Raw genomic sequence first — 72,089 nt, forward strand, 5'->3', positions numbered from 1 at the left:
GGTTGTGTCCTTAATGCACCCTATTCCCTATATAGAGCCTCTTGTCAGAAGTAGTGGACTATTTAGAGAAGAGGATGCCACTTCAGATACATTCATAGAAACACGTCCAGGCTTGTGTGTGAGGGCGGTAGGCAGCCTAGTGGTTCAGAGCATTTGGCCAGTAAGTGAAATGCCACTGGTTTGAATCCCATAGATGACTAGGTGAAAAATCTGCCGATTTTAATTTTACCTTTATTTAACCAGGCAAGCCAGTTAAGAACACATTCTTATTTTCAATGACGGCCTAGGAACAGTGGGTTAACTGCCTGTTCAGGGGCAGAACGACAGATTTGTACCTTGTCAGCTCGGGGGTTTGAACTCAACCTTCCGGTTACTAGCCCAATGCTCTAACCACTAGGCTACGCTGCCGCCTTGAGCAAGGCACTTAACCCTAATTGCTCCAGGGTTGCCGGCAATAATGGCTGATCCCTGGTCGTAAGCCCATTGCAAGGGTGTCTGGGGAGTGGGATATGCAAAAAATGAATTTCCAATTTACATGTGTATAATACATGTGTGAAGTAGGACAAATGGAAGCACCCAACTAATAATTATTATTATGATGGTTAACCCCATCCTTTGCTTCTCTCGAACTCTCTACCCCCCTCCCTCTGTCCCAGCTGGAAGAAACAGTGACCAAGAGTGTGAAGCTCCCCAACGAGGAGGAGGAGCAGAAACCTGCACAGTGGTAAACGTTGAATGTGGACAGAGTTGAGCCTAGGGGGAGTTTGTTGTACTTCCACATGCTCCTGCTGTGGGATGGAGGGGAAGCTGTCATGGACTGTGTGGATACTCTTAATCACTAACTCTTGATTGGAACAAACTGTCAGCGGTGGCATAACTCAAACACCATCATGCTCTTTGCTCAGTTACTGTATACAAATATTTTAAATACGGCCTTTTTATGTCTGGAACCATTAAACCAAGAGAATGTATATTGTTGATGATGTTTTGCCGGTGGTGATGCTGGCATATTATATCATCATAATAAACTAGTAGGCTTACTGTTGGGTGTGTGGGCATGTGCCAGTTAACCAGAGAGATACCTGCTTGTCTCACTGAGAAGCATATCTGATCACCTCTGGCTCCGGCCTCCTCTCACTTGTCCCACTGAGAAGCATGCCTGATCATATGTCTCACTGAGAAGCATGCCTGATCATATGTCTCACTGAGAAGCATGTCTGATTATATGTCTCACTGAGAAGCAAGCCTGATCATATGTCTCATGTCTCACTGAGAAGCATGCCTGATAATATGTCTCACTGAGAAGCATGTCTGATCATATGTCTCATGTCTCACTGAGAAGCATGCCTGATCATATGTCTCACTGAGAAGCATGTCTGATCATATGTCTCATGTCTCACTGAGAAGCATGACTGATCATATGTCTCATGTCTTACTGAGAAGCATGTCTGATCATATGTCTCATGTCTCACTGAGAAGCATGTCTGATCATATGTCTCATGTCTCACTGAGAAGCATGCCTGATCATATGTCTCACTGAGAAGCATGTCTGATCATATGTCTCATGTCTCACTTAGAAGCATGTCTGATCATATGTCTCATGTCTCACTGAGATGCATGTCTGATCATATGTCTCATGTCTCACTGACAAGCATGCCTGATCATATGTCTCACTGAGAAGCATGTCTGATCATATGTCTCATGTATCACTGAGAAGCATGTCTGATCATATTTCTCATGTATCACTGAGAAGCATGTCTGATCATATGTCTCACTGAGAAGCATGCCTGATCATATGTCTCATGTCTCACTGAGATGCATGTCTGATCATATGTCTCATGTCTCACTGACAAGCATGCCTGATCATATGTCTCACTGAGAAGCATGTCTGATCATATGTCTCACTGAGAAGCATGTCTGATCATATGTCTCACTGAGAAGCATGTCTGATCATATGTCTCACTGAGAAGCATGTCTGATCATATGTCTCACTGAGAAGCATGTCTGATCATATGTCTCACTGAGAAGCATGTCTGATCATATGTCTCACTGAGAAGCATGTCTGATCATATGTCTCACTGAGAAGCATGTCTGATCATATGTCTCACTGAGAAGCATGTCTGATCATATGTCTCACTGAGAAGCATGTCTGATCATATGTCTCACTGAGAAGCATGTCTGATCATATGTCTCACTGAGAAGCATGTCTGATCATATGTCTCACTGAGAAGCATGTCTGATCATATGTCTCACTGAGAAGCATGTCTGATCATATGTCTCACTGAGAAGCATGTCTGATCATATGTCTCACTGAGAAGCATGTCTGATCATATGTCTCACTGAGAAGCATGTCTGATCATATGTCTCACTGAGAAGCATGTCTGATCATATGTCTCACTGAGAAGCATGTCTGATCATATGTCTCACTGAGAAGCATGTCTGATCATATGTCTCACTGAGAAGCATGTCTGATCATATGTCTCACTGAGAAGCATGCCTGATCATATGTCTCACTAAGAAGCATGCCTGATCATATGTCTCACTGAGAAGCATGCCTGATCATATGTCTCACTGAGAAGCATGTCTGATCATATGTCTCACTGAGAAGCATGTCTGATCATATGTCTCACTGAGAAGCATGTCTGATCATATGTCTCACTGAGAAGCATGTCTGATCATATGTCTCACTGAGAAGCATGCCTGATCATATGTCTCACTGAGAAGCATGCCTGATCATATGTCTCACTGAGAAGCATGTCTGATCATATGTCTCACTGAGAAGCATGTCTGATCATATGTCTCACTGAGAAGCATGTTTGATCATATGTCTCACTGAGAAGCATGTCTGATCATATGTCTCACTGAGAAGCATGTCTGATCATATGTCTCACTGAGAAGCATGTCTGATCATATGTCTCACTGAGAAGCATGTCTGATCATATGTCTCACTGAGAAGCATGTCTGATCATATGTCTCACTGAGAAGCATGTCTGATCATATGTCTCACTGAGAAGCATGTCTGATCATATGTCTCACTGAGAAGCATGTCTGATCATATGTCTCACTGAGAAGCATGTCTGATCATATGTCTCACTGAGAAGCATGTCTGATCATATGTCTCACTGAGAAGCATGTCTGATCATATGTCTCACTGAGAAGCATGTCTGATCATATGTCTCACTGAGAAGCATGTCTGATCATATGTCTCACTGAGAAGCATGTCTGATCATCTCTGGCTCCTCTATTTTCATCTGCTTTTGGTCACTTAATCTTCCTTGTGGGTGTGAACTGAATATCAAATCACACCATTTCAATTCACGAAGGACAATTCCGTAGTCTTTGAATATGAATGTTTCCTCCTGTGTTTCCATGATGTCCCAGCAGGTTTCAGTGTGTGCCTGCGCGGTGGCTTTTAACGGAATCACATAGAAATCAATAGCTGACCAATAAATTACTGGTGTTTCGGTGCCAGGGTTCCTTTTAGAAGAGTGAAGCACACTCTGGGCTGTGTGCCGCTGCACACCAGACACTTCTAATATTATCAGACACTAGAAACGTCTAATGTTATCACACACTAGACACTTCTAATATTATCAGACACTAGAAACGTCTAATATTATCACACACCAGACACTTCTAATGATATCAGACACCAGACACTTCTAATATTATCAGACACTAGACACTTGTAATATTATCAGACACTAGACACTTGTAATATTATCAGACACTAGACACTTCTAATATTATCAGACACTAGACACTTCTAATATTATCAGACACTAGACACTTGTAATATTATCAGACACTAGACACTTCTAATATTATCAGACACTAGACACTTGTAATATTATCAGACACTAGACACTTCTAATATTATCAGACACTAGACAATTGTAATATTATCAGACACTAGATACTTCTAATATTATCAGACACTAGACACTTGTAATATTATCAGACACTAGACACTTGTAATATTATCAGACACTAGACACTTGTAATATTATCAGACACTAGACACTTCTAATATTATCAGACACTAGACACTTGTAATATTATCAGACACTAGACACTTGTAATATTATCAGACACTAGACACTTCTAATGTTATCACACACTAGACACTTCTAATGTTATCAGACACTAGACACTTCTAATGTTATCAGACATACTCAAACCACCTCCACCTCCGACTGTGACATGTTCAACACACCCTGGTTTACAGTGGCTGATAAATGTATACTAGTTGGGCCATGTTAATGCTTTTGGTGGGACAGAGCAAAAACAAGATGAAACCTAAGTTTCTCAGGTACAGTATCATCATACACAACACTGTTACAGTAGGCCTACAGCATTCAGATTGCCCTCCACTACCATCCCTGCACAGACATGGTGCCAACCCCAGCATGGCATTGCATGCGGTACTGTACACTCTACCTGTCTCTCTGCCAAGAAACCACCTGTGTGCTAACAATGACTCACCCAGGGTGCCCACGGCCATATGGGCCCTGGTCAAAAGCAGTGCACTATATAGGGAATAGGGTGCTTTTAGGACATAGGCTGAGCTGTGTGATAGAATTAATCTTTTAGTATAAATGTTTTATAGTATTGCCATGACAGGTTCTGTATTTCTGAACATTCACATTCGCCTATCATATGACACAGAATGTGTGACAAATAGAAGATCCTTTATTATGTTTGTATATGCTAACGCATAGGTGTTAGGGCTGCCGTTAAACAATATCTAGTCTTCAACCGTTTTCAAAACCGATAGGCTCACAGAAATCGTTGAAGCGTCTCAGTCGAGCGGCCGGGTGCAAGCACGACCAGTTAGTTGTAAGTGTAAATGGGAGTGTCTGAAAGTGAAAGGGAGAACTGAATGAAACAGAAAAGATGAGCTCTGCCTCTGTGGAAGCAACCCGAGCAGACGGAGCAATAGACTATTATTGTCGTCAACACATTTAGCCGCCGCATAGGATATGTCGACAGGCAGCTATTATTTGTCCTTTGCATATGCATTTTTTTGTATCGATTTGTGTTAGTGATTTCATTGTCCGGTTTAAATTCTAACGCTTTATTTTAGCATGAGTCCAGGAGAACGGTTAACCCGATTTAATCTGAGTTGTGTATATTCCCGTCTGAGTCTGTATTTGATTGTCGTTATATGCTGTGTTGGGTCTTTTGTATCCGATCAAAACGCTGCTGCCGGTAAGTCTGTTTATTCCTTATAATAATCAGTAAGTTAATGCATGGAAATGTCATTTTTCTGGATGGCTGATAAATATTTAATGATTATTTATTTTGAACTGTGCATAATGTTATTCACTCAGCCTGGCCTCACTGGTGTTTCAAGTCTTATTTCGTCTTTCTTAGAATGGGTTATTGGGAATGTTCTTATTCATTCATAACATACGCACGTTTTCTAGTGCAGTCTATTATTTTGACAACTTCTCAAAGAATGTACTGACGTCAGTTTTATATATGGTCAAGTACAGAACGTCCTGTTGGCTACCTGTAGAAAGTGCACCTTTTTTTTTACCTCTTGATAAACTGTTGACCATACTATTTACCAAGTGAGTTTTCATCTATACTGAACACAAATATAAACGCAACATCCAACAATTTCAAAGATTCAAAGATCAGTCAATTGAAATTAAATTGATTGGGCTCTAATCTAGGGATTTCACATTACTGGGAATACAGATATGCATCGGTTGTTCACAGACACCTTTTAAAAAAGAAGGTTGGCTTGGATCAGAAATCCAGTCAGTACCTGGTGTAATCACCATATGCCTCATGCAGCGCAACACATCTCCTCAACAAAGAGTTGATCAGGCTGTTGATTGTGACCTGTGGAATGATGTCCCACTCCTCTTCAGTGGCTGTCTGAAGTTGGTGGATATTGACGAGAACTGGAACGTGCTGTGGTACACGTCAATCCAGAGCATCCCAAACATGCTCAAATTGTGACATGTCTGGTGAGTATGCAGGCAATGGAAGAACTGGGACATTTGCACTTCCAGGAAGTGTCGACATGGGGCCATGCATTATCATGCTGAAACATGAGGTAACTGTGATGGATGACTGGCACGACACTGAGACTCAGGATCTCGTCACGGTATCTCTGTGCATTCAAATTGCCAATAGATAAAATGCAATTGGGTTCCTTGTCCGTAGTTTATGCATGCTCATACAATAACCCCACCGCCACTGCACTCTGTTCACAACGTTGACATCAGCAAACTGCTCGCCCACACTATGCCATATACACATGGTCTGTGATTGTGAGGCCTGTTGGACGGACTGATAAATTCTCTAAAATGATGTTGGATGCAGCTTATGGTAGAGAAATTAACATTCAATTCTCTTGCAACAACTCTGGTGGAAATTCCTGCAGTTAGCATGCCAATTTCACGCTCCCTCAAAACTTGAAATATCTGTGGTATTGTGTGACTAAACTACACATTTTAGAGTGGCTTTTTATTGTCCCCAGCACAAAGTGCACCTGTGTGATGATCAGGCTTTTTAATCAGTTTCTTGATATGCCACACCTGTCAGGTGGCTGGATTATCTTGGCAATGGATAAATGCTCACTAGCAGTAATGTAAACAAATTTGTGCACAAAATGTAAGAGAAATAAACTTTTTGTGTGTATTGAATTTTGGGGAACTTTTATTTCAGCTCATAAAACATGGGACCAAAACGTTACATGCATTTATATTTTTGTTCAGGTTATATTTTTCATGTTGTGTATTTACCACAACAATCCGAGACTGTACTCAACGAGCTGTATAAGAGCCCCACAGAGGAGGTGTCATAATACCCATAAAACCTAGCAGTCAAACAGGGAAATGGTTCCAATTGTTTTTCCAACATTAATTTTTAGAAAACCTTTAAATAAGTGTTTTGTGTAGACTTATCCTGGCGTGACGTTTTGATAACCAGGTAAATCTCTCTCGGACAAGGTGACTTTCATCAATATATTCGTCTTTATTTACTCTCTGAATCTAAAATGCTAATTAGCATCAAATTAGACATCATGCAAAACTACAAATCCCTACAAGCTCCTGCACATCATCTCTAGCTGCTGCCTTTGCTAACATGTATTTTGTCAATTTAAAACTTGCACAAGACTGTTCACAGAATTGTCAATTTAAAGAAATGTTGCCAATTTATTCATTACAAAATTTAGCTTGCATTGGATTATTGGATTGTTAATCCAGAGATTCTTACCTTTTCCACGATTCAACAGTCTCATCCAGATCGTCATGGTATATGTAGTTCTTTATGATAGCCACATTAGCAAAAAAATTTTTTTTGGGGGGGGGGTAAATACAGGTGAATATATTGATAAGTCACCTTGTCCTAGACAGATTTACCGGGTTATCAAAACGTCACACCAGGGTAAGCCTACACGAAACATCCCTTATTTTAAGTGTTTCTAAAATGTGGTGTGAAAAATGATAGGACCATTTGCTTGTTTTACCGCTAGGTTTTATGGGTATTATGACTCATACTGTGGAACTCTATAGGGCCATAAGCAAAAAAGAACATGCTCATCCAGAGGCGTTGATCCGAGTGGCCTGTGATTTTAATTACAGGAATACTGAAATCGCGAATATCTACCAGCATGTCACATATGCAACTCTAGATCATCTTTACTCCACACAGAAATGCGTACATAGCTCTCCCTCACCCTCCTTTAGGCAAATCTGACCATAAGTCTATCCTCCTGATTCCTGCTTCCAAGCAAAACCTCGAACAGGAAGTTTCGCTGACACACTCAATATGGAAGTAATCCAATGAAGCAGATGCTAAGCTACAAGACTATTCACGAGCGCAGACTGGAATATGTTCTGGGATTCATACAATGGCATTGAGGAGTTTACTGCATCAGTCACCGGCTTCATTAATAAGTGCATCAACAACATTGTTCCCACAGTGACTGTACGTATATATCCCAACCAGAAGCCATGGATTAAAGGCAACGTCCACACTGAGCTAAAGGCGCTTTCAAGGAGCGGGACACTAATCTGGACGCTTATTTAAAAAATCCTGCTAAGCCCTCCGACGAATCATCAAACAGGAAAAGCATCAATACAGGACTAAGCTCTGACGCTCGTCGGATGTGGCAGGGCTTGCAAACTATCACGGATTACGAAGGGAAACCCAGCCACGAGCTTACCAGACGAGTTTACCAGACGAGCTAAATACATTCTATGCTCGCTTCGAGGCTAGCAACACTGAGCCATGAATGAGAGCACTAGCTGTTCTGGATGACTGTCTGAACATGCTCTCTGTGGCCAATGTGAGTAAGAGCTTTAAACCGGTTAATATTCACAAGGCCGCAGGGCCAGACTAATTACCAGGACGTGTACTCAGCTGGCAAGTGTATTCACTGACATTTTCAACCTCTCCCTGACCCAGTCTGTAATGCCTACATGTTTCAAGCAGACCACCGTAGTCCCTGTGCCCAAGAATGCCAAGGTAACCTGTCTAAATGACTATCGAACCATAGTACTCACATCTGTAGCTATGAAATGCTCCAACTCCAATTCACATACCACCCCAACAGACCCACAGATTACGCAATCTCTATTGCATTCCACACTGCATTTTCCAACCTGGAAAAGAGGAACACCTATGTGAGATTACTGTTCATTGACTACAGCTCCGCATTCAACACCATAGTGCCTCCAAGCTTATCACTAAGCTAATGACCCTGGAACTGAACACCTCCATCTGCAACTGGATCCTGGACACTCTGATGGGCCACCCGCAGGGGTTGAGGGTAGGCAGCAACACATCTGCCACGCTGACCCTCAACACTGGGGCTCCTCAGGGTTGCGTGCTTAGTCCCCTCCTGTATTCCCTGTTCACACACGACTGTGTGGCCGCGCACGACTCCAACACCATCATTAAGTTTGCAGATGACATGACAGTGGTAGGCCTGATCAACAACGACAATGAGACAACCTATAGGGGGAGGTCAGAGACCTGCCAGTGTGGTGCCAGAACAATAATGTGAGCAAGATGTGAGCAAAACAAATGAGCTGATCATGGACAACAGGAAATGTAAGGCCTAGCATGCCACCATTCACATCAACAGGGCTGTAGTGGAGCATGTCGAGACCTTCAAGATCCTCATTGTCCATATCACTAAGGATCTATCATGGTCAACACACACCAACACAGTCATGAAAAGGGCAATAAATTAAATAAAAAAGGCCTTCAGATCCTCAAAAAGTTCTACAGCTGCGCCATCGAGAGCATCTTGAACGGATGCATCACCGCTTGGTATGACAACTGCTACAGAGGGTAGTGTGTACAGCCCAGTACATCACTGGGGGCGAGCTTCCTGCCATCCAGGACCTCTATAGCAGGTGATGTCAGAGGAAGGCCCTACAAGTAGTTAAAGACTCCAGCCACCCAAGTCATAGACTGTTCTTTCTGATACTGTACGGCAAGCGGTACCGACGCACCAAGTTTGAAACCAACAGGACCCTAAACAGCTTCTACCCCCAAGCCATTAGACCGCTAATTACTTAGTTAAATAGTTAAAGCTGCATTGTCATTTTTTGGGCGACCTGACCAAATTCGCATAGAAATCTTAGTTATAGATCTATTATTTGCATTGAAAGCAAGTCTAAGAAGCGTTTCTATGTGCGCTATCTATATGCTTATCATTCTTAAGTAGATTTTTTTTTTGGTCTTTTACTTCTGGTTCTGTACACCAGCTTCAAACAGCTGAAAATACATTATTTTTGGTTATAGAAAAAATATTTCACATTATTTTAGATCAAATCAAATTTTATTTGTGACATACACATGGTTAGCAGATGTTAATGCGAGTGTAGCGAAATGCTTGTTCACATTAACTGAAATTAAGAGAACTCTTTGAATTTTAGCAACTAGGAAATGGCAGAGCTATTTCTGCATATTGCACCTTTAACCAAAATAAGTTTTTGTAGTCATCACATACGCTGCTGCTGTTGGTTACCTGTCACTCTATTCCTAGCTATATGTACATACCTATCTCAATTACCTCGTACTAGTACCCCGTGTTTATAGCCAAGTTATCGTTACTCATTGTGTATTTATTATTATTATGTGCTTTATTTTCTATTATTTTGTTATTTTCTTTCTCCCTGCATTGTTGGGAAGGGCTCGTAAGTAAACATGTCACTGTTAGTCTACACCTGTTGTTTTACAAAGCATGTGACATATAAATATGCATTTAATTCTATTTTGCAATGACTACACAAGCTTGTTTTATTATATTTTATCAGGAGACGTCATATTAAAATCTCCTTCTGCCCCCTTTATTGACATGGTTGTAATTCCTGTGTGTAGAGGAGCAGAGATCGAGCCCTCGGGAGAACAACCACAGAATAGAACACCTAGAGAGCTATGAGATTACATATCCACACTGGCTGCAGCCTGCAAGACACAGGAGGTCCATCCATGGAGACAAGGTGAGATCCGATCTTATCACTGACATTCCCTACTAACTCAGAGAGACATACATGGTTGTCCTCTAAAATAGCTCAACAAATTTCACACGTTACATGTAAGAGATATGTAATGTTAGAGAGATAAAATGCTAGAGAGATAATATTAGAGAGATATAATATTAGAGAGAGAGATAATAGAGAGATAAAATGCTAGAGAGATATAATATTAGAGAGATATAATATTAGAGAGAGAGATAATAGAGAGATATAATGTTAGAGACATATAATATTAGAGAGAGAGATAATAGAGAGATATAATGTTAGAGAGATATAATGCTAGAGAGATATAATGTTAGAGAGATATAATATTAGAGAGATATAATGTTAGAGATATATAATGTTAGAGAGATATAATATTAGAGAGATATAATGTTAGAGAGATATAATGTTAGAGAGATATAATATTAGAGAGATACAATGCTAGAGAGATATAATGTTAGAGAGATATAATATTAGAGAGATACAATGCTAGAGATATGTAATATTAGAGAGATATAATATTAGAGAGATATAATATTAGAGAGATATAATGCTAGAGAGATATAATGTTAGAGAGATATAATATTAGAGAGATATAATGTTAGAGAGATATAATATTAGAGAGATACAATGCTAGAGTAATATAATGTTAGAGAGATATAATGCTAGAGAGATATAATATTAGAGAGATATAATATTAGAGAGATATAATGCTAGAGAGATATAATATTAGAGAGATATAATGCTAGAGAGATATAATATTAGAGAGATACAATGCTAGAGAGATATAATGCTAGAGAGATATAATGCTAGAGAGATATAATATTAGAGAGATATAATGTTAGAGAGATATAATATTAGAGAGATGTAATATTAGAGAGATATAATGCTAGAGAGATATAATATTAGAGAGATATAATGTTAGAGAGATGTAATATTAGAGAGATATAATGCTAGAGAGATATAATATTAGAGAGATATAATGTTAGAGAGATATAATATTAGAGAGATATAATGTTAGAGAGATATAATGTTAGAGAGATATAATGATAGAGAGATATAATATTAGAGAGATATAATTTTAGAGAGATATAATATTAGAGAGATATAATGATAGAGAGATATAATATTAGAGAGATATAATGTTAGAGAGATGTAATATTAGAGAGATACAATGCTAGAGAGATATAATGTTAGAGAGATATAATGTTAGAGAGATATAATATTAGAGAGATACAATGCTAGAGAGATATAATATTAGAGATATAATGTTAGAGAGATGTAATATCAGAGGGATATAATATTAGAGAGATATAATATTAGAGAGATACAATGCCAGAGAGATGTAATATTAGAGATATGTAATATTAGAGAGATATAATGTTAGAGAGATATGTTAGATATAATGTTAGAGAGATATAATGTTAGAGAGATATAATGTTAGAGAGATATGTTAGATATAATGCTAGATATATTTAAGCAAAAAAGCCTGAGGGTGTGTGGTATATGGCCAATATACCACAATAATGGTATCTTACGCTCGACGCATTGCAGAGTACCTGGATACAACCCTTAGCCGTGGTATATTGGCCATATACCACAAACCCCTGAAGGGCCTTTTTGCTATTATAAACTGGTTACCAATGTAATTAGAGCAGTAAAAATACATGTTTTATCATACCCATGGGATATGGTCTAATATACCACGGCTGTCAGCCAATCAGCATTCAGGGCTCGAACCACCCAGTTTCTAATGTTAGATATAATGCGACTGAGATATTATACTATTTCTCTGATTTTCTCCCCAGCAGCACCCGTCTGAGGCAGAGGTCCTCATCACAGCTGAGGGAGAGGAGATGACCCTCCGTCTGCACAGGAATGAGTAAGAACCTAACTGTACTATAACATACTGTATTATACCATAACATACTGTATTATACCATAACATACTGTATTATACCATAACATACTGTACTATACCATAACACACTGTACTATACCATAACATACTGTACTATACCATAACACACTGTACTATACCATAACATACTGTATTATACCATAACATACTGTACTATACCATACTGTACTATACCATAACATACTGTACTATACCATAACATACTGTATTATACCATACTGTACTATACCATAACATACTGTACTATACCATAACACACTGTACTATACCATAACATACTGTATTATACCATAACATACTGTATTATACCATAACATACTGTACTATACCATAACATACTGTACTATACCATAACATACTGTATTATACCATAACATACTGTACTACACCATAACATACTGTACTATACCATAACATACTGTATTATACCATAACATACTGTACTACACCATAACATACTGTACTGCACAATAAATAACTGTAATATACCATAACACACTGTACAAAGTCATACGGAGGGGAGGCTTTGTTAGGAAGCACAGTAGCACACACACACACACACACACACACACACACACACACACACACACACACACACACACACACACACACACACACACACACACACACACACACACACACACACACACACACAGACACACACACACACACACAGTCTCAGACCTCATCATTCAGGCTTTTCCCATATGTTTGAGTTCAGTTAGACAGATGTCAAAGTGAACATGTGTTTTGCATAAGGATGGAGGGAAGAGAGGATGGAGGGAGGGAGAGGGGGATGGAGTAGAGAAAGATAGAGGGATGTCACCTAAAACCTAAACACCCGAGGGGAAACAGGAAGTGACTATCTTGTCCTTCTGTTCGACTTCCTATCGGTTGAAGGTAGTGATGGACAGATGAATCCTGGTGATCAGAGGAAAAGGACTTAGAGGAAGGATGTGTGTGTGTCAACATTAATGCTGTAACGGCTAACGTCACACATTGACCCATGTCACAATGTCTCAGCTCATCTGGCTAACAACACAATGACTCTGAGTCCCTTTGGCCGCAGGGGGAGGGTTTACATTGACTTCCAGGGAACAGCAGACTTCCACCTTTAGGATAGGAATATCACGCATGGGATGGAATGCATTTCCATTAACAAACATAATGGAAAGACAATCGTTGTGACAGTGTACTACAATGACAAAATCTCAGGGTTGGATAAAGTTATGGTGGTGATTGATGACACACACACAAACGCACACACAGAGCGTGACTCTGCTGTGTCTGACTGACTCTCCCCTTAGAGAGAGAACCCCACCAGGTGGTAACATTACAGCTGGGGGAGTGATTAACACGTACGTGTGTGTGTGTGTGTGTGTGTGTGTGTGTGTGTGTGTGTGTGTGTGTGTGTGTGTGTGTGTGTGTGTGTGTGTGTGTGTGTGTGTGTGTGTGTGTGTGTCTTTGTCTTTGTCTTTGTCTTTGTCTTTGTCTTTGTGATTAGCAGATATTCTTTGAAATTAGATGGGAGGTACTATTTTACTGAGGTTGTGCTTTAGTAATCTGACTGCATCCTCATCCTCTAACATCCTCAGAGGAACCTGTAGTAATCTGACTGCTCTTCATCCTCAGAGGAACCTGTAGTAATCTGACTGCTCAACATCCTCAGAGGAACCTGTAGTAATCTGACTGCTCAACATCCTCAGAGGAACCTGTAGTCATCTGACTGCTCACCATCCTCAGAGGAACCTGTAGTAATCTGACTGCTCAACATCCTCAGAGGAACCTGTAGTCATCTGACTGCTCACCATCCTCAGAGGAATTTGAAAAACAAAGAAACTAAAACTGTCCAAGATTACTAGAACGTTTCAGTCAGTTGAATGTCACTCTGTAAACTTTGGTTGAGTTAGTGGGAGGAAAGTATGTCACATTCAGCATTTCTTCACAGTAAGGTGTTACGATGATGCAGCAAAGATGTGTTGGTTTGAAGGCATACGACTGCAATAATTGTTCTTTTCTTAATTCACCCTTCCGTGGTCAACATTTTATACATCATTATTTCAGTATAGTGCTTGGGCACGTATGATACTCACATGTCAGGTGGTTATGTTATACATGCTAAACATTTAAGCAGACGTTTCGATCCAGAGTAACATTCAATATGTGTACTCAAACCAAGAGGATAGACTAACAACACGATAAGAGCTTTGACAGTACAACCTTCTCCAATACAGGACTAAGTCATCAACATAGTACTAGAATAACACTGGAGATCTGGAGTTTTATCATAGCTCTATGAAATCCATAACCTCTTATTGTCCTATTATCGATCCACAGTGTTGCAAAATGAATGTGCTGTGTTTGACAGTGCTTTGGTTATTATCTGGAGATATCATGTGAATAGTGTATAAGACATAGTAACATGAAGCTACACCAAGATGCTGCTACTTTAGTTCGTCCTTATTCTAATTTCTCTCTCATTGATCCAGATTTCTCTCCAGTGTTTCTGCTGACTCCAGCCCACATAGTTCATCTCATTCTGATTCTCTCCCTCTCTGTCACGCTCGCTCAATTCAATTCAAAGGGCTTTATTGGCATGGGAAACATTGTCAAAGCAAATGGAATAGACAATCAACAAAATGGAAATAAACAAGGGAAACATTAGTAAACATTACACCCACAAATAAATAAACAAGGGAAACATTAGTAAACATTACACCCACAAATAAATAAACAAGGGAAACATTAGTAAACATTACACCCACAAATAAATAAACAAGGGAAACATTAGTAAACATTACACCCACAAATAAATAAACAAGGGAAACATTAGTAAACATTACACCCACAAATAAATAAACAAGGGAAACATTAGTCAACATTACACCCACAAATAAATAAACAAGGGAAACATTAGTCAACATTACACCCACAAATGTTTTAAAAGAATAGAGATATTTAAAATGTTATATTATTGGCTATGTACAGTGTTGTAACAATGTGCAAGTAGTTGAAGTATGAAAGGGAGAATAAATAAACATAAATATAGGTTGTATTTACAATGGTGTTTGTTCTTCACTGGTTGCCCGTATCTCATGGCAACGGGCCACAAATCTTGCTGCTGTGATGGCACACTGTGGTATTTCACCCAGTAGATATGGGAGTTTATCAAAATTGGGTTTGTTTTCGAATTCTTTGTGAGTCTGTAATCTGAGGGAAATATGTGTCTCTAATATGGTCTTACATTGGGCAGGAGGTTAGGAAGTGTAGCTCAGTTTCCACCTCATTTTGGGGGCAGTGTGCACATAGCCTGTCTTCTCTTGAGAGCCAGGTCTGCCTACCAAGGTCTCTCTCAACAGCAAGGCTATGCTCACTGAGTCTGTCCATAGTCAAGGGTTTTCTTACATTTGGTTCAGTCACAGTGGTCAGGTATTCTGCCACTGTGTATTCTCTGTTTAGGGTCAATCACAGTGGTCAGGTATTCTGCCACTGTGTATTCTCTGTTTAGGGACAGTCACAGTGGTCAGGTATTCTGCCACTGTGTATTCTCTGTTTAGGGTCAGTCACAGTGGTCAGGTATTCTGCCACTGGGTATTCTCTGTTTAGGGACAAATAGCATTCTAGTTTGCTCTGTTGGGTTGATTCTTTTTTTGTGTCACAAAATATTTGAGCTTTCTCCTAATTTGGTTGGGTGTAATTATGTTGCTATCCTGGGGCTATGTGAGGTCTGTTTGTACAAAGATCCCCAGACCCAGCTGGCTGAGGGGACTCTTCTCCAAGCTAAACTCTCTGTTGGTGAGGGCTTTGTGGTGGAATTTGTGGGCATTGCTTCTCTCTCGCTCGCTCACTCGCTCTCTCTCAGTTCAATTCAATTCAAAGGGCTTTATTGTCATGGGAAACATATGTTCACTTTGCCGAAGCAAGTGAAATAGATAATAAACAAAAGTTAAATAAACAATACAAAATGAACAGTAAACATTACACTCACAGAAGTTCCAAAAGAATAAAGACATTTCAAATGTCATATTATGTCTATGTATAGTGCTGTAACAATGTTCAAATAGTTAAAGTACAAAAGGGAAGATAAATTAACACTCTCTCTTGTTTGATTTCGCTCTCTCATCCTCTCCTCTCCACTCTCTGTGGGGCAGTGTGAGGGAGAAGGCGTTTTATGCTAATCAGGTTCTCTGATCAATGGCTGAGTCTGGAGAGTAGCCAGAGAACGCCCCAGTCTTATATCCCAGAACAATACCCCTGGCTCAGTCCCAGTCTAAACCCAAAGTCAGCCTTTTACCCTGGCTTAGTCCCTACCCCAGTCCTCTACCCATGTCCTCTACCCTAGTCATCTTTAGCCCAGTCCTCTACCCATGTCCTCCACCCAAGTCATCTTTAGCCCAGTCCTCTACCCCAGTCCTCTACCCCAGTCATCTTTATCCCAGTCCTCTACCCATGTCCTCTACCCTAGTCATCTTTAGCCCAGTCCTCTACCCCAGTCCTCTACCCCAGTCATCTTTAGCCCAGTCCTCTACCCCAGTCCTCTTTAGCCCAGTCCTCTACCCCAGTCCTCTACTCCAGTCATCTTTAGCCCAGTCCTCTACCCCAGTCATCTTTAGCCCAGTCCTCTACCCCAGGCATCTTTAGCCCAGTCCTCTACCCAAGTCCTCTACCCCAGTCATCTTTAGCCCAGTTCTCTACCCCAGTCCTCTACCCCAGGCCTCTACCCCAGTCATCTACCCCAGTCATCTACCCCAGTCATCTTTAGCCCAGTCCTCTACCCCAGTAATCTTTAGCCCAGTCCTCTACCCCAGTCCTCTACCCCAGTCCTCTACCCCAGTCATCTTTAGCCCAGTCCTCTACCCCAGTAATATTTAGCCCAGTCCTCTACCCCAGTCATCTTAAGCCCAGTCCTCTACCCCAGTAATCTTTAGCCCAGTCCTCTACCCCAGTCCTCTACCCCAGTCCTCTTTAGCCCAGTCCTCTACCCCAGTCCTCTACCCCAGTCATCTTTAGCCCAGTTCTCTACCCCAGTCCTCTACCCCAGGCATCTTTACCTCAGTCCTCTACCCCATTCCATTTCACCCAAGTCCTCTACCCAGGTCCTAATTACCCCAGTCATCTTTATCCCAGTCTACTACCCCAATCCTCTTCACCCCAGTCTACTACCTCAGTCCTATTTACCCCAGTCCTCTTTACCCCAGTCATATTTACCCCAGTCTACAACCCCAGTCTCCTACCCCAGTCATTTTTACCCCAGTCTACTAACCCAGTCCTCTTTACCCCAGTCTACTAACCCAGTCCTCTTTACCCCAGTCTACTAACCCAGTCCTAATTACCCCAGTCCTCTTTACCCCAGTCTACTAACCCAGTCCTCTTTACCCCAGTCTATTAACCCAATCCTCTTTACCCCAGTCTACTACCCCAGTCCTCTTTACCCCAGTCCTCTTTACCCCAGTCTACTACCCCAGTCCTCTTTACCCCAGTCCTCTTTACCCCAGTCCTCTTTACCCCAGTCTATTACCCCAGTCCTCTTTACCCCAGTCCTCTTTACCCCAGTCTATTACCCCAGTCATCTTTAGCCCAGTCCTCTACCCCAGTCCTCTACCCCAGTCCTCTTTAGCCCAGTCCTCTACCCCAGTCCTCTACTCCAGTCATCTTTAGCCCAGTCCTCTACTCCAGTCATCTTTAGCCCAGTCCTCTACCCCAGTCATCTTTAGCCCAGTCCTCTACCCCAGGCATCTTTAGCCCAGTCCTCTACCCAAGTCCTCTACCCCAGTCATCTTTAGCCCAGTTCTCTACCCCAGTCCTCTACCCCAGGCCTCTACCCCAGTCATCTACCCCAGTCATCTACCCCAGTCATCTTTAGCCCAGTCCTCTACCCCAGTAATCTTTAGCCCAGTCCTCTACCCCAGTCCTCTACCCCAGTCCTCTACCCCAGTCATCTTTAGCCCAGTCCTCTACCCCAGTAATATTTAGCCCAGTCCTCTACCCCAGTCATCTTAAGCCCAGTCCTCTACCCCAGTAATCTTTAGCCCAGTCCTCTACCCCAGTCCTCTACCCCAGTCCTCTTTAGCCCAGTCCTCTACCCCAGTCCTCTACCCCAGTCATCTTTAGCCCAGTTCTCTACCCCAGTCCTCTACCCCAGGCATCTTTACATCAGTCCTCTACCCCATTCCATTTCACCCAAGTCCTCTACCCAGGTCCTAATTACCCCAGTCATCTTTATCCCAGTCTACTACCCCAATCCTCTTCACCCCAGTCTACTACCTCAGTCCTATTTACCCCAGTCCTCTTTACCCCAGTCATATTTACCCCAGTCTACAACCCCAGTCTCCTACCCCAGTCATTTTTACCCCAGTCTACTAACCCAGTCCTCTTTACCCCAGTCTACTAACCCAGTCCTCTTTACCCCAGTCTACTAACCCAGTCCTAATTACCCCAGTCCTCTTTACCCCAGTCTACTAACCCAGTCCTCTTTACCCCAGTCTATTAACCCAATCCTCTTTACCCCAGTCTACTACCCCAGTCCTCTTTACCCCAGTCCTCTTTACCCCAGTCTACTACCCCAGTCCTCTTTACCCCAGTCCTCTTTACCCCAGTCTATTACCCCAGTCCTCTTTACCCCAGTCCTCTTTACCCCAGTCTATTACCCCAGTTCTCTTTACCCCAGTCCTCTTTACCCCAGTCCTCTTTGCCCCAGTCCTCTTTACCACAGTCCTCTTTACCCCAGTCCTCTTTACCCCAGTCCTCTTTACCCCAGTCCTCTTTACCTCAGTCCTCTTTACCCCAGTCTACTAACCCAGTCCTCTCTTCCCCAGTCTACTAACCCAGTCCTCTTTACCCCAGTCTACTAACCCAGTCCTCTTTACCCCAGTCTACTAACCCAGTCCTCATTACCCCAGTCTACTAACCCAGTCCTCTTTACCCCAGTCTACTAACCCTGTCCTCTGTTCCCCAGTCTACTAACCCAGTCCTCTTTACCCCAGTCTACTAACCCAGTCCTCTTTACCCCAGTCTACTAACCCAGTCCTCTGTTCCCCAGTCTACTACCCAAGTCCTCTTTACCCAAGTCCTCTTTACCCCAGTCTATTACCCTAGTACTCTTTACCCCAGTCTAATACCCCAGTCCTCTTTACTCCAGTCTCCTATCCTAGTCCTCTTTTCTTCAGTGCTCTCTCTCTCCTTGTCCCTGAACTCCAGCCTTATCCCCTGCCTCAGTCCTAGACCTCACCAGCCTTATCCCCTGTCCCAGTCCTAGACCTCACCAGCCTTATCCCCTGCCTCAGTCCTAGACCTCACCAGCCTTATCCCCTGCCTCAGTCCTAAACCTCATCAGCCTTATCCCCTGCCCCAGTCCTAGACCTCACCAGCCTTATCCCCTGCCTCAGTCCTAAACCTCATCAGCCTTATCCCCTGCCTCAGTCCTAGACCTCACCAGCCTTATCCCCTGCCTCAGTCCTAAACCTCATCAGCCTTATCCCCTGCCCCAGTCCTAGACCTCACCAGCCTTATCCCCTGCCTCAGTCCTAAACCTCATCAGCCTTATCCCCTGCCCCAGTCCTAGACCTCACCAGCCTTATCCCCTGCCTCAGTCCTAAACCTCATCAGCCTTATCCCCTGCCCCAGTCCTAGACCTCACCAGCCTTATCCCCTGCCCCAGTCCTAGACCTCACCAGCCTTATCCCCTGCCCCAGTCCTAGACCTCACCAGCCTTATCCCCTGCCCCAGTCCTAAACCTCATCAGCCTTATCCCCTGCCCCAGTCCTAGCCCTCATCAGCCTTATCCCCTGCCTCAGTCCTAAACCTCATCAGCCTTATCCCCTGCCTCAGTCCTAAACCTCATCAGCCTTATCCCCTGCCCCAGTCCTAGACCTCACCAGCCTTATCCCCTGCCCCAGTCCTAGACCTCACCAGCCTTATCCCCTGCCCCAGTCCTAGACCTCACCAGCCTTATCCCCTGCCCCAGTCCTAGACCTCACCAGCCTTATCCCCTGCCTCAGTCCTAAACCTCATCAGCCTTATCCCCTGCCCCAGTCCTAGACCTCACCAGCCTTATCCCCTGCCCCAGTCCTAGACCTCACCAGCCTTATCCCCTGCCCCAGTCCTAGACCTCACCAGCCTTATCCCCTGCCCCAGTCCTAGACCTCACCAGCCTTATCCCCTGCCTGAGGTCCTAAACCTCACTTATCCCCTGCCCCAGTCCTAGACCTCACCAGCCTTATCATATGCCCCAGTCCTAGACCTCACCAGCCTTATCCCCTACCCCAGTCCTAGACCTCACCAGCCCTATCCCCTGCCCCAGTCCTAAACCTCACCATCCTCCAGCCAATAGAAGGAGATGAAGTGCTCTCCTTCTTTCTATCTAGATCACTCCTTCCTTCCGTCTCCTTTACTGTCTCCTTTCTCCTTCTCTCACTCTCCTCCCTTCCATTTCTCCTCCCCTCCCCTCCACTCCCCTCCCTCTCCCCTTCTCTCTCTCCCCCCTTTCTCATTCTCTTGTTCTCCCTCCCTCCTTCTCCCTCTCCTCCCCTCTCTCTCTCCCTCTCTCTCTCCTTCTCTCTCTCCTCCCCTCCCTCTCTCCTTCTCTCTCTCCTTCTCTCTCTCCTCCCCTCCCTCTCTTTTTCTCTCTCTCCTCCCCTCCCTCTCTCCTTCTCTATATCAGTCTGTCTCCTTTGCTCTTGTCTTTGAATCACTTAATCATAAACCTGCTGTGTGTGTGTGTGTGTGTGTGTGTGTGTGTGTGTGTGTGTGTGTGTGTGTGTGTGTGTGTGTGTGTGTGTGTGTGTGTGTGTGTGTGTGTGTCTCAGGGCTTTTAGCCTAATGAAAGGCGGTGGCGGGACCATAGGAGGATGGTGATTTGGTTAAGAGTCAGGAGGTGCTGTGCTGCTTAATCAGAGAGAGAAGCAGAGAGAGAGAGATGGAGAGATTGAGAGAGAGAAAGCGAGACATGGATAGGACAATGGAAGGGTAGAGATCAGGAAAGACAGGGAGAGTTAAGGAACGCGAGAGAGGGTTATGTGGTGTTCAAATCAGTTTATTGTCTTGTTTCCCCCTGCCCTCCTCCTCTCCTCTGTCAAATCCAATCAAATGTTATTGTTCACATACACATGTTTAGCAGATGTAACTGCGAGTATAGTGAAATGCTTGTGATTCTAGTTCCGACAGTGCAGTAAAATCTAACAGGTAATCTAACAAGTACCCAACTACCTAATACACACAAATCTAAAGGGGTGAATGAGAATATGTACATATAAATGTATGGATGAGCGATGGCGAGCGGCATAGGCAAGGTGGAATAGATGGTGTAAAATACAGTATATACAGTTGAAGTCGGAAGTTTAAGTTTTTCAACCACTCCACAAATTTCGTGTTAACAAACTATAGTTTTGGCAAGTCAGTTAGGACATCTACTTTGTGCATGACACAAGTCATTTTTCCAACAGTTGTTTACAGGCGGATTATTTAACTTATAATTCACTGTATCACAAATCCAGTGGGTCAGAAGTTTCCATACAATAAATTGACTGTGCCCTTAAACACCTTGGAAAATTCCAGAAAATTATTTAATGGCTTTAGAAGCTTCTGATAGGCTAATTGACATCATTTGAGTCAATTGGAGGTATACCTGTGGATGTATTTCAAGGCCTATCTTCAAACTCAGTGCATCTTTCCTACGCTATGAAGGAACACGGCTGGCAAGGAAGCCCGAGAGGCAGCCCCAAAACATTTTTTGGGATGGGGCACATGGGGAGTGTGGCAGAGTCAGGTTGGAGACCTGAGCCAACTCCCCGTGCTTACCGTGGCAGGCGTCGTACTGGTCAGGCACCGTGTTATGCGGTGGCGTGCACGGTGTCTCCAGTACGCGTTCTTAGCCCGGTGCACTACATCCCAGCTCCCCGCATCTGCCGGGCTAGGGTGAGCATCAGGCCAGAACGGAGTGTGCCAGCCCTGCTCTCCGGACCTCCAGGACGTCTCTACGGCCCAGGATCAAATCAAATCCAATCAAATTTATTTATACAGCCCTTCGTACATCAGCTGATATCTCAAAGTGCTGTACAGAAACCCAGCCTAAAACCCCAAACAGCAAGCAATGCAGGTGTAGAAGCACGGTGGCTAGGAAAAACTCCCTAGAAAGGCCAAAACCTAGGAAGAAACCTAGAGAGGAACCAGGCTATGTGGGGTGGCCAGTCCTCTTCTGGCTGTGCCTGGTGGAGATTATAACAGAACATGGCCAAGATGTTCAAATGTTCATAAATGACCAGCATGTTCGAATAATAAGAAGGCAGAACAGTTGAAACTGGAGCAGCAGCACGGCCAGGTGGACTGGGGACAGCAAGGAGTCATCATGTCAGGTAATCCTGGGGCATGGTCCTAGGGCTCAGGTCCTCAGAGAGAGAGAAAGAAAGAGAGAAGGAGAGAATTAGAGAACGCACACTTAGATTCACACAGGACACCGAATAGGACAGGAGAAGTACTCCAGATATAACAAACTGACCCTAGCCCCTTGACACAAACTACTGCAGCATAAATACTGGAGGCTGAGACAGGAGGGGTCAGGAGACACTGTGGACCCATCCGAGGACACCCCCGGACAGGGCCAAACAGGAAGGATATAACCCCACCCACTTTGCCAAAGCACAGCCCCCACACCACTAGAAGGATATCCTCCGCCAGCTCTGCGCACTGTGTCTCTGGTGTGTCTGCACAGCCCAGTGCGTCCTGTGCCTGCGCCCTGCATGTGCTGGGCTAAAGTCACCATCCAGCCAGGACGGGTTGTTCAGGCTCTTAGCTCGAGACCTCCAGTGTGCCTCCACGGCCCAGTGTATCCGGTGCCTCGGCCAAGGACAAGGCCTCCTGTATGTCTCCCCAGCCTGGTGAGTCCTGTGCCTGCTCCCAGAGCCAGGCCTCCTGTGTGTCTCTCCACTCCAGTGATTATCCATGGCACGAAGCCTCCAGTGATGATCCATGGCAAGAAGCCTCCAGTGATGATCCATGGCACGAAGCCTCCAGCGATGATCCATGGCACGAAGCCCTCCAGTCCGGAGCCTCCAGCGACGCCCTCCAGTCCGGAGCCTCCAGCGACGCCCTCCAGTCCGGAGCCTCCAGCGACGCCCTCCTGTCCGGAGCCCCCAGAGACGGCCTCCATTCCGGAGCCCCCAGAGACGGCCTCCGGTCCGGGGCCCGCAGCGACAGCCTCCAGTCCGGGGCCCGCAGCAACGAGGGTGCCCAGTCCGGGGTCCGCAGCAACGAGGGTGCTCAGTCCGGGGCCCGCAACGAGGGTGCCCAGTCCGGGGTCCGCAGAGAGGGTCCCCAGTCCGGGGGCGGTGGCGGGGTTCCCCACACCAGAGGCGTCACCAAAGCGGGGTGAGCCAGAGGTGGAGCGGGGAGTGCACCCTGCCCCTGAGGCCTACAAACCTGACTCAGTTACACCAGCTCTGTCAGGAGGAATGAGCCAAAATTCAACCAACTTATTGTGAGAAGCTTGTGGAAGGCTACCCGAAACGTTTGACCCAAGCTAAACAATGTAAAGGCAATGCTACAAAATACTAATTGAGTGCATGTAAACTTCTGACCCACTGGGAATGTGATGATATATATAAAAGCTGAAGTACATCATTCTCTCTACTATTATTATGATATTTCACATTCTTAAAAGAAAGTTGTGATCCTAACTGACCTAAGACAGGGAATTTTTTGTAGGATTAAATGTCAGGAATGGTGACAACCTGAGTTTAAATGTATTTGGCTAAGGTGTACGTAAACCTCTGACTTCAACTGTACATATGATATGAGTAATGTAAGATATGTAAACATGATTAAAGTGACATTATTTATTATTTGAAGTGACTAGTGATCCATTTATTACTGTGGCCAGTGATTGGGTCTCAATGTAGGCAGCAGCCTCTCATTGCTGTTTAGCAGTCTGATGGCCTTGAGATAGAAGCTGTTTTTCAGTCTCTCGGTCCCAGCTTTGATACACCTGTACTGACCTTGCCTTCTGGATGATAGTGGTGTGAACAGGCAGTGGCTCGTGTGATTGTTGTCCTTGATAATCTTTTTGGCCTTCCTGTGACATCAAGTGCTGTAGGCGTCCTGGAGCGCAGGTAGTTTGCCCCCATTGATGCGTTGTGCAGACCGCACCACCCTCGGGAGAGCCTTGCGGTTGAGTTGCGGTGCAGTTGCCGTACCAGGCGGTGATGCAATCCGACAGGATGCTCTCGATTGTGCATCTGTAAAAGTTTGTCAGGGTTTTAAGTGACAAGACAAATTTCTTCAGCCTCCTGAGGTTGAAGAAGCGCTGTTGCGCCTTCTTTACCACACTGTCTGTGTGGGTGGACCATTTCAGTTTGTCTGTGACGTGTACGCAGAGGAACTTAAAAATGTCCACCTTCTCCACTGCTGTCCCTTCGATGTGGATAGGGGGGTGCTCCCTCTGTTGTTTCCTGAAGTCCACGATGATCTCCTTTGTTTTGTTGACGTTGAGTGAGAGGTTGTTTCCTGACAACACACTCCGAGTGCCCTCACCTCCTCCCTGTAGGCTGTCTCGTCGGTGTTGGGGCGGCAGGGTAGCCTAGTGGTTAGAGCGTTGGACTAGTAACCCGAAAGGATGCAAATTCATATCCCTGAGCTGACAAGGTACAAATCTGTCGTTCTGCCCCTGAACAGGCAGTTAAGGCAGTCATTGAAAATAAGAATTTGTTCTTAACTGACTTGCCTAGTTAAATAAAGGTAAAATATATATATATTTTTAAATCAAGCCCACTACTGTTGTGTCGTCTGAAAACTCGATGATTGAGTTGGAGGCGCGCATGGCCAGTCGTGGGTGAACAGGGAGTACAGGAGGGGGCTGAGCATGGTCAGGGACGTGGAGATGTTTCCTGCCTTCACCACCTATGGGCGGCCCTTTAGAAAGTCTAGAACCCAATTCCACAGGGCGGGGTTGAGACCCAGGGCCTCCAGCTTGATGAGGAGCTTAGAGGGTACTATGGTGTTGAATTCTGAGCTGTAGTAAATGAACAGCATTCTTACATAGGTATTCCTCTTGTCCAGATGGTATAGGGCAGTGTGATGGCAATTGCATCGTCTGTGAACCTGTTGGGGCGGTATGCAAACTGAAGTGGGTCTAGGGTGGCCGGTAAGGTGAAGGTGATCTGATCCTTGACTAGTCTCTCAAAGCACTTTCATGATGACAGAAGTGAGTTCTACAGGGCGGTAGTCATTTAGTTCAGTTATCTTTACCTTCTTGGGTACAGGAACAATGGTGGCCATCTTGAAGCATGTGGGGACAGCAGACTGGGATAGGGAGCGATTGAATATGTCCGTAAACACACCAGTCAGTTGGTCTGCGCATGCTCTGAGGCTAGGGATGCTGTCTGGGCTAGCAGCCTTGCGAGGGTTAACATGTTTAAATGTTTTACTCACGTCGGCCATGGAGAGGGAGGGGGGAGGGGCGCAGTCCTTGTTAGTGGGCTGCGACGGTGGCACTGTATTATCCTCAAAGCGGGCAACGAAGGTGTTTAGTTTGTCTGGAAGCATGACGTCGGTATCCGTGACGTGGCTGGTTTTCTTTTTGTAGTCCGTGATTTCCTGTAGACCCTGCCACATGTCTGAGCCGTACTGGTATTTTGCTTGTTTGATTGCCTTGCACAGGGAATAACTACACTGTTTATATTTAGCCATTTTCCCAGACCTCTTTCCATGGTTAAATGTGGTGGTTTGCAGTTTCAGTTTTGCCTGAATACCGCCATCCATCTACGATTTCTGGTTAGGGTGGGTTTTAATAGTCACAGTGGGTACAACATCTCCAATGCACTTCCTTATAAACTCACTTACCGAGTCAGTGTACAGATTGATGTTGTTCTCTGGCTGACCAGAACATATCCCAGTCCGTGTGATCAAAACAACCTTGAAGCGTGGATTCCGATTGGTCAGAGCAGCGTTGAATGGTTCTAGTCACTGGTATATCCTGTTTGAATTTCTGCCTATAAGACGGTAGGAGCAAGATGGAGTCGTTGTCGTGATTTGCCGAAGGGCGGGTGGGGGAGGGCTTTGTACGCATCGTGGAATTGAGAGTAGCAGTGATCGAGTGTATTACTCCCGCGCGTAGTGCAATCAATATGCTGATAGAAATTAGGGAACCTTGTTTTCCGATTTGCTTTGTTAAAATCCCCAGCTACAATAAATGTAGCCTCAGGATATATGGTTTCCAGTTTACATAGAGTCCAGTGAAGTTCCTTGAGGGCTGTCTTGGTGTCTGCTTGGGGGGGAAATGTACACAGCTGTGACGATAATTGATGAGAATTCTCTTGGGAGGTAATATGGCTGGCATTTGATTGTAAGGAATTCTAGGTCAGGTGAGAAGAAGGACATGAGTTCCTGTATGTTGTTATGATTACACCATGAGTCGTTAATCATGAAGCAGACACCCCAATTACAATCTCTGATGCCTCCCATCTCCTCTGTCCACCCCTCTCCTTTCCTCTGTCCACCCCTCTCCTTTCCTCTGTCCACTCCTGTCCACTCCTCTGTCCACCCCTACCCTCTCCTCTGTCCACCCCTCTCCTTTCCTCAGTCCACCCCTCTCCTCTGTCCACTCCTGTCCTCTTCTCTGTCCACCCCTCTCCTCTCCTCTGTCCACACCTCTCCTCAGTCCACCCCTCTCCTCCCCTCTGTCATCTCTTCTCTTTTGTCCACTCTTCTCCTCTCCTTTGTCCACTCTTCTCCTAAACCCTCTGTCCACCCTTCTCCTCTGTCCTCTCTTCTCCTAAACCCTCTGTCCACCCTTCTTCTCTGTCCACCCCTCTCCTCTGTCTTCTCTTCTCCTAAACCCTCTTTCCACCCCTCTCCTCTCTTCTTTGCACTCCTGTCCTCTCCTCTGTCCACCAATCAATTCAATTCAATTCAATTCAATTCAATTCAAGGGCTTTATTGGCATGGGAAACATGTGTTAACATTGCCAAAGCAAGTGAGGTATCTCCCCTGACAAGCCCCACTCTTTCACTCCTCTCCTCTGTCCACTATACCTTATCCTCTCCACTCCTCTGCTCCCCCTCTCCTCTCATCCTTTTCCCAGTAGAGAAGTTTAAGCTTCAGGTCAACACACATCCTCCACTGTACAGTCAAGATGTAGAGAATGATGACCACACACAGAGACAGACACCAGACCATACAGATACCAGACCAGACAGACAGACAGACAGACAGACAGACAGACAGACAGACAGACAGACAGACCAGACCAGACCAGACCAGACCAGACCAGACCAGACCAGACCAGACCAGACCGGACCAGACCAGACCAGACATCAGACATCAGACAGACAGACAGACAGACAGACCAGACCAGACCAGACCAGACCGTCACCAGACAAACAGTCACCAGACAGACAGTCACCAGACAGACAGACAGACAGACAGACCAGACCAGACCAGACCAGACCAGACCAGACCGTCACCAGACCAGACCGTCACCAGACAGACAGTCACCAGACAGACAGACACAGATGATACATGACAGAGACATCTCTTCTCCCTGTGACTTTGGCACATTTGCTTGTCCTTCTTTCTTTCTTTCAGTTGATATTTAGTCTTTCACCGCTACAGATCTATATGCTTGTTTGACTTTAAGTTGACCCCCAGCTGAGACAGTCTGTCAGACATACACACCCTCCCAGCTCTGCCATAAAAGCCCCTTCATCATTCATTTCTCAAGTTGCGTCATCCCCTGCCACCCCTGCTTTTAGTTCTCGTGAACACACACGCGCGCGTGCGCGCGCACACACACACACACACACACACACACATACACACACACACACACACACACACACACACACACACACACACACACACACACACAGAGAGAGACCCTGGTGATGTCATCTGATACCATGAGAGAATGTGACCCACTGACCCTGATGTGCACTAGCCCTCCCCTTCTCCCCCTCTCTCTATCCACATCTATCTATCATACTCCCCCCTCTCTCTATCTCACTGTCTCTCTCTTTCTTCCCCCTCCTCTCTCTCTTCCTCTTCCCCTCTCTCTATCTTTCCGTTGTGACTGAACCAAGTCTTTTGTCTTAGCCCTGCTCTCAGACAGCCATTCATCAGACTAACTGGTTCTCAATCACAGCATCTGTCTGGAGCCTGGACTTCATCCAGAACCCAGAACCCCTGATGCACACACTCTAACCACCACCACCATACACTCTAACCACCACCACCATACACTCTAATCACCACCACCATACACTCTAACCACCACCACCATACACACTAACCACCACCACACACTCTAACCACCACCACCATACACACTAACCACCACCACCAACATAGACTCTAACCACCATCACCATTCAATCTAACCACCACCACCATACACTCTAACCACCATCACCATACACTCTAACCACCATCACCATGCACTCTAACCACCACCACCACCACCACCACCACCATACACTCTAACCACCAGCACCATACACTCTAACCACCACCATACACTCTAACCACCACCACACACTCTAACCACCACCACCACCATACACTCTAACCACCACCACACACTCTAACCACCACCACCATACACTCTAACCACCACCACCACACACTCTGACCACCACCACCACCATACATTCTAACCACCACCACCACACACTCTAACCACCATCACCATACACTCTAACCACCACCACCATACACTCTAACCACCACCACCACCATACATTCTAACCACCACCACCACACACTCTAACCACCACCATACACTCTAACCACCACCACCATACGCTCTAACCACCACCACCATACACTCTAACCACCACCACCATACATTCTAACCACCACCACCATACATTCTAACCACCACCACCATACACTCTAACCACCACCACCATACACTTTAACCACCACCATACATTCTAACCACCACCACCACACACTCTAACCACCACCACCATACACTCTAACCACCACCACCACCATACATTCTAACCACCACCACCACCACCACACACTCTAACCACCACCACCATACACTCTAACCACCACCACCACACAATCTAACCACCACCACCATACACTCTAACCACCACCACCACCATACACTCTAACCACCACCACCACCATACACTCTAACCACCACCTCCATTCACTCTAACCACCACCACCCTACACTCTAACCACCACCTCCATTCACTCTAACCACCACCACCACCATACACTCTAACCACCACCACCACCACCATACACTCTAACCACCACCATACACTCTAACCACCACCATACACTCTAACCATCACCTCCATTCACTCTAACCACCACCACCACCATACACTCTAACCACCACCACCATCATTCAGTCTAATCACCACCATACACTCTAACCACCACCACCACCACCATACACTCTAACCACCACCACCACCACACACTCTAACCACCACCATACACTCTAACCACCACCATACACTCTAACCACCACCACCACCACCACCATTCACTCTAACCACCACCACCACACACTCTAACCACCACCACCACCACCATACACTCTAACCACCACCTCCATTCACTCTAACCACCACCTCCATTCACTCTACCCACCACCACCACCATACACTCTAACCACCACCATACACTCTAACCACCACCTCCATTCACTCTAACCACCATCACCACCATACACTCTAACCACCACCACCACCATACACTCTAACCACCACCACCACCATACACTCTAACCACCACCATACACTCTAACCACCACCATACACTCTAACCACCATCACCACCATACACTCTAACCACCACCACCATACACTCTAACCACCATCACCACCATACACTCTAACCACCACCACCATACACTCTAACCACCACCACCATACACTCTAACCACCACCATACACTCTAACCACCACCATACACTCTAACCACCACCTCCATTCACTCTAACCACCACCACCACCACCATACACTCTAACCACCACCACCATCATTCAGTCTAATCACCACCATACACTCTAACCACCACCACCACCACCATACACTCTAACCACCACACACTCTAACCACCACCATACACTCTAACCACCACCACCATCACCACCATACACTCTAACCACCACCACCACCACCACCACCATTCGCTCTAACCACCATCACCACACACTCTAACCACCACCACCACCACCACCACCATAAACTCTAACCACCATCACCATACACTCTAACCACCATCATCACCATACACTCTAACCACCACCACCATACACTCTAACCACCACCACCACCATACACTCTAACCACCACCACCACCATACACTCTAACCACCACCACCATACACTCTAACCACCACCACCACCATACACTCTAACCACCACCACCATACACTCTAACCACCACCACCATACACTCTAACCACCACCACCATACATTCTAACCACCACCACCACCATACATTCTAACCACCACCACCACCACCATACATTCTAACCACCACCACCACCATACACTCTAACCACCACCACCACCATACACTCTAACCACCACCACCACACACTCTAACCACCACCACCACCATACATTCTAACCACCACCACCACACACTCTAACCACCACCACCATACATTCTAACCACCACCACCACACACTCTAACCACCACCACCATACACTCTAACCACCACCACCACCACCACCACCATACACTCTAACCACCACCATACACTCTAACCACCACCATACACTCTAACCACCACCACCACCACCATACACTCTAACCACCACCACCATACACTCTAACCACCACCACCATACACATTCATTCTAACCACCACCACCACCATACATTCTAACCACCACCACCATACACTCTAACCACCACCACCATACACTCTAACCACCACCACCACACACTCTAACCACCACCACCACCATACATTCTAACCACCACACTAGATTTCTGAAAACTTTTGGTATTGTGCAAGTTTGAAACTGGGAAAAAAATGTAACCAAAAAAGGAACATAATGTAAAGGATACATACACTCTAACCACCACCACCATACATTCTAACCACCACCACCACACACTCTAACCACCACCACCATACAACTCTAACCACCACCACCACCACCACCACCATACACTCTAACCACCACCACCACCATACACTCTAACCACCACCACCACCATACACTCTAACCACCACCATACACTCTAACCACCACCACCACCATACACTCTAACCACCACCACCACCATACACTCTAACCACCACCACCACACACTCTAACCACCACCACCACCACACACTCTAACCACCACCACCATACATTCTAACCACCACCACCACACACTCTAACCACCACCACCATACACTCTAACCACCACCACCACCACCACCATACACTCTAACCACCACCACCACCATACACTCTAACCACCACCATACACTCTAACCACCACCATACACTCTAACCACCACCACCACCACCATACACTCTAACCACCACCAAACACTCTAACCACCACCATACACTCTAACCACCACCATACACTCTAACCACCACCACCATACACTCTAACCACCACCACCATACACTCTAACCACCACCACCACCACCATACATTCTAACCACCACCACCACACACTCTAACCACCACCACCACCATACATTCTAACCACCACCACCATACACTCTAACCACCACCACCATACACTCTAACCACCACCACCACACACTCTAACCACCACCACCACACACTCTAACCACCACCACCACACACTCTAACCACCACCATACACCTAGTTGTTCTCAAACTGTGGGGAGCGCCTGAGGGGTCGGTGGGGGTGGGGGGGGGGGGTGTTAATGTAGTGTCAGGATTCAGACCCATCACTGTGTCAGGCTGTAATCTCCCCTAGGACCATCACTATGTCAGGCTGTAATCTCCCCTAGGACCATCACTGTGTCAGGCTCTAACCTCCCCTAGGACCATCACTGTGTCAGGCTCTAACCTCCCCTAGGACCATCACTGTGTCAGGCTCTAACCTCCCCTAGGACCATCACTGTGTCAGGCTCTAACCTCCCCTAGGACCATCACTGTGTCAGGCTGTAACCTCCCCTAGTACCATCACTGTGTCAGGCTCTAATCTCCCATCAGGGCTGTTAACTCAGCACTACTCTGCACAATGACAGTTTACTGGGATTAGGATCACACAGAGAAAGAGAGAGGGAGAGGAGAGAGAATTTGAGATAAAGGAGAAAGACAGAGAGAGGCAAACGAGAGAGGGAGAGAGAGAGAGGAGAGAGCATTTGAGATAGAGGAGAAAGACAGAGAGAGGCAAACGAGAGAGGGAGAGAGAGAGAGGAGAGAGCATTTGAGATAGAGGAGAAAGACAGAGAGAGGCAAACGAGAGAGGGAGAGAGAGAGAGGAGAGAGCATTTGAGATAGAGGAGAAAGACAGAGAGAGGCAAACGAGAGAGGGAGAGAGAGAGAGGAGAGAGCATTTGAGATAGAGGAGAAAGACAGAGAGAGGCAAACGAGAGAGGGAGAGAGAGAGAGGAGAGAGCATTTGAGATAGAGGAGAAAGACAGAGAGAGGCAAACGAGAGAGGGAGAGAGAGAGAGGAGAGAGCATTTGAGATAGAGGAGAAAGACAGAGAGAGGCAAACGAGAGAGAGAGAGAGGAGAGAGCATTTGAGATAGAGGAGAAAGACAGAGAGGCAAACGAGAGAGGGAGAGAGAGCGAGGAGAGAGCATTTGAGATAGAGGAGAAAGACCGAGAGAGGCAAACGAGAGGGAGAGAGAGAGAGAGGAGAGAGGATTTGAGATAGAGGAGAAAGACAGAGAGGCAAACGAGAGAGGGAGAGGAGAGAGAGAGAGAGAGGGAGAGAGAGGGAGAGAGAGGGAGAGAGGGAGAGGAGAGAGAGAGAGAGGGGGAGAGAGAGGGAGAGAGAGGGAGAGAGAGAGAGAGAGAGAGAGAGAGAGAGAGAGAGAGAGAGAGAGAGAGAGAGAGAGAGAGAGAGAGAGAGAGAGAGAGAGAGAGAGAGAGAGGGAGAGAGAGGGAGAGAGAGAGAGAGAGAGAGGGAGAGAGAGGGAGAGAAAAAAACAGCTCTCAAAGCAGAGGTGAGAGGAGGAGGAGGAGGAGGAGGAGGAGGAGGAGGAGGAGGGGAGGGGAAAGATGAAAGGAGAAATAAGGAGGAAAGAGTGAGAAAGGTTGCATACTCTTAATAAATCTCAAACATCACAGTACCGTAGCCCAGCGCAGGGTGATGTCATCCGGAAACAGTGTCACCTAATGATTATTAATGTTAATCACCTGTTGGGGGCTGTGTGGGGCCGGGGCTGGAGGGTTGGGGGGTGGGGGGGGGGTTGTGTCTTAATATAGCCTTCAGAATGGTAGTCTGTTGGTGATGGAACAGGCCTTGTCTCCCCCTCCCTTTAGGATGAGTGGACTAACAGGCAGCCATTGTTTCAATGAGCTACTGCGCCCCAGGCTTCTGGTGGAGGGAGACAACCAATGCCCACTCATCCTCTTCCCCACTCATCCTCTTCCCCACTCATCCTCTTCCCCACTCATCCTCTTCCCCACTCATCCTCTTCCCCCCTCATCCTCTTCCCCCCTCATCCTCTTCCCCACTCATCCTCTTCCCCCTCATCCTCTTCCCCCCTCATCCTCTTCCCCCCTCATCCTCTTCCCCCTCATCCTCTTCCCCACTCAACCTCTTCCCCCCTCATCCTCTTCCCCCCTCATCCTCTTCCCCCCTCATCCTCTTCCCCCCTCATCCTCTTCCCCACTCATCCTCTTCCCCCTCATCCTCTTCCCCACTCATCCTCTTCCCCACTCATCTCTTCCCCCCTCTCCTCTTCCCCACTCATCCTCTTCCCCACTCATCCTTTCCCCCCTCATCCTCTTCCCCACTCATCCTCTTCCCCACTCATCCTCTTCCCCCCTCATCCTCTTCCCCCCTCATCCTCTTCCCCCCTCAATCCTCTTCCCCACTCATCCTCTTCCCCCCTCATCCTCTTCCCCCTCATCCTCTTCCCCACTCATCCTCTTCCCCACTCATCCTCTTCCCCCCTCATCCTCTTCCCCCCTCATCCTCTTCCCCACTCATCCTCTTCCCCCCTCATCCTCTTCCTCCTTCCTCCTTTTTTTGTATTTTAGTGCACTTCCCCTCTAAGAAGTTGAATAGTGAATGGGATTTAGTTGACCTTTTCATTTCTGTGGTTTTCGGCACATTTTGATGTTGATAGATGTGATTATGTAGATGTGATTAGAATGATGATCGTTGCCGATGGCGCTGTGTTTGAAACTGAAACTAGTCCTTGGGGAAACTACCATCTGACCAAGATAGAGGGATAGAAAAGATGAATGGATGAATGGATAGAGAGATGGATGGATAGTCTCTCTCTGTATCTCTCTGTCTCTCTCTGTCTCTCTCTGTCTCTCTCTGTATCTGTATCTCTCTCTCTGTCTCTCTCTGTCTCTCTCTGTCTCTCTCTGTCTCTCTCTGTCTGTCTCTCTCTCTCTCTCTCTCTCTCTCTGTATCTGTATCTGTATCTCTCTGTCTCTCTCTGTATCTGTATCTGTATCTGTATCTCTCTCTCTGTCTCTCTCTGTATCTGTATCTGTATCTGTATCTCTCTGTCTCTCTCTGTCTCTGTATCTGTATCTGTATCTGTATCTCTGTATCTCTCTGTCTCTCAATTCAAGGGCTTTATTGGCATGGGAAACATGTGTTAACATTGCCAAAGCAAGTGAGGTAGACAACATACAAAGTGTATCTCTCTGTATCTGTATCTCTGTCTATCTCTGTATCTCTCTCTCTCTGTATCTGTATCTCTCTGTCTCTCTCTCTCTCTGTATCTCTCTGTCTCTCTCTGTATCTGTATCTCTGTCTATCTCTGTATCTCTCTCTCTCTCTCTCTCTCTCTCTCTCTGTCTCTCTCTGTCTCTCTCTGTCTCTCTCTCTGTCTCTCTCTGTCTCTCTCTGTCTCTCTATCTCTGTCTCTCTATCTCTGTCTCTCTCTGTATCTCTCTCTCTCTCTGTCTCTCTCTCTCTCTCTCTGTCTCTCTCTGTCTCTGTCTCTCTCTCTGTCTCTGTCTCTCTCTCTGTATCTCTCTCTCTCTCTCTGTCTCTCTCTCTCTCTGTCTCTCTCTGTCTCTCTCTGTCTCTCTATCTCTGTCTCTCTCTGTATCTCTCTCTCTCTCTCTGTATCTCTCTGTCTCTCTCTCTCTCTGTATCTCTCTGTCTCTCTCTGTATCTGTATCTCTGTCTATCTCTGTATCTCTCTCTCTCTCTCTCTCTCTCTCTCTCTGTCTCTCTCTGTATCTCTCTCTCTCTGTATCTGTATCTCTCTCTCTCTGTATCTGTATCTCTCTCTCTCTCTGTCTCTCTCTCTCTCTGTATCTCTCTGTCTCTCTCTGTATCTCTCTCTCTGTCTCTCTCTGTATCTGTATCTCTGTCTCTCTGTATCTGTATCTCTCTCTCTCTCTGTCTCTCTCTCTCTCTCTCTCTGTATCTCTCTGTCTCTCTCTGTATCTGTATCTCTGTCTCTCTGTATCTGTATCTCTCTCTCTCTGTATCTCTCTGTCTCTCTCTGTATCTGTATCTCTGTCTCTCTGTATCTGTATCTCTCTCTCTCTCTGTCTCTCTCTCTCTTCTCTCTCTGTATCTCTCTGTCTCTCTCTCTCTCTGTATCTCTCTGTCTCTCTGTATCTGTATCTCTGTCTCGCTCTGTCTCTCTGTCTCTCTCTCTCTCTCTCTCTCTGTATCTCTCTGTCTCTCTGTATCTGTATCTCTGTCTATCTCTGTATCTCTGTCTATCTCTGTATCTCTGTCTATCTCTGTATCTGTATCTCTGTCTATCTCTGTATCTCTGTCTATCTCTGTATCTCTGTCTATCTCTGTATCTCTGTCTATCTCTGTATCTCTGTCTATCTCTGTATCTCTGTCTATCTCTGTATCTCTGTCTATCTCTGTATCTCTGTCTATCTCTATCTCTGTATCTCTGTCTATCTCTGTATCTGTATCTCTCAACGGGCCACAAATCTTGCTGCTGTGATGGCACACTGTGGAATTTCACCCAGTAGATATGGCAGTTTTTCAAAATTGGATTTGTTTTCGAATTCTTTGTGGATCTGTGTAATCTGAGGGAAATATGTCTCTCTAATATGGTCATACATTTGGCAGGAGGTTAGGAAGTGCAGCTCAGTTTCCACCTCATTTTGTGGGCAGTGAGCACATAGCCTGTCTTCTCTTGAGAGCCATGTCTGCCTACGGCGGCCTTTCTCAATAGCAAAGCTATGCTCACTGAGTCTGTACATAGTCAAAGCTTTCCTTAATTTTGGGTCAGTCACAGTGGTCAGGTATTCTGCCGCTGTGTACTCTCTGTGTAGGGCCAAATAGCATTCTAGTTTGCTCTGTTTTTTTGTTAATTCTTTCCAATGTGTCAAGTAATTATCTTTTTGTTTTCTCATGATTTGGTTGGGTCTAATTGTGCTGCTGTCCTGGGGCTCTGTAGGGTGTGTTTGTGTTTGTGAACAGAGCCCCAGGACCAGCTTGCTTAGGGGACTCTTCTCCAGGTTCATCTCTCTGTAGGTGATGGCTTTGTTGTGGAAGGTTTGGGAATCGCTTCCTTTTAGGTGGTTATAGAATTTAACGTCTCTTTTCTGGACTTTGATAATTAGTGGGTATCGGCCTAATTCTGCTCTGCATGCATTATTTGGTGTTCTACATTGTACACAGAGGATATTTTTGCAGAATTCTGCGTGCAGAGTCTCAATTTGGTGTTTGTCCCATTTTGTGTATCTCTGTCTATCTCTGTATCTGTATCTCTGTCTATCTCTGTATCTGTATCTCTGTCTATCTCTGTATCTGTATCTCTGTCTATCTCTGTATCTGTATCTCTGTCTATCTCTGTATCTGTATCTCTGTCTCTGTATCTGTATCTCTGTCTATCTCTGTCTATCTCTGTCTCTCTCTGTCTCTGTCTCTGTATCTATGTCTCTCTGTGTCTCTCTCTGTATCTGTATCTCTGTCTATCTCTGTATCTGTATCTCTGTCTATCTCTGTCTCTCTCTGTCTCTGTCTCTGTATCTATGTCTCTCTGTGTCTCTCTATCTCTGTATCTCTGTCTATCTCTGTATCTGTATCTGTATCTCTGTCTCTCTCTGTCTCTGTCTCTCTCTGTCTCTGTCTCTGTATCTCTGTGTCTCTCTATCTCTGTATCTCTGTCTATCTCTGTATCTGTATCTGTATCTCTGTCTATCTCTGTCTCTCTCTGTCTCTGTCTCTCTCTGTCTCTGTCTCTGTATCTATGTCTCTCTGTGTCTCTCTCTGTATCTGTATCTCTGTCTCTCTCTCTCTCTCTCTGTCTCTCTCTGTCTCTGTCTCTGTATCTATGTCTCTCTGTGTCTCTCTCTGTATCTGTATCTCTGTGTCTCTCTGTATCTGTATCTCTGTCTATCTCTGTATCTGTATCTCTGTCTATCTCTCTCTCTCTCTGTCTCTCTCTGTCTCTGTCTCTGTCTCTGTATCTATGTCTCTCTGTGTCTCTCTCTGTATCTGTATCTCTGTCTCTCTCTCTCTCTCTCTGTCTCTCTCTGTCTCTGTCTCTGTCTCTGTATCTATGTCTCTCTGTGTCTCTCTCTGTATCTGTATCTCTGTCTCTCTCTGTATCTGTATCTCTGTCTATCTCTGTATCTGTATCTGTATCTCTGTCTATCTCTGTCTCTCTCTGTCTCTGTCTCTGTATCTATGTCTCTCTGTGTCTCTCTCTGTATCTGTATCTCTGTCTATCTCTGTATCTGTATCTCTCTGTCTATCTCTGTATCTGTATCTCTGTCTATCTCTGTATCTGTATCTCTGTCTATCTCTGTATCTGTATCTGTATCTCTGTCTATCTCTGTATCTGTATCTCTGTCTATCTCTGTATCTGTATCTCTGTCTATCTCTGTATCTGTATCTCTGTCTATCTCTGTAATGCGTTGAGGCACTCTCTTTCCCTTTGTAGCTCAGAATGTCACCATGAATGTTTCATGAGCTGTGTGCCACTGGATATGAATACAATACTTCTCTCACTCTTCCTCTTCCTCTCTCACTTTCATCACTCACTCTCGGTCTCTCTATTCCTGTCTCACTCTCTCTATCACACTCCTCTAATGTTCTCTTCCCCTTTCCCTCTCTCTGTTCTCTTTCCTTTTCCCTCTCTCTGTTCTCTTTCCCTTTACCTCTCTCTGTTCTCTTTCCTTTTACCTCTCTCTGTTCTCTTTCCTTTTCCCTCTCTCTGTTCTCTTTACCTCTCTCTGTTCTCTTTCCCTTTACCTCTCTCTGTTCTCTTTCCTTTTCCCTCTCTCTGTTCTCTTTCCCTCTCTCTGTTCTCTTTCCTTTTCCCTCTCTCTGTTCTCTTTCCCTTTACCTCTCTCTGTTCTCTTTCCTTTTACCTCTCTCTGTTCTCTTTCCTTTTACCTCTCTCTGTTCTCTTTAACTCTCTCTGTTCTCTTTCCCTTTACCTCTCTCTGTTCTCTTTCCCTTTACCTCTCTCTGTTCTCTTTACCTCTCTCTGTTCTCTTTCCCTTTCCCTCTCTCTGTTCTCTTTACCTCTCTCTGTTCTCTTTCCCTTTACCTCTCTCTGTTCTCTTTCCCTTTACCTCTCTCTGTTCCCTTACCTCTCTCTGTTCTCTTCCCTTTCCCTCTCTCTGTTCTCTTTCCTTTTCCCTCTCTCTGTTCTCTTTTCCTTTCCCTCTCTCTGTTCTCTTTACCTCTCTCTGTTCTCTTTCCCTTTACCTCTTTCTGTTCTCTTTACCTCTCTCTGTTCTCTTTCCCTTTACCTCTCTCTGTTCTCTTTACCTCTCTCTGTTCTCTTTCCCTTTCCCTCTCTCTGTTCTCTTTCCCTCTCTCTGTTCTCTTTCCCTTTACCTCTCTCTGTTCTCTTTCCCTTTCCCTCTCTCTGTTCTCTTTCCTTTCCCTCTCTCTGTTCTCTTTCCCTCTCTCTGTTCTCTTCCCTTTACCTCTCTCTGTTCTCTTTCCTTTTCCCTCTCTCTGTTCTCTTCCCCTTTCCCTCTCTCTGTCCTCTTTCCTTTTCCCTCTCTCTGTTCTCTTTCCTTCTCTCTGTTCTCTTTCCCTTTCCCTCTCTCTGTTCTCTTTCCTTTTCCCTCTCTCTGTTCTCTTTCCCTTTCCCTCTCTCTGTTCTCTTTCCCTTTACCTCTCTCTGTTCCCTTACCTCTCTCTGTTCTCTTTCCCTTTCCCTCTCTCTGTTCTCTTTCCTTTTCCCTCTCTCTGTTCTCTTTCCCTTTCCCTCTCTCTGTTCTCTTTACCTCTCTCTGTTCTCTTTCCCTTTACCTCTTTCTGTTCTCTTTACCTCTCTCTGTTCTCTTTCCCTTTACCTCTCTCTGTTCTCTTTACCTCTCTCTGTTCTTTCCCTTTACCTCTCTCTGTTCTCTTTCCCTCTCTCTGTTCTCTTTCCCTTTCCTTCTCTCTGTTCTCTTTCCTTTTCCCTCTCTCTGTTCTCTTTCCCTCTCTCTGTTCTCTTTCCCTTTACCTCTCTCTGTTCTCTTTCCCTTTACCTCTCTCTGTTCTCTTTCCTTTTCCCTCTCTCTGTTCTCTTTACCTCTCTCTGTTCTCTTTACCTCTCTCTGTTCTCTTTCCCTTTACCTCTCTCTGTTCTCTTTCCCTTTACCTCTCTCTGTTCTCTTTCCCTTTACCTCTCTCTGTTCTCTTTCCCTTTACCTCTCTCTCTCTCTGTTCTCTCTGACTGAAACACCCTGCTGCCCTTTGTTTTATGCTGACAGTGTATTCTGTTCACCAGCACTGTTTTCAGTGGGGTCATGTTCTCTCTCTTTCTTTCTGTATGTTCCAGGCAGTTATTGGCCCCCGGATATCAGGAGATATGGTACAGTCCCAGCGGTTCCCGCCAGACCTCCTATCCACCCAGCACTGTGAGTTCAATGGGATGTTCCAAAGCATCTAACAATAGGGGGCTATTCATGAAACCAGCCTATTTCTGGTTTTTGGATGTCCAATAGCTAAAGAGTTGGCTGAGTCCGAGACAGGCTAACCAAGCTCTCAAATCTTAGGTGCCATCATTGCAAAAAGAAAAGTGCATGATGTGAGTTTGTTTAACTCTCCTCTCATTTTGCAGGGCCACTGTTTCTACCACGGTGACGTCCGGGGTGTGGAGGGGTCCAGTGTAGCACTCAGCACCTGCTCAGGTCTCAGGTAAGCGTTTCCACTAGTAACCCTGCTGATGGAAGTGGTGATCACTAACTGCATGGAATAGGACGGGCGGCAGGGTAGCCTAGTGGTTAGAGCGTTGGACTAGTAACCGAAAGGTTGCAAGTTCGAATCCCCGAGCTGACAAGGTACAAATCTGTAGTTCTGCCCCTGAACAGGCAGTTAACCCACTGTTCCTAGGCCGTCATTGAAAATAAGAATTTGTTCTTAACTGACTTGCCTGGTTAAATAAAGGTAAACATTTAAAAGGACTGATTTTAATGGCTATTCAGACATATATTTGTCACACGGTCATTTTCAATCAAACATAATAGGAGAACAGGCACTGTCAAAAGATTACGTATTTATTGACCATGCACTGACTGTTGAGATATGCAGACTAGTGTGTTTCTAGGTCATTGGGTTCCATGTTAAGTCATTGAAGCTACAGCAGCATCAGGGATGGAGTTTAGAGGTTGGGATCCAGCCATGCTGTTGTTTCCTTTCTGGGTTTACAGAGGAGACTGTTATAGGAGAATAACAGACACATACATTGACCGAACATCTGCAGGAGGAGGAGTGCTCACACACACACATCTGCAGGAGGAGGAGTGCTCACACACACACATCTGCAGGAGGAGGAGTGCTCTCACACACATCTTCAGGAGGAGAAGAGCTCACACACACACATCTGCAGGAGGAGGAGTGCTCTCACACACACATTTAGGTCAACATTGGATCATTCAGAGATCCTCACTGAACTTCTGGAGAGAATTTGCTGCACTGAAAGTAAAGGGGCTGAATAATTTTGCACGCCCAATTTTTCAGTTTTTGATTAGTTAAAAAAGTTTGAAATATCCAATAAATGTCGTTCCACTTCATGATTGTGTCCCACTTGTTGTTGATTCTTCACAAAAAAATACAGTTTTATATCTTTATGTTTGATGCCTGAAATGTGGCAAAAGGTCGCAAAGTTCAAGGGGGCCGAATACTTTCGCAAGGCACTGTAGTTGTCTAAGACCTGACATGTAAATCCCTGCTGCTTCTAGTTTTACATTCTGACATATCTAACATCTCGCAATAGATATTTAATGGAGTTTTAAACGCAGCTACGTTCCCAGCTATAATAGTTTTAGTTAGTTAGGTAATATAAATATTTTATGTTTTCTAGCCTGGAACTGATGTGACCCATATCTCTGTTTCCCTAGGGGACTGGTTACAGTGAACACCAGTGTCAGCTACCTGATAGAACCCCTGCCCGCTGTCACCATGGATACACAGCCTCCTCACGCCGTGTTCCGAGCCGAGAACCTCCGTTTGCCCAACAGAACCTGCGGGCAACGGCATAGCAACCAAGGCCAGGGGGAGGGGCTGGGTGACCTCATCCAGGGAATGATGTCACCGTGGGGCAGAAGGGTGAGTGGAGGAGGGACAGATAGACTGGTTGGTATCTGATATGAGAACCACCACTATCTTCTTCAGAGAATAGGGAGCACTGCTTTGTATCAGTGAAATATCAGCCATTTTAAGTCCCATGGAAAACAGGCATAACATACTATGAGTTGATAATGAAACATTATAGGGGCACATGTGTGTGGCCCGCGCTCATAACAAGTAATAATGCACTGTAATAGTTGGCTATGAAGTTCTCTATGTCCTGATATTTCTCCAGGAGCGGAGAGATGTGGGCCAGAGTATGAAGTATGTAGAGCTGCTGCTGGTAGCTGACCATGCTGAGGTAAGAGGCCAGACATTTTACTTGGCCATTTATTCCAGTTAGTCAGTTGTATCGGTGAGAGGGTAGAAAGGATGCATGACCTCCATCTCCTCTTCTGACCTGTGACTCATACTGCAAGGAAAGACTGAACTAGAGACACTCCATCTCTCTGTTACATCCCCCCCATCCCCTCATCTCTCTATCGTCATACTTCAACCACATCCTCCCCACTTCCCCCTAATGAGACCTGACAGGGTCTGTTCTAATGAGACCTGACAGGGTCTGTTCTATTGAGACCTAACAGGGTCTGTTCTAATGAGACCTAACAGGGTCTGTTCTAATGAGACCTAACAGGGTCTGTTCTAATGAGACCTAACAGGGTCTGTTCTAATGAGACCTAACAGGGTCTGTTCTAATGAGACCTAACAGGGTCTGTTCTAATGAGACCTAACAGGGTCTGTTCTAATATCCTTCATTGCTGTCTGATGTGTCTGATTGGTTGAGGTCATCCTGCTGCCCTGACTCACATCCTGTGTGAAATTTTACAAGCATGGCAGTCAGTAACTGTGTGTGTGTGTAGTTTCAGAAGCACGGCAGTAACTGTGTGTGTGTGTGTGTGTGTGTGTGTGTGTGTGTGTGTGTGTGTGTGTGTGTGTGTGTGTGTGTGTGTGTGTGTGTGTGTGTGTGTGTGTGTGTGTGTGTGTGTGTGTGTGTGTGTGTGTGTGTGTGTGTGTGTGTGTGTGTGTGTGTAGTTTCAGAAGCACGGCGGGGACTTAAAAAGGACGAAAAGGAAACTGCTGGAGGCGGCTAACTACGTAGACAAGGTGAGAAAAGCCCACACACGGTGGTTCATTTGGGATTAGTTCGGGGGCGTGGCCAGATGGAGGTATAGTACACCTAAACAATATAATACAGACAATAGGCACATATCACAGCATACTACCATTTTGAGGGATAGAAGAACTGTGAGATGGTCTGCTGACTTTTTACAAGGACATTCTACTGCAAAATGAATGAAAATAAAATGTCATAAAATAACATTTCCCCCCAAAATAAGCCCAATAACATATAGGTCCATATGATCAGGCAGGCTAGATCACAAACTTTAAAGTGTCAACAATAGGCTAGTTAGAAACATATTACTGACTTGTCCCAACAACAACAAAACATGTTCCACTGGCACTCAGCCAACCAAAGATCATGTACTGTGAATGTAATGTACCTGTTACACCTGATCCCTGTTACACCTGATCCCTGTTACACCTGATCCCTGTTACACCAGATCCCTGTTACACCGGATCCCTGTTACACCTGATCCCTGTTACACCTGATCCCTGTTACACCTGATCCCTGTTACACCTGATCCCTGTTACACCTGATCCCTGTTACGCATGACCCCGTTACACCTGATCCCTGTTACACCTGATCCCTGTTACACCTGATCCCTGTTACACCTGATCCCTGTTACACCTGACTGTTACACCTGATCCCTGTTACACCTGATCCCTGTTACACCTGATCCCTGTTTCACCTGATCCCTGTTACACCTGATCCCTGTTACACCTGATCCCTGTTACACCTGACTGTTACACCTGATCCCTGTTACACCTGACTGTTACACCTGATCCCTGTTACACCTGATCCCTGTTACACCTCATCCCTGTTACACCACATCCCTGTTACACCTGATCCCTGTTACACCTGATCCCTGTTACACCTGACTGTTACACCTGATCCCTGTTACACCTGACTGTTACACCTGATCCCTGTTACACCTGATCCCTGTTACACCTGATCCCTGTTACACCTGACTGTTACACCTGATCCCTGTTACACCTGATCCCTGTTACACCAGATCCCTGTTACACCTGATCCCTGTTACACCTGACTGTTACACCTGATCCCTGTTACACCTGATCCCTGTTACACCTGACTGTTACACCTGATCCCTGTTACACCTGACTGTTACACCTGATCCCTGTTACACCTGATCCCTGTTACACCTGACTGTTACACCTGATCCCTGTTACACCTGATCCCTGTTACACCTGATCCCTGTTACACCTGATCCCTGTTACACCTGATCCCTGTTACACCTGATCCCTGTTACACCTGATCCCTGTTACACCTGACTGTTACACCTGATCCCTGTTACACCTGATCCCTGTTACACCTGATCCCTGTTTCACCTGATCCCTGTACACCTGATCCCTGTTACACCTGATCCCTGTTACACCTGACTGTTACACCTGATCCCTGTTACACCTGACTGTTACACCTGATCCCTGTTACACCTGATCCCTGTTACACCTCATCCCTGTTACACCTGATCCCTGTTACACCTGACTGTTACACCTGACTGTTACACCTGATCCCTGTTACACCAGATCCCTGTTACACCAGATCCCTGTTACACCTGATCCCTGTTACACCTGACTGTTACACCTGATCCCTGTTACACCTGACTGTTACACCTGATCCCTGTTACACCTGATCCCTGTTACACCAGATCCCTGTTACACCTGATCCCTGTTACACCTGACTGTTACACCTGATCCCTGTTACACCTGATCCCTGTTACACCTGATCCCTGTTACACCTGATCCCTGTTACACCTGATCCCTGTTACACCTGACTGTTACACCTGATCCCTGTTACACCTGATCCCTGTTACACCTGATCCCTGTTACACCTGATCCCTGGTACATTTAGCCCCGGTCTCCCCTATACCTTCAACGCCACTGGCACAATTAGCAAGCGCTAACGCGCATAAACCATGCAGCTGTTAAGCACTCTGGTTCTAAACACTCTGGTTCTAAACACTCTGGTTCTAAACACTCTGGTTCTAAACATTCTGGTTCTAAACACTCTGGTTCTAAACACTCTGGTTCTAAACACTCTGGTTCTAAACATTCTGGTTCTAAACACTCTTGTTCTAAACATTCTGGTTCTACACATTCTGGTTCTAAACACTGGTTCTAAACACTCTGGTTCTAAAATTGTGCATTTTAGGCCTACAAATTTCTTGGATTTGAGAATTAAGTATAGCCTGATAACACTAGAAAGCTCAGTGGCCATCAACATTTATTTCAAAGGTGTGTTTTATCAGGACTGCATTAAGAACGTTGTACAATGACTGGGCAAGCATATTTATCTCCCTGTGCAGCAATCGCAATTTGACAGAGCCTCAAGAGGAATGTTATTTTCTCTCATAGATTGCGACAGGTTGACAAGTGAATAGGTCAACTATTCTACTATGGGATTGTCTGATTTAGCTGTTGTTTACTCGTGTTGTTGGCTGTGGAAAATGTAAATGTGGGAAACAATTTTTCATTAGATAATTCAAATAACCATAGGTACCGGGTCTCAGCTCCGTCTGGCTCTCATTTGGATCATAGGTGCCGGGTCTTGTACCCGGTGGGACCCGGCCCAATTGAACCCCTACACACACTCAGACATTCACTACTGTATCCTCACTGAACATAATTAACAATTATATTGTACTTCCATGTTAGTCAAATTATCTTTGGTGTGTGTGTGTGTGTGTGTGTGTGTGTGTGTGTGTGTGTGTGTGTGTGTGTGTGTGTGTGTGTGTGTGTGTGTGTGTGTGTGTGTGTGTGTGTGTGTGTGTGTGTGTGTGTGCAGTACTACAAGTCTCTAAGTATTCGTGTGGCAGTGATCGGTCTGGAGGTGTGGTCTGATCAGGACAGGATCAGTGTGTCTGGTAACCCCTACAGTACCCTGGGAGCGTTCCTGGCTTGGAGACGCAAACAGCTACACACACTACCTAACGACAACGCTCAACTCATCACGTTAGTGTGACACACACACACACTACCTAACGACAACGCTCAACTCATCACGTTAGTGTGACACACACACACACTACCTAACGACAACGCTCAACTTATCACGTTAGTGTGACACACACACACACACTACCTAACGACAAAGCTCAACTCATCACGTTAGTGTGACACACACACACACACGCACACACACACTCCTAAACGACAACGCTCAACTCATCACGTTAGTGTGACACACACACACACACACACTCCTCAATGACGATGCTCAGCTCATAACATTAGTGTTACACACACTCCTTACTGCACTCTCCTTAATCCATCCATCCTTATTCCTTCCATCCTTAATCCATCCATCCTTAATCCATCCATCCTTAATCCATCCATCCTTAATCCATCCATCCTTAATCCATCCATCTTTAATCCATCCATCCTTAATCCATCCATCCTTAATCCATCCATCCTTAATCCATCCTTATTCCATCCATCCTTATTCCATCCATCCTTAATCCATCCATCCTTAATCCATCCATCCTTAATCCATCCATCCTTATTCCATCCATCCTTAATCCATCCATCCTTAATCCATCCATCCTTATTCCATCCATCCTTAATCCATCAATCCTTAATCCATCCATCCTTAATCCATCCATCCTTAATCCATCCATCCTTAATCCATCCATCCTTAATCCATCCATCCTTAATCCATCTCTCTTCCTTCCATTAAGACCGTTCAGTGGAACTACAAAACTGTGTTATTTTGTTTCCCCAGGGGCGTGGCGTTTCAGGGCACCACCATTGGGCTGGCCCCTCTCAGAGCCATGTGCTCAGAGTACCAGTCAGGGGGAGTCAACTCAGTAAGACTACAACAGAACTCTGTCGTTTGAGATTTGACCATAGCCAATAGCAGCCCAGTAAAGATGTCTCTAAAGTTGTCATGAAGTGATGTATTTGTGATGTATTTGTGATTTGTGATGTATTTGTAATAGCACACATAGATCTAGAACCAAGCTAACATGAGATGTATGTCAATACGGGAATTCACCTGTAACCCCCTGACCTCTACCCCCCTGCAGGACCACTCTGACAGTGCTGTGGGCGTGGCAGCGACTATGGCCCACGAGATGGGGCATAACTTTGGCATGAGCCACGACAGCCCTGGGTGCTGCCAGGCCAAGGCTGATGATGGAGGCTGCATCATGGCTGCTGCCACTGGGTGAGAGAATCTATCTATGTTGAAAATCTATCTTTCTATTAAAGAGATGTTATCTCAATGACAATAAACCCTTTATGAATAAAGGTTAAATAACTAATGTTATAATGATTGATCCTGCTTTGTAAAAGACAGTCCTGGGACATGTTCAGCTGAGCAAAATGTTGTGGAATATGAATGTCTGTATAGAAATATATTACTTAGAACATACTTTCTTCTCTGACATGTAGAGTAGAAGGAATCACCTAGTCTATTCATAGCTTGTTCTATCTGTAACGTTGGCATCGTTGCACCTTACCGAATACACCCCTGGTGTGTGTGTCGCAGCCACCCATTCCCACGTGTGTTTAATGGCTGTAACCACCGGGAGCTGAGCAGGTATCTGAGCTCTGGAGGGGGGAAGTGTCTGTTCAACCTCCCCAACACCAGAGCCATGCACGGGGGGCAGCGCTGTGGGAACGGGTACCTGGAGGATGGAGAGGAGTGTGACTGTGGAGATGAGGAGGTGAGGGTGTGTGTGTGTGTGTGTGTGTGTGTGTGTGTGTGTGTGTGTGTGTGTGTGTGTGTGTGTGTGTGTGTGTGTGTGTGTGTGTGTGTGTGTGTGTGTGTGTGTGTGTGTGTGCTTGCGTGCGTGCGTGCGTACTGATTGTCCATCCTCTCTCTACAGGAGTGTTCCAGTCCCTGCTGTAATGCCAACAACTGTACTCTGAAGGCTGGAGCAGAGTGTTCCCACGGAGTCTGCTGTCACAACTGTAAGGTACTGTACACTGTCCTCTCTCTCTCTCTGTCTGACGTCTTCTCTCTCTGTGTCTCTCTCTCTTTCTCTGTCTCTGTGTTTCTCTGTCTCTCTGCCTGTGTCTCTCTGTCTCTCTGTCTCTCTGTCTCTCTGTCTCTCGCTCTCTCTCTCTCTCTCTCTCTCTCTCTCTCTCTCTCTCTCTCTCTCTCTCTCTCTCTCTCTCTCTCTCTCTCTCTCTCTCTCTCTCTCTCTCTCTCTCTCTCTCTCTCTCTCTCTCTCTCTCTCTCTCTCTCTCTCTCTCTCTCTCTCTCTCTGTTCATTCTTTCCAATGTGTCAAGTAATTATCTGTTTGTTTTCTCATGATTTGGTTGTGTCTAATTGTGTTGCTGTCCTGGGGCTCTGTAGTTGTATAGGTATTTATTATGGATCCCCTTTAGCTGCTGTCTTGACATGCTTCTCCTCATCTTAGCCACTGTTGTATCAATATGTTTTGACCATGACAGTTTACAATCCAGGGTTTCTCCAAGCACTTTAGTTACATCAACTTTCCACATGATTTATTACGATATTTAGTTGAGGTTTAGGGTTAACTGAATGATTTGTCCCAAATACAATACTTTTAGTGTTACGGCTCTCTCTGGCAGGAAGAGTGGACCAAAGCGTGGAAAGTGTTCATGATTCTTTTCTTTCAAAAAACACAAACAAAATAACAAACGTGAAAACGAAAGCGCACAGTTCTGTCAGGCAGAAACACTAAACAGAAAACAAGATCCCAAAAAAACCAAAAGGAAAATGACAACTTATATGTGAACTCCAATCAGAGACAAAGATAGACAGCTGCCTCTGATTGGGAACCACACGGCCAAACACAAAGAAATAGAAAACATAGACTTTCCCACCCGAGTCACACCCTGACCTACACAAACATAGAGAATAAAAAGGATCTCTAAGTTCAAGGCGTGACATTTAGTTTAAGAAATATTTAGGACTAACTTATTCCTTGCCACCCATTCTGAAACTAACTGCAACTCTTTGTTTAGTGTTGCAGTCATTTCAGTCACTGTAGTAGCTGACATGTATAGTGTTGAGTCATCCGCATACATAGACACGATGGCTTTACTCAAAGCCAATGGCATGTTATTAGTAAAAATTGAAAAAGGTAATGGGCCTAGACAGCTGCCCTGGGGAATTCCTGATTCTACATTCAATATGTTGGAGGGGAAATTTTTCAATTCCTCATCAATCCACAGGGATTTAACAGTTTTTACAGTAATTTTCTTAATGGGTGCATGCTTATTAGTAACTGTGATAAGCAATTTCATAAATGTGTCAAGTGCAGCGTCTAGTTGCTCCTCATTACACACCACGGACCAACAAATATTCTTTGCATCAACAACGTAGGAATCGCTACAAAACTTATTGTGTGACCTCTTATATGCTATATTAGGCCCAGCCTTTGGAACTTTGGTTTTCCTAGACATGGCTACTATTGTGATCATTACATCTGATGGATCTGGATACTGCTTTCAAGAAAATGAATGTGGCATTAGTAAATAAGTGTTGATACATGTTGTTGATTTCATTCCTGTGTTGTTTGTAACTACCCTGGTAGGTTGACTGAAAACCTGAAGCAAGCTTTTTCTTGAGTGGGCAGCTTGATGAATGCCAGTAAATATTTAAATCACCCAGAAAATATACCTCTCTGTTGATATAACATACATTGTCAAGCATTTCACATGTTATCCAGATACTGACTGATAGTGCTTGGTGGTCTATAGTAGCTTCCCACAAGAATGGCTTTAGGTGAGGCAGATGAACCTGTAGCCATATTACTTCAACAGTACTTAACATGAGATCCTCTCTAAGCTTTACAGGAATGTGGTTCTGAATATAAACAGAAACACCTCCACCATTGGCATTTCTATATTTTCTGTAAATGTTATAACCATGTATTGCTACCACTGTATCATCAAAGGTATTATCTAAGCGAGTTTCAGAGATATGAATATGAAATATGAATATGAAAGTTATCTGTTACTAGCAATTTATTGATTTCTTGAACCTTGTTTCTTCAGCTACCTACGTTAACGTGGGCTATTGTTAGCACTTTTCTTCTGGGATGCCTACTTGTTTTTATTGCTTTACTGAGAAGCTTAGCAGAAGTAGACATGCTCATGTTATTTCTGTTAGTGCAGTGGACTTCCTCCTAGGGAACACCGGCTCACCTGTCTGTCAGGGTAGTTAGAGGGACATAAATTAGGTTACTTACATTGTGTCTACTAACGCTCCTGTTGTTATGTGCATTTGCTGAAGCATTATGAAAACTCTACATCACAATGGTAGGGAGTAACTGAGCTGGGCTTTGGTCATTGATAAGTCATTGTCTCAACGCAGCCTTATAATGCTGTGAAAGGATCCAGGAACCCAAATGATTTGGGTGGATCCCATCCTCCTTATAAAACGTGTTTTGTTTCCAAAAGGTATCGAAATTGTCAACAAAAGTTACACCCATTGAGCTGCAATAATCACATAGCCAGTTGTGAAGAGAAAGAATCCTGCTGAAGCGTTCACTGCCATGATTCAGAGAGGGCACAGGGCCAGAAATGATGGGTCTTTTGTGAGAGTCAATCAGCTCTACATTCAGGAGCAGCTTAGTGCAGCTATAATGTCATTTACTCGAGCTCCGGGATAGGACATAGTTTTTGCACCAGGAATGGTCACATTTCTTACCATAGAGCTGCCCAAAATCAAGGCTGGCGAGAAGGTCAAGGAAATCTGTCCACTCACTCCCGTGCTTCACAGGATTCGGAGAACCTTTATGGATGGACGAGAGGCAGGATAACGTGAGCCCATTGCTCCCGGTGCCTGGTGCAGGCCTCCGATAGATGGAGAAGCCCCGCTCCATCCAGAGCAGGGATGGAAGGTTGCCGACTTCAACTTGGAAATCGTAGTAGTAGGCACAGCGGCTGCAGACACAGGCAACCCCCAGCGATAAAGGTGCAGAAAGATCAGGCTTCAGAACGGCAAAACTTTTCGTTGTTTGTATCCGCTCCATGCCTCTCGTTGTGAGTGTAGACTGTTTTGCGGGAGGCCTCTGTCTTCGGCTTCCACAACTCGAGACATGCCACCATCGTTGATTGCCATGCTCCTCTTGCTGTGCTCCTCCGACTCCGCTATCAGCTGGGGGATCTCCGGGCAACACCGGCCAGTCGGATAAAGACAAGCGACAAGGCGGAGATGCATCCAACAAGCGCTAAAATTATTTTGTAGGCTGGCGACCTGCGTGATCAAGGAAGCCACCTCAAGCCTATAGTCCTCGGGAAGTAAACAACTGCAGCATTGGAACTCCAAATGATCCGGTTTGTCCCGAAATAAAGTTGGAACATTTCATTTATTTCCAGCATAAAATATTCAGCTGGGGTCTGGACCAGCTTGCTTAGGGGACTCTTCTCCAGGTTCATCTCTCTGTAGGTGATGGCTTTGTTATGGAATGTTTGGGAATCGCTTCCTTTTAGGTGGTTGTAGAATTTAACAGCTGTTTTCTGGATTTTGATAATTAGCGAATATTGGCCTAATTCTGCTCTGTATGCATTATTTGGTGTTTTACGTTGTACACTGAGGATATTTTGGAGAATTCTGCATGCAGAGTCTAAATTTGGTGTTTTTCCCATGTTGCGAATTCTTGGTTGGTGAGTGGACCCCAGACCTCACAACCATAAAGGGAAATTGGGTTCTATAATTGATTCAAGTATTTTTTGCCAGATCCTAATTGTTATGTCAAATTTTATGCTGCTTTTGATGGCATCGAAGGCCCTTCTTGCCTTGTTTCTCAGATTGTTCACAACTTTGTGGAAGTTACCTGTGGCGCTGATGTTTAGGCTGAGGTATGTGTAGTTTTTGTGTGCTCTAGGGCAAAAGTGTCAAGATGGAGTTTGTTTTTGTGGTCCTGGCGACTGGACCTTTTTTGGAACACCATTATTTTGGTCTTACTAAGATTTACTGTCAGGGCCCAGGTCTGACAGAATCTGTGCAGAAGATCTAGATGCAACACCACAGGCCTTTTTGGGTTGGAGGTTTTGTATTTTGTCCTGTAGTTCATTCAATGTAATTGGAGAATCCAGTGGATTTGATACTCTTTAATAGCTGATTCTAAGACTTGTAATTGATCTCTCTGTCTCTTTCTTCAACCTCTCTCTTTTCCTCCAATCTCTCTCTCTCTTCCTCCAATCTCTTTCTCTCTCCCTTCCTCCAATCTCTCTCTCTCTCTCTCTGTTTATCTCTCTCTGTCTATCTCTTTCTCTCTCTGTCTCTCTCTCTTTCTCTCTAGTTGAAGAGTCCAGGTGTGTTGTGTCGTACTCCATCCGGGTCATGTGACCTTCCTGAGTACTGTGATGGGAAGGCGGAGTCTTGTCCTTCTAACTTATACCTGGTGGATGGTACTTCCTGTGCAGGGGGGCAGGCCTACTGCTACACCGGCATGTGTCTCACCCTGGAGCAGCAGTGTCAATCACTCTGGGGGCGGGGTTAGTACCTGTCAATCACTCTAGGGCGGAGATAGTAGACGTGTTATTGCATCCTGTTATAAAGTCAAAATTGGTTTTACAGCACTTTTCAATTTAACGCTCCCCTATTGAAATCCATTGTTTCCAAAATATTGCTCCCACCTATCTGGGTGCTTCAGATGGGTTCGAAGGGAGAAGGATTAGGGCTTGTTACTGGGCTTTCTGTTTGGTGTTGTTTCTGTTTTTATAATCAGTGATCTTCACAGGACAGGCTTTAACTGACCACAGGAACATCTGTCTGCTAGCAGGAGGTGATATAACACGGTGTGTTTTATCCTCTTTAGATGGCCGTGCTGCTCCAGACCTGTGCTTTCAGAAGGTGAACGAGGCAGGAGACTCCTTTGGGAACTGTGGCAAAGACCTGCTGGGTAAATACAGAGGATGCAGAGACAGGTGAGGAGACACATTTACCGAACGTTGGCACCAAATACATGTGATCCTTCAACTTCCATGTATCCCTTTATTTATCTTCCATCCCTACATACACGAATCCATATGACCTTTCTGCTGTTTCAGGGATGCTAGATGTGGTAAGATCCAGTGTGTGAGTTCAGCCTCCAAGCCCCTGGAGACCAACGCTGTTCCCATTGACACCACGGTCCGGGTGGGGAATGGGAAGATCCTCTGTAGGGGGACACACGTTTACCGACCAGGCCAGGGGGACGAGGAACAGGGGGACACACTGGACCCGGGACTGGTCATGACTGGGACCAAATGTGGAGAGGACTCGGTGAGAAGGGGAGAGGAGAAGGGACGGGTGTGGGGTGTGTGTGTGTCTCTGGGCTGTATGCTGCATTTGCAGTTTTGTCCAGGGAGATGTATTCCTTTCCCATGTTTGTCTCCTCCTCCTGCAGATGGGAGATGTATTCCTTTCCCATGTTTGTCTCCTCCTCCTGCAGATGGGAGATGTATTCTTTTCCTGTGTTTGTCTCCTCCTCCTGCAGATGGGAGATGTATTCTTTCCTGTGTTTGTCTCCTCCTCCTGCAGATGGGAGATGTATTCTTTTCCTGTGTTTGTCTCCTCCTGCAGATGGGAGATGTATTCTTTTCCTGTGTTTGTCTCCTCCTGCAGATGGGAGATGTATTCTTTTCCTGTGTTTGTCTCCTCCTCCTGCAGATGGGAGATGTATTATTTTCCTGTGTTTGTCTGTTCGATGTTCTGTCAGTGTGTCTGTATTTTAGTCCTCTAAGAGCTCTCTGTTGTGGCAGGATGGACTGGACTATCTACTTATGATAATGATTATCTCGCTCTCTCATCTCTCTCTCTCTCTCTCTCTCTCTCTCTCTCTAATCCCTCTTGTCTCTCTCTCTCTCTCTCTCTCTCTCTCTCTCTCTCTCTCTCTCTCTCTCTCTCTCTCTCTCTCTCTCTCTCTCCTTCTCTCTCTCCTCTCTCTCTCTCTCCTTCTCTCTCTCTCTCTCTCTCTCTCTCTCTCTCTCTCTCTCTCTCTCTCTCTCTCTCTCTCTGTCTCTGTCTCTGTCGCTCTCTCTCTCTCCTCCTCTCTCTCTCTCTCCTTCTCTCTCTCTCTCTCTCTCTCTGTAACAGATCTGTTTCGGAGGAGAGTGCCGCAACGCGTCTTTCCTGAGAGCGGATGAGTGCAATGCCAAGTGCCACGGCCATGGGGTATAGGAGGGGCTGGATGTGTGATAGGGGAAGGGTATGGGAGTAATGTGGGAGGGGGGGGTTAGGCGTATGGGCTACTGCAGAATAGGGGGGGGGGGTGTTGGGTCTGAGGTTATGGATGGAGGGGTTTAATAAAGCTGTTATAACACATTATATAGAGTAGGAGGAATATTGACAGGTTGTTAGTGTTGAAACCGTATTGTGGTTTCTTCTTCTCTCTCTCTCTATAACAATAACCACTACTTATCTCTCCTCCTCCTCCTCCTCCTCCTCCTCCTCCTCCTCCTCCTCCTCCTCCTCTCTCTCTCTAGCTGTGTAACAACAATCACCACTGCCACTGTGACTCAGGCTGGGCCCCTCCCCTGTGTGACCAGGAGGGGACAGGAGGGAGTGTCGACAGTGGCCCTGTCATTAACCACAGTATGTTATCAATCAACGAGTCACTCAAATAATGATTCAGTTGGTCAGTCAATTAAATCCAATACAGTGGCAAGAAAACGTATGTGAACCTTTTGTATTTCTGCTTAATTTAGTCTTAAAATGTGATCTGATCTTCATCTACATCACAACAATAGACACAGTCAACAATAGACACAGTCAACAATAGACACAGTCAACAATAGACACAGTCTTCATCTACATCACAACAATAGACACAGTCAACAATAGACACAGTCAACAATAGACACAGTCAACAATAGACACAGTCTTCATCTACATCACAACAATAGACACAGTCTTCATCTACATCACAACAATAGACACAGTCAACAATAGACACAGTCAACAATAGACACAGTCAACAATAGACACAGTCAACAATAGACACAGTCTTCATCTACATCACAACAATAGACACAGTCAACAATAGACACAGTCAACAATAGACACAGTCAACAATAGACACAGTCTTCATCTACATCACAACAATAGACACATGCTGCTTAAACTAATAACACACAAACAATTCTACGTTTTCATGTCTTTATTGAACACACCGTGTAAACATTCGCAGTGCATGGTGGGAAAAGTATGTGCACCCTTGGATTTAATAACTGGTTGACCCTCCTTTGGCAGCAATAACTTCAACCAAATGTTTTCTGTCTTGCGAATCAGACCTGCACAATATTGCTGAACTTTTTCAGTTCAGTAATATTCTTGGGATGTCTGGTGTGAACCGGTTTCATAAGGTCATGCCACAGCATCTCAATCGTGTTGAGGTCAGGACTCTGACTGGGCCACTCCAGACAGCGTATTTTCTTCTGAAGTCATTATTTTCTTGATTTGCGTCTGTGTTTTGGGTCGTTGTCCTGTTGCATCACCAAACTTCTGTTGGGCTTAAATTGACGGACAGATAGCCTTACATTCTCCTGCAAAATGTCTAGATAATCTTGGGAATGGATTTTTCCGTCGATGATAGCAAGCTGTCCAGGCCCGGAGGCAGCAAAGCAGCCCAAACTGTGACGCTCCCTCCACCGTACTTTACAGTTGGGATGAGGTTTTGATGTTGGTGTTTTTTCTCCACACAAAGTGTTGTGTGTTCCTTCCAAACAACTCAACTGTAGTTTCATCTGTCCACAGAATATTTTGCCAGCAGCGTTGTGGAACACCCAGGTGCTATTTTGCGAACTTCAGACAGGCAGCAATGTTTTTTTGGACAGCAGTGGCTTCTACCGTGATGTCCTCCCATGAACACCATTCTTGTTTAGTGTTTTATGTATCGTAGACTCGTCAACAGAGATGTTAGCATGTTCCAGAGATTTCTGTAAGTCTTTAGCTGACACACTAGGATTCTTCTTCACCTCTTTGAGCAATCTGCACTGTGCTCTTGCAGTCATCTTTGCAGGACAGCCAGTCCTAGGGAGAGTAGCAACAGTGCTGAACTTTCTCCATTTATAGGCAATTTGCCTTACTGTGGACTGATGAACATCAAGGCTGAACATCAAGGCTTTTAGAGATACTTATGTAACCCTTTCCAGCTTTATGCAAGTCAACCATTCTTAATCTTAGGTCTTCTGAGATCTCTTTTGTTCGAGGCATAGTTCACATCAGGCAATGCTTCTTGTAAATAGTCAACTCAAATTTAGTGAGTGTTTTTTATAGGGCAGGGCAGCTCTAACCAACATCTCCAATCTCGTCTCATTGATTGGACTCCAGGTTAGCTGACTCCTGACTCCAATTAGCTTTTGGAGAAGTCATTAGCCAAGGGGTTCACATGCTTTTCCCAACCTACACTCTGAATGTTTAAATTAGGTATTCAATATTGCCTGATTAAGAAACAGCCTGGCAGCTAGCCTAGTAGCCAGAGACAAGAAAAATACAATAATTTGCATGTTATTAGTTTAATCACACTGTGTTTGTCTATTGTTGTAACTTAGATGAAGATCAGATCAAACTTTATGGCCGATTTATGCAGAAATTGAGTTAATTCCAAAGGGTTCACATACATTTTTTTGCCAGTGTAACTGATGTGGTGTTGCAAAAGACTACTAGGTTAAACAACATATATTTGATTGTTTGTTTTCAAGTCATATCTTACAGGTTTGCTCTGACCTCCGTTGTTTATGCTATTTGTGTTTCTAGGCAGTATACGTCCTGTCCTGTTGCTCCTCCCCTTGGTTCTCTTTGTCCTATTGGCTGCTGTGGGACTGTGGTGCTGCTACAGCCATAAACTACATAAAAACGTTCCTCTGAAGACCTCGGTCCCAGCACCCAAGACAATGTGTGTAACTTTAGTCTTTCTATTGTTTTCACATCTTTAACTGTTTGGATTTGGCATATTTTATTCAAAGCAAATATGCAACATAGACATTGCACAGTAAACAACATCTCAAATTGAACTTCAAGAATGAAAAGCACTGTGTTTGACTCCTTAGTTGTCCAGTCAGATGTTCAGTCCCTGCTGAAGCCAAACATCTACAAGCCAACAGTCTTGCCAATGGTCACCTTGCCAACAGTCTTGCGAACAGCCATGGCAACCCTACCTTCCTACTGACGAGACATGGCTCAGACAGGCTGGTGAGGGGATCTGTTCATTCACCTGTTACACCACAGTACTTTGTATGTAAAGTGTGATGCAGTCAATGCTAAAAAAAAGGGTAGTCTTGACAGGTAAATAACAAAACAATACTTTTAAATGTTCTGACAGTAATGCTGTGAGTGATTGTTTGTCCTTCACAGAGTCCGTCAACACCTTGTCCCAGCCTCTCCACCAGGCACCCTGTCTTCTGTCCCACAGTTCAACCCCCTCCTTACATAGCCCAGCAGAGACAGGCTCTATCCCAGCCACAATCCTCTCTCCAGCCCCAGCCCCAACCCTCCCTCCAGCCCCAGCCCCAACCCTCCCTCCAGCCCAAGCCCCAACCATCCCTCCAGCCCAAGCCCCAACCCTTCCTCCAGCCCCATCCCCAACCCTCTCTCCAGCCCCAGCCCCAACCCTCCCTCCAGCCCCAGCCCCAACCCTCCCTCCAGCCCCAGCCCCAACCCTCCCTCCAGCCCAAGCCCCAACCATCCCTCCAGCCCAAGCCCCAACCCTTCCTCCAGCCCCATCCCCAACCCTCTCTCCAGTCCCAGCCCCAACCCTCCCTCCAGCCCCATCCCCAACCCTCTCTCCAGCCCCAGCCCCAACCCTCTCTCCAGCCCCAGCCCCAGCCCCAACCCTCTCTTCAGCCTCTGCCGCAGCCCAAGCCTAAACCTCCTCCCATCCCCAGCCACCTAGCCCAGCAGAAAGGACCCCTACAGGCCATTCCTCCAGCCATCAAGCCCCACAGCCCCCAGTCCTCCCCCTCAACACCTCACACACACAGACCTGACCCCCCCAACAGACCCCCACCCCCCTGCCCTCTCTCCAAACCCCAAATATCATCAGATGTGTTACAGAGAGGAAAGTCCAATCTGGCGCCACCTGGTGGACAGAAGAAACCCAGCAGGTAAGCGCAGAATCTCAAGAACATCACAACGTTTTTTGTTAGGATCCCTAATGGAACCCCTTTTCCTTTATAGTGCACTAGTTGTGAGTCTATTTTCTGTTCTAGATCCCAAAACATGATCTCAGGGAGGAGATGAGGACCAACACTGGAACCCTGAGCTCAGTGAGATTACTGGACATCTAACTGGGTATCTCTTCTCTCTCTGTGAGATGGATGTTTTTCCACCTGTGTCCAAAGAAGACCATCAGCCTTTATGAAGAACATGACACTGTGGCAAAGGAGAGAGGAGGGCCACAGCTGGACACACAGGGTCTCAGTCCAAAATGGCAACCTAAATGTACTACACTATATAGGGAATATGGTTCCATTTCAGACCTGTCCAGGGAAGCCTCCTCTGTTGGCCCATCTCAGTGTTTTTATTTCATTCCAACAACAAAGACAAAGGAGTTGCCTGATGAAGAAACATCTCTGGCTACTAGGCTAGATGCCAGGCTATGTCTTGCCTTACCTCTTGAAACCAGGTCTCCTGTATACTTGTAATATTTAAGACTGGACTTTATCGACTCATTTAGTTCTTGTGGATGCTACCTTATACCATGGGTTAACAGTATCATATGCTTGTTTCAGGTGTATTTATTTGCAAAGCTTCAGAGCAAAGAAACTGGTGTTTAAAGTCAATGCACTGTATATGGTTTCTACAGGAGCATGAGTCTGAAGCGAACGTCTTATATTACGACAACGCCACGCACAGAATGATGCTTAATGCTTCTAGTATGTGAATAAACGATAGGCTGGCCTAAGACGAGGGACATCTCAAATGTTGCAGTAACTATTAGAAAAGTATATATTGTTTTGGTAAGACTTTGTGGTTTTCTTTAATGTTTTGTATATTGTACTGTTCTTGTTGTGTTGGGTGCTAAATTCAGGTCTTCTGACTGACTGAATGAATGTATATTTGTACACCTTGAAGGTTAATTGTTCCTGTATAACTACCTACAAGTATGTTATCTTTTGAAATGTGATGCATAGGACAACAGAATCAACCCAGTTATAGTCAAGCCCCTAAAATCTATGTCTATAAAATAATCTGATTTTCTTTTGATTTATTGTTGAAATTCACCATCTACCATCGGACCTATGCAAACAGTGGTGCCTTCAGTTTGATTTGAAATAAACTGTTTCAAAACAGGATTACAAGAAGAACATTCTGATCCACTACACTATTTCTACATGTTGCCTTTCCTACAGTACACTATTTCTACATGTTGCCTTTCCTACAGTACACTATTTCTACATGTTGCCTTTCCTACACTACACTATTTCTACATGTTGCCTTTCCCACAGTACACTATTTCTACATGTTGCCTTTCTACACTACACTATTTCTACATGTTGCCTTTCCTACAGTACACTATTTCTACATGTTGCCTTTCCTACACTACACTATTTCTACATGTTGCCTTTCCTACAGTACACTATTTCTACATGTTGCCTTTCCTACAGTACACTATTTCTACATGTTGCCTTTCCTACACTACACTATTTCTACATGTTGCCATTCCTACAGTACACTATTTCTACATGTTGCCTTTCCTACAGTACACTATTTCTACATGTTGCCTTTCCTACAGTACACTATTTCTACATGTTGCCTTTCCTACACTACACTATTTCTACATGTTGCCTTTCCTACAGTACACTATTTCTACATGTTGCCTTTCCTACACTACACTATTTCTACATGTTGCCTTTCCTACACTACACTATTTCTACATGTTGCCTTTCCTACACTACACTATTTCTACATGTTGCCTTTCCTACAGTACACTATTTCTACATGTTGCCTTTCCTACAGTACACTATTTCTACATGTTGCCTTTCCTACAGTACACTATTTCTACATGTTGCCTTTCCTACACTACACTATTTCTACATGTTGCCTTTCCTACACTACACTATTTCTACATGTTGCCTTTCCTACACTACACTATTTCTACATGTTGCCTTTCCTACACTACACTATTTCTACATGTTGCCTTTCTACACTACACTATTTCTACATGTTGCCTTCTACACTACACTATTTCTACATGTTGCCTTTCCTACACTACACTATTTCTACATGTTGCCTTTCCTACACTACACTATTTCTACATGTTGCCTTTCCTACACTACACTATTTCTACATGTTGCCTTTCTACACTACACTATTTCTACATGTTGCCTTTCCTACAGTACACTATTTCTACATGTTGCCTTTCCTACAGTACACTATTTCTACATGTTGCCTTTCCTACAGTACACTATTTCTACATGTTGCCTTTCCTACACTACACTATTTCTACATGTTGCCTTTCCTACACTACACTATTTCTACATGTTACCTTTCCTACACTACACTATTTCTACATGTTGCCTTTCCTACACTACACTATTTCTACATGTTGCCTTTCCTACAGTACACTATTTCTACATGTTGCCTTTCCTACACTACACTATTTCTACATGTTGCCTTTCCTACACTACACTATTTCTACATGTTGCCTTTCCTACACTACACTATTTCTACATGTTGCCTTTCCTACACTACACTATTTCTACATGTTACATGTTGCCTTTCTACACTACACTATTTCTACATGTTGCCTTTCTACACTACACTATTTCTACATGTTGCCTTTCCTACAGTACACTATTTCTACATGTTGCCTTTCTACACTACACTATTTCTACATGTTGCCTTTCCTACAGTACACTATTTCTACATGTTGCCTTTCCTACAGTACACTATTTCTACATGTTGCCTTTCCTACACTACACTATTTCTACATGTTGCCTTTCCTACAGTACACTATTTCTACATGTTGCCTTTCCTACAGTACACTATTTCTACATGTTGCCTTTCCTACAGTACACTATTTCTACATGTTGCCTTTCCTACACTACACTATTTCTACATGTTGCCTTTCCTACAGTACACTATTTCTACATGTTGCCTTTCCTACACTACACTATTTCTACATGTTGCCTTTCCTACACTACACTATTTCTACATGTTGCCTTTCCTACAGTACACTATTTCTACATGTTGCCTTTCCTACAGTACACTATTTCTACATGTTGCCTTTCCTACAGTACACTATTTCTACATGTTGCCTTTCCTACAGTACACTATTTCTACATGTTGCATTTCCTACACTACACTATTTCTACATGTTGCCTTTCCTACACTACACTATTTCTACATGTTGCCTTTCCTACACTACACTATTTCTACATGTTGCCTTTCCTACAGTACACTATTTCTACATGTTGCCTTTCCTACACTACACTATTTCTACATGTTGCCTTTCCTACACTACACTATTTCTACATGTTGCCTTTCCTACAGTACACTATTTCTACATGTTGCCTTTCTACAGTACACTATTTCTACATGTTGCCTTTCTACAGTACACTATTTCTACATGTTGCCTTTCTACAGTACACTATTTCTACATGTTGCCTTTCTACAGTACACTATTTCTACATGTTGCCTTTCTACAGTACACTATTTCTACATGTTGCCTTTCCTACAGTACACTATTTCTACATGTTGCCTTTCTACAGTACACTATTTCTACATGTTGCCTTTCTACAGTACACTATTTCTACATGTTGCCTTTCTACAGTACACTATTTCTACATGTTGCCTTTTACAGTACACTATTTCTACATGTTGCCTTTCCTACAGTACACTATTTCTACATGTTGCCTTTCCTACACTACACTATTTCTACATGTTGCCTTTCCTACACTACACTATTTCTACATGTTGCCTTTCCTACACTACACTATTTCTACATGTTGCTTTTCTACACTACACTATTTCTACATGTTGCCTTTCTACACTACACTATTTCTACATGTTGCCTTTCCTACAGTACACTATTTCTACATGTTGCCTTTCCTACAGTACACTATTTCTACATGTTGCCTTTCCTACAGTACACTATTTCTACATGTTGCCTTTCTACACTACACTATTTCTGCATGTTGCCTTTCCTACAGTACACTATTTCTACATGTTGCCTTTCTACACTACACTATTTCTACATGTTGCCTTTCCTACAGTACACTATTTCTACATGTTGCCTTTCCTACAGTACACTATTTCTACATGTTGCCTTTCCTACACTACACTATTTCTACATGTTGCCTTTCCTACAGTACACTATTTCTACATGTTGCCTTTCTACACTACACTATTTCTACATGTTGCCTTTCCTACACTACACTATTTCTACATGTTGCCTTTCCTACAGTACACTATTTCTACATGTTGCCTTTCCTACACTACACTATTTCTACATGTTGCCTTTCCTACAGTAGACTATTTCTACATGTTGCCTTTCTACACTACACTATTTCTACATGTTGCCTTTCCTACAGTACACTATTTCTACATGTTGCCTTTCCTACAGTACACTATTTCTACATGTTGCCTTTCCTACACTACACTATTTCTACATGTTGCCTTTCCTACAGTACACTATTTCTACATGTTGCCTTTCCTACAGTACACTATTTCTACATGTTGCCTTTCCTACATTACACTATTTCTACATGTTGCCTTTCCTACACTACACTATTTCTACATGTTGCCTTTCCTACACTACACTATTTCTACATGTTGCCTTTCCTACAGTACACTATTTCTACATGTTGCCTTTCCTACACTACACTATTTCTACATGTTGCCTTTCCTACACTACACTATTTCTACATGTTGCCTTTCCTACACTACACTATTTCTACATGTTGCCTTTCCTACAGTACACTATTTCTACATGTTGCCTTTCCTACAGTACACTATTTCTACATGTTGCCTTTCCTACAGTACACTATTTCTACATGTTGCCTTTCTACAGTACACTATTTCTACATGTTGCCTTTCTACAGTACACTATTTCTACATGTTGCCTTTCTACAGTACACTATTTCTACATGTTGCCTTTCTACAGTACACTATTTCTACATGTTGCCTGTCTACAGTACACTATTTCTACATGTTGCCTTTCCTACAGTACACTATTTCTACATGTTGCCTTTCTACAGTACACTATTTCTACATGTTGCCTTTCTACAGTACACTATTTCTACATGTTGCCTTTCTACAGTACACTATTTCTACATGTTGCCTTTCTACAGTACACTATTTCTACATGTTGCCTTTCTACAGTACACTATTTCTACATGTTGCCTTTCTACAGTACACTATTTCTACATGTTGCCTTTCTACAGTACACTATTTCTACATGTTGCCTTTCCTACAGTACACTATTTCTACATGTTGCCTTTCCTACAGTACACTATTTCTACATGTTGCCTTTCCTACAGTACACTATTTCTACATGTTGCCTTTCTACAGTACACTATTTCAAACATGTTGCCTTTCCTACACTACACTATTTCTACATGTTGCCTTTCCTACACTACACTATTTCTACATGTTGCCTTTCCCACTTTTCCAGAAACTACAATAGTTAGAAATGGAATGAGAAGTGACCTAGAATGATCTATAGATTGCAGTAGTGACCTAGAATGATCTATAGATTGCAATAGTGTCCTAGAATGATCTACAGATTGCAATAGTGTCCTAGAATGATCTACAGATTGCAATAGTGACCTAAAATGATCTATAGATTGCAGTAGTGTCCTAGAATGATCTATAGATTGCAGTAGTGTCCTAGAATGATCTATAGATTGCAGTAGTGACCTAGAATGATCTACAGATTGCAATAGTGACCTAAAATGATCTATAGATTGCAGTAGTGTCCTAGAATGATCTATAGATTGCAGTAGTGTCCTAGAATGATCTATAGATTGCAATAGTGTCCTAGAATGATCTATAGATTGCAGTAGTGTCCTAGAATGATCTATAGATTGCAGTAGTGTCCTAGAATGATCTATAGATTGCAATAGTGTCCTAGAATGATCTATAGATTGCAGTAGTGACCTAGAATGATCTATAGATTGCAATAGTGTCCTAGAATGATCTATAGATTGCAGTAGTGACCTAGAATGATCTATAGATTGCAGTAGTGTCCTAGAATGATCTATAGATTGCAGTAGTGACCTAGAATGATCTATAGATTGCAATAGTGTCCTAGAATGATCTATAGATTGCAGTAGTGACCTAGAATGATCTATAGATTGCAGTAGTGTCCTAGAATGATCTATAGATTGCAGTAGTGACCTAGAATGATCTATTGATTGCAGTAGTGTCCTACAATGACCTATTGATTGCAGTAGTGACCTAGAATGATCTATAGATTGCAGTAGTGACCCAGAATGATCTACACATTGCAATAGTGTCCTAGAATGATCTACAGATTGCAATAGTGTCCTAGAATGATCTACAGATTGCAATAGTGACCTAAAATGATCTATAGATTGCAGTAGTGTCCTAGAATGATCTATAGATTGCAGTAGTGACCTAGAATGATCTATTGATTGCAGTAGTGTCCTACAATGACCTATTGATTGCAGTAGTGACCCAGAATGATCTACAGATTGCAATAGTGTCCTAGAATGATCTATAGATTGCAGTAGTGACCCAGAATGATCTACAGATTGCAATAGTGTCCTAGAATGATCTATAGATTGCAGTAGTGACCTAAAATGATCTATAGTTTGCGCTAGTGACCTAGAATGATCTATAGATTGCAGTAGTGACCCAGAATGATCTATTGATTGCAGTAGTGTCCTAGAATGATCTATAGATTGCAGTAGTGACCTAAATGATCTATAGATTGCAGTAGTGACCTAGAATGATCTATTGATTGCAGTAGTGTCCTAGAATGATCTATAGATTGCAGTAGTGACCTAGAATGATCTATAGATTGCAGTAGTGACCTAGAATGATCTATTGATTGCAGTAGTGTCCTACAATGACCTATTGATTACAGTAGTGACCTAGAATGATCTGTAGATTGCAGTAGTGACCTAGAATGATCTATTGATTGCAGTAGTGTCCTACAATGACCTATTGATTTCAGAAGTGTCCTAGAATGATCTATAGATGGCAGTCCTGTCATACATAAACTGCCTTTAGTTTAATCAGATCACTTCTCTCTACTGGCATGAATTAGCATTACATTCAAAACATAATACATTTTGTTCTTGTGGTGGTAGTAGCTATAGGGCTTCGTAGCACAGAAGATCCACACTATAGTGGGACTGAAAATGAAGGGCAATGTTCCAACGTTTGTAGAGACTGCATTCACGTTAAACACTGCATATGTTGACCCAATCAAAATTACCTTTAAATTGAAATCACGCTATAACGCAGGATCTTCCTCACTACGGATTAAGTCTAGCACAGGAGGTTGGTAGCATCTTAATTGGGGAGGACGGGCTCATAGTAATGGCTGGAGTGCTATCAGACGAATAGTATCAAATACATGGTTTTCCGTTTTCTCCTCAGCAGCCTCCACTGGAATCTAGCCCTATGTGTCTGTCTGTATTTTATTTAGCTAGGCAAGTCAGTTAAGAACAAATTCTTATTTACAATGATGGCCTACCCCGGCCAAACCCTAACCCGGATGACGCTGGGCCTATTGTGCTCCGCTGTATGGGACTCCCAATCACGGCTAGGGTCTGTAGTGACGCCTCTAGCACTGAGATGCAGTGCCTTAGACCACTGTGCCACTTGGGAGCCCGATCGTATGACGGGACCAGATCAGAAAACATGTCATAACTACCAGCTGCTGTTGTTGTTGACTACTATAATATACCAGCCAGAATACTCCTCTCAACTCCATCGATCAGAAACAGCTGACTCCTCTCAACTCCATCGATCAGAAACAGCTGACTCTTCTCAACCCCATTGATCAGAAACAGCTGACTCCTCTCAACTCCATCGATCAGAAACAGCTGACTCCTCTCAACTCCATCGATCAGAAACAGCTGACTCCTCTCAACTCCATCGATCAGAAACAGCTGACTCCTCTCAACTCCATCAATCAGAAGCAGCTGACTCCTCTCCCCCATCGATCAGAAACAGCTGACTCCTCTCAACTACATCGATCAGAAGCAGCTGACTCCTCTCAACTCCATTGAGAAGAAACAGCTGACTCCTCTCAACTCCATCGATCAGAAACAGCTGACTCCTCTCCCCCATCGATCAGAAGTGGTTGACTCCTCTCAACTCCATCAATCAGAAGCAACTGACTCCTCTCATCTCCATCAATCAGAAGCAGCTGACTCCTCTCCCCCATCGATCAGAAGCAGTTGACTCCTCTCAACTCCATTGATCAGAAACAGCTGACTCCTCTCAACCCCATCGATCAGAAACAGCTGACTCCTCTCAACTCCATCGATCAGAAACAGCTGACTCCTCTCAACTCCATCGATCAGAAACAGCTGACTCCTCTCAACCCCATTGATCAGAAACAGCTGACTCCTCTCAACTCCATCGATCAGAAACAGCTGACTCCTCTCAACTCCATCGATCAGAAACAGCTGACTCCTCTCAACCCCATTGATTGTCTTGTTGCTTTACGACCTGAAAGGTCCCTGTCCTTTGGCTCTTCATTGAGATGAAAGACAGATTTACTCCAATCAAAATACCCAAAGCATCAAGGCTAAACCCCCCCTAACACACACACACACACACACACACACACACACACACACACACACACACACACACACACACACACACACACACACACACACACACACACACACACACACACATATACACACACACACACACACACACACATACACACACACACACACATATACACACACACACACACACACACACACACACACACACACACACACACACACACACACACACACAGTATGTACTATGAGGTTGTGGATGTCTTCAGAGAGGGAGGTGAAGAGGGGGCGATATGGGTGACGTAAGTGTAAGGTAGGGGTGCAGGGGGAGACGTTTGTTTATCTTAATTACCCTCCTCCTGCACTGTGAGCTAATTATGGTGAGCATGTTGTGAGCACAGTGAACCCTGTGGCGCGTCATCCATTAGAGATGATTGGCTGTGGGATGAAACGCACGCCGGTGACAACCCCGGCTTCCCGCACACAGTGGGGGAGATAGAGAGGGTGGGGGGGGGGGGGGGGGAGAATGGGAAGGGTTGACTCCTCTCAACTCCATCGATCAGAAACAGCTGACTCCTCTCAACTCCATCGATCAGAAACAGCTGACTCCTCTCAACTCCATCGATCAGAAACAGCTGACTCCTCTCAACTCCATCAATCAGAAGCAGCTGACTCCTCTCCCCCATCGATCAGAAACAGCTGACTCCTCTCAACTACATCGATCAGAAGCAGCTGACTCCTCTCAACTCCATTGAGAAGAAACAGCTGACTCCTCTCAACTCCATCGATCAGAAACAGCTGACTCCTCTCCCCCATCGATCAGAAGTGGTTGACTCCTCTCAACTCCATCAATCAGAAGCAACTGACTCCTCTCATCTCCATCAATCAGAAGCAGCTGACTCCTCTCCCCCATCGATCAGAAGCAGTTGACTCCTCTCAACTCCATTGATCAGAAACAGCTGACTCCTCTCAACCCCATCGATCAGAAACAGCTGACTCCTCTCAACTCCATCGATCAGAAACAGCTGACTCCTCTCAACTCCATCGATCAGAAACAGCTGACTCCTCTCAACCCCATTGATCAGAAACAGCTGACTCCTCTCAACTCCATCGATCAGAAACAGCTGACTCCTCTCAACTCCATCGATCAGAAACAGCTGACTCCTCTCAACCCCATTGATTGTCTTGTTGCTTTACGACCTCACTTACCAATTAGTCAATGTTACAGAAACGTCACTGTAAGAGCTATATACTTGAAGGGATTTCATTTGACCGCGGGTTGTTGACAATGTGGCTTTTAAAGGCAATGTTCCATCGTCCGCGGAGATCACATTCACAGTAATCTCTGCAGATGTCGGCTCAATCAGAAATTGTCTTTGAAAGCTACATTGTCGACAACCCGAGATCAGAATGAATCCCATCGTAACTCCGTGGTTTTGGATAAACAAAACAAATGTTTTCAGCAAATGTTTATTTTCTTTTAATGATTGATTTTAGATCGATGGATAAAGCAGAGAGTTAAAAAGATACCCCCTGTTAGTTCACAACGAGGGCCTGAAAGGTCCCTGTCCTTTGGCTCTTCATTGAGATGAAAGACAGATTTACTCCAATCAAAATACCCAAAGCATCAAGGCTAAACCCCCCCTAACACACACACACACACACACACACACACACACACACACACACACACACACACACACACACACACACACACACACACACACACACACACACACACACATACACACACACACACACATATACACACACACACACACACACACACACACACACACACACACACACACACACACACACAGTATGTACTATGAGGTTGTGGATGTCTTCAGAGAGGGAGGTGAAGAGGGGGCGATATGGGTGACGTAAGTGTAAGGTAGGGGTGCAGGGGGAGACGTTTGTTTATCTTAATTACCCTCCTCCTGCACTGTGAGCTAATTATGGTGAGCATGTTGTGAGCACAGCGAACCCTGTGGCGCGTCATCCATTAGAGATGATTGGCTGTGGGATGAAACGCACGCCGGTGACAACCCCGGCTTCCCGCACACAGTGGGGGAGATAGAGAGGGTGGGGGGGGGGGGGGGGGAGAATGGGAAGGGTTGAGGGTCACAGTGATGAGCTCACCTGCTGACACCTCTACCAGCATGATCCCTGGTGGTTTAATGAGCTAATCAAGCCTGGGTTGGTTTCTCCTGTAAATGCAGATTTTCTCTCACTCTATCTATCCATCCCTTTCCCTCTGTCTGAAACTCTCTCTCTCTTACGTCTTTCTGTGTCTGTCCCTGCTTTCTCTGTATTATAAAACCTCTCCATCTCATGCACTGCTATGACAGGTGATCGGGAGAGGGGGATACCTAGTCAGTTGTCCAACTGAATGTATTCAACTGAAATGTGTCTTTGGCATTTAACCCAACCCCTCTGAATCAGTCAGGCATTTCAGATGACAAAAAAAAAAAATGTAACCTTTATTTAACTAGGCAAGTCAGTTAAGAACAAATTCTTACTTACATTGACAGCCTACACCAGCCAAACCCGGACGACGCTGGGCCAATTGTGCGCCGCCCTATGGGACTTCCAATCACGGCTGGTTGATACAGCCTGGAATCAAACCAGGGTGTCTGTAGTGACGCCTCTAGCACTGAGATGCAGTGCCTTCAACCGCTGCGCCACTCGGGAGCCCAGGTCTTCATAAAGGATTATTGGAATTTTGCTATTTTAATTCAATTATGTTTGTCACTGTCTCTAATGTTATGCAAACACGACCAACATCACACTTCAGTTGAGTGCTATAGTTCCCTCCATCACAGAGTACATCTCCATGCAACACCTAGCCCAGGGCCTTGTGGAATGGAGGGTTAGCTTAGCATTAGCACAGGGGCCAGTGGTATGGTAATGAACCTAGCCTAGCGATAGCCCAGGGGCCAGTGGTATGGTAATGAACCTACACTAGCAGTAGCCCAGGGGCCAGTGGTTTGGTATTTGACCTAGCCTAGCGATAGCTGAGGGGCCAGTGGTATGGTTTTGGACCGAGCCTAACGATATCCCAGGGGCCAGTGGAATGGTATTGAACCTAGCCTAGCGATAGCCCAGGTGCCAGTGGTATGGTATTTGACATAGCCTAGCGATAGCCCAGGGGCCAGTGTTATGGTATTGAACCTAGCCTAGAGATAGCCCAGGGGCCAGTGATATGGTATTGAACCTAGCCTAGCAATAGCCCAGGGGCCAGTGGTATGGTATTGAACCTAGCCTAGTGATAGCCCAGGGGCTAGTGGAAAGGAGGGTTAGATATGTTAAGTGTTCCTGTGATTGAGGTTGGTGCCTCTGGATGAGAAAGGTCACCATCAATGATAAATGAGAGAGAAAGGTCTTAGAGAGAAAGGGAGTGGGGAGAAAGGAAGCGAGGGAGGGAGTAAGAAAGAGAGGTGCCGGGAGGCTGGGAGTGAGACCAACTCCTCTCCCTCCACTTTCCCTTTCAACTCATCTCTTCCCTCTACTCCCCTGTTCCTCCTCTTCTCCTCTTCCCCAATCATCTCCCTCCTGGGTAGCTAGGTTCCCACTACATAACAGGGTAGCTGGGTCCCCACTACATAGCTGGGTAGCTGGGTCCCCACTACATAGCTGGGTAGCTAGGTCCCCACTACATAGCTGGGAAGCTGGGTCCCCACTACGTAGCTGGGAAGCTGGGTCCCCACTACGTAGCTGGGTTCCCAATACATAGCTGGGTAGCTTGGTCCCCACTACATAGCTGGGTAGCTGGGTCCCCACTACATAGCTGAGCAGCTGGGTCCCCACTACATAGCTGAGCAGCTAGGTCCCCACTACATAGCTGAGTAGCTAGGTCCCCACTCCATAGCTGGGTCCCCACTACATAGTTGGCTAGCTAGGTCCGCACTACATAGCTGAGTAGCTATGGGTCCCCACTGCATAGTTCGGTAGCTAGGTCAAATCAAATCAAATGTATTTATATAGCCCTTCTTACATCAGCTGATATCTCAAAGTGCTGTACAGAAACCCAGCCTAAAACCCCAAAAAGCAAGCAATGCAGGTGTAGAAGCAGAGTGGCTAGGAAAAACTCCCAAGAAAGGCAAAAACCTAGGAAGAAACCAAATCAAAGCTAATTTTATTTGTCACATACACATGGTTAGCGAGGAACCAGGCTATGAGGGTTGGCGAGTCCTCTTCTGGCTGTGCCGGGTGGAGATTATAACAGAACATGGCCAAGATGGCCAAGATGTTCAAATGTTCATAGATGACCAGCATCACAGTGGTTGTCGAGGGTGCAGCAAGTCAGCACCTCAGGAGTAAATGTCAGTTGGTTTTTCATAGCCGATCATTAAGAGTATCTCTACCTCTCCTGCTGTCTCTAGAGAGTTGAAAACAGCAGGTCTGGGGCAGGTAGCAAGTCCGGTGAACAGGTCAGGGTTCCATAGCCGCAGGCAGAACAGTTGAAACTGGAGCAGCAGCACGGCCAGGTGGACTGGGGACAGCAAGGAGTCATCATGCCAGGTAGTCCTGAGGCATGGTCCTAGGGCTCAGGTCCTCCGAGAGAGAGAAAGAAAGAGAGAGAGAAAGAGAGAATTAGAGAGGGCATACTTAAATTCACACAGGACACCGGATAAGACAGGAGAAGTACTCCAGATATAACAAACTGACCCTAGCCCACCGACACATAAAGTACTGCAGCATAAATACTGGGGGCTGAGACAGGAGGGGTCAGGAGACACTGTGGCCCCATCGGATGATACCCCCGGACAGGGCAAAACAGGAAGGATACTATGTAGGTCCCAACTACATAGCTGAGTAGCTAGGTCCCCATTACATAGCTGGGTCCCCCACTACATAGTTGAGTAGCTAGGTCCCCACTACATAGCTGGGTAGCTAGGTCCCTACTACATAGCTGGGTAGCTAGGTCCCTACTACATAGCTGGGTAGCTGGGTCCCCAATAAATAGATGGGTAGCTGGGTCCCCACTACATAGCTGGGTAGCTAGGTCCCCACTACATAGTTGGGTAGCTAGGTCCCCACTCATAGCTGGGTCCCCAATACATAGTTGGGTAGCTGGGTACCCACTACATAGCTGAGAAGCTAGGTCCCCACTACATAGCTGGGTCCCCACTACATAGTTGGGTAGCTAGGTCCCCACTACATAGCTGAGTAGCTAGGTCCCCACTACATAGCTGGGTAGCTGGGTAGCTAGGTCCCCGCAACATAGCTGAGTAGCTAGGTCCC

General features: G+C 44.9%; 1 protein-coding gene and 1 long non-coding RNA gene across 2 annotated transcripts; both read left to right on the forward strand.

Moving 5' to 3' along the window:
• Nucleotides 1-4,840: 4,840 nt before the first annotated feature.
• LOC109879847 (disintegrin and metalloproteinase domain-containing protein 19) lies at nucleotides 4,841-57,687 on the forward strand (the record flags this gene model as incomplete). Its single annotated transcript, XM_031797261.1, has 21 exons — nucleotides 4,841-5,211; nucleotides 10,357-10,478; nucleotides 12,305-12,378; nucleotides 40,284-40,362; nucleotides 40,566-40,642; nucleotides 41,845-42,052; nucleotides 42,309-42,374; nucleotides 43,106-43,177; nucleotides 45,999-46,165; nucleotides 46,935-47,019; nucleotides 47,239-47,378; nucleotides 47,703-47,880; nucleotides 48,043-48,132; nucleotides 52,439-52,634; nucleotides 52,958-53,066; nucleotides 53,190-53,403; nucleotides 54,217-54,294; nucleotides 54,606-54,714; nucleotides 56,878-57,016; nucleotides 57,171-57,312; nucleotides 57,475-57,687. Coding segments are annotated over exons 1-21 (2,682 nt in total), but the record flags the coding sequence as incomplete, so codon positions are not given.
• Nucleotides 57,688-57,925: 238 nt separating this feature from the next.
• LOC109879853 (uncharacterized) lies at nucleotides 57,926-59,412 on the forward strand. The gene is made up of 2 exons (XR_002253606.2): nucleotides 57,926-58,223; nucleotides 58,329-59,412. It is a non-coding gene; the product is annotated as an uncharacterized LOC109879853 (long non-coding RNA).
• The last annotated feature ends 12,677 nt before the right edge of the window (nucleotides 59,413-72,089 follow it).

Source organism: Oncorhynchus kisutch, linkage group LG19 (genome assembly GCF_002021735.2).
Source record: "Oncorhynchus kisutch isolate 150728-3 linkage group LG19, Okis_V2, whole genome shotgun sequence".
In the NCBI taxonomy this organism is placed as follows: Eukaryota; Metazoa; Chordata; class Actinopteri; order Salmoniformes; family Salmonidae; genus Oncorhynchus; species Oncorhynchus kisutch.